The sequence below is a fragment of the Hevea brasiliensis genome, chromosome 18, assembly GCF_030052815.1.
Source record: "Hevea brasiliensis isolate MT/VB/25A 57/8 chromosome 18, ASM3005281v1, whole genome shotgun sequence".
Classification (NCBI taxonomy): Eukaryota; Viridiplantae; Streptophyta; class Magnoliopsida; order Malpighiales; family Euphorbiaceae; genus Hevea; species Hevea brasiliensis.
Window position 1 is genome coordinate 6,934,515 of NC_079510.1, and position 72,089 is coordinate 7,006,603.

A 72,089-nucleotide genomic window follows, 5' to 3' on the forward strand; every position below is an offset into this window, starting at 1 on the left:
AACAGTTTGTTCAAGAAGGAGGCAAAGGAAGGCAAATAGAGTTGGAATTGGAGAATTCTGACCAACCAACAGATCAGATGGATATAGATCCATCTAGTAAACCTACACCTATTGATGAAACATCTACAGCTGTTCCTCGTAGAACAACCAGGGTATCTCACCCACTAGTAAGATATAGTTTCCTTCATGAAGAAGAACAAGAGTTATCTACTCATGAATAAGAGTTGTCTACTCATGAAGAAGTAGATCATGGAGATGATCCACTTACCTATAAAGAAGCTATATCAGATATAGACTCTTCAAAATGGATTGATGCTATGAAATCTGAGATTGATTCCATATATAAGAATCAAGTTTAGGATCTTGTTAACCCATCTGAAGGTATTGTACCTATAGGAAACAAATGGGTTTTCAAGAAGAAAATTAGTTCTGATGGAAAGGTAGAAACCTATAAGGCAAGGCTAGTAAGAAAGGGTTTCGCCAAAGGCAAGGAATCGACTATGAGGAGACTTTCTCGCCTGTTGCCATGCTTAAATCAATTAGGATTCTATTAGCAATACCTGCATATTATGATTATGAGATTTGGCAGATGGATGTCAAAACAGCTTTTCTCAATGGATACATTGAAGAAAACATTTTCATGGAACAACCTAGGGGTTTTGAATCCCAAGATGGTTCCAAGGTATGCAAGCTAAAATGATCCATTTATGGGTTGAAACAAGCTTCGAGGAGTTGGAACATCCGTTTTGATGAAGCCATTAAGTCATTTGGTTTTATCAAAAATGAGGATGAGCCATGTGTATATAAGAAGGTTAGTGATAGTACTGTAACTTTCCTTGTCTTATAGTGGATGATATTTTGTTAATGGGTAATGACACAGGTATGTTGACAACTGTAAAGGTATGGCTGTCAAATACATTCTTCATGAAATAATTAGGGGAGGCAACCTATATTCTTGGGATTCACATCTATAGAGATAGAGCGAAAAGAATAATTGGTTTATCCCAAAGTCTATACTTGGAAAAGGTGTTAAAGAGGTTTAACATGCTTGATTCCAAGAGAGGATTGTTACCAGTAAGACATGGTATCCTCCTTTCTAAAGAGATGTCTCCAAAGACACCTGAAGAAAGAGATAAAATGGCCAGGATTCCATATGCTTCGGCTATTGGAAGTTTGATGTATGCAATGTCGTGTATTAGGCCGGATATCGCATATGCTGTTAGTTTGACTAGCAGGTATCAATCCAATCCAGGTTTGGAAAACTGGATAGCTGTCAAGAATATCCTTAAGTACTTGAGAAGAACTAAGGATTTATTCTTGATATATGGAGGTGGAGACTTGCAATTGGATGGTTATACTGATTCTGATTTCCAATCAGATATCGATGATAGAAAGTCTACCTCTGGATATGTGTTCATTTGTAATGGAGGTGCAGTCAGTCGGAAGAGTTTCAAATAGAGTACGACTGCACATTCCACTACCGAGGCTGAGTATATTGCTACATCGAATGCTGCAAAGGAAGCTGTTTGGATAAAGAAGTTCGTGACAGAACTTGCAGTAGTTCCTTCTATTGAGTCAGCAGTTCCACTTCACTGTGACAACAATGGAGTAGTCATACAGGCTAAGGAACCCCGGTCTCACCAGAAATCCAAACACATAGAAAGGCGCTACCACATTATCAAAGAAATAGTTGGGCGAGGCGATGTAGCTATGCAGAAAATAGCATCAGCTGAAAATCCAGCTGATCCATTCACTAAGCCTATGTCACAAACTCAGCTAGACCGACATCTTGAGAAGATGGGTCTAAGATATTATAATGAATGGCTCTAGTGCTAGTGAGAGATTGTTAGTAGTATGCCCTAGAGCATATCGTTTAGTATGTATCTTGTACATGTTTTTATTAATAAAAGGCATTTTCACTTTTCCGTTTACATAATATATTTATGTATAATAGAAAAGGTCCATTGATATTTTGTTAGAAATTCTATTATTAAGTTGTTAAGAATATAAGTGATAGTATTTCTAGCACAAAGTATCATAAATAGGTTCACAATCGAGAATACTTCACAATAAGAATATGACTTATCCAGAAAGATTGTAATCATGTTTGTTCTCAAGTTATTTATATGAGATATAAATAAGATGGAATAGTGAGTCTCATGCCATATAACAAACATGATAGGCACTTATACATGCCATGGCATGCTATGCTAGGTAATAACCATGGTCTATGAGGTGCATAAAATGATTTAGAGAAATCATTTATGATAAAAAAGAGTTCTGATGATATTAAGTGTTGATATCATGTCTCATTGCCAATTAGTGATGAGCCTAGTAAGTCATACATATACACAAGTAATCATCAAATTAAATATGATTTAATTAATTAATTAAAGAGTTTAATTGATTAATTAAATAGGTTTGGTTTGCAATTAAATTGTAAAGTCCCTAGCATGGCTTGAAACTAAATCTAGGTTATTGGATGCATAGTATAAGTTAAATTTATATTTAAAGTGTTTAAATATGAATATAATTAATGAGAAATTAATTAATAGAGATTAATTAACTAATTTATAGTTGATATAAATTGATTAGAAGAAGAGAAATAATTATTTTGGGTTGATAACTCAAAATTAAGACACAAGGGTATTTTGGTCATTTCACAGGGTGACATGTGGCATCATGAGATGTTGACACATGGCACTACACATAAGCTTGTCATATGTCTTTTAATCATGTAAGATGATCAAAGTCAAGATTAAATATAGGTTTGACACTTGGCATAATGTGATTGGGTCAATTAAACCTAGAACCAATCAGAAGGTGACATGTGGCAAGGGTTTTAAGTGGTGACCTAGCTATATAAGGAAAATGATAAAATAACAAAATACAATATGATCATTCATCCAAAGTTGCCGCCACCCTTGCCTTGCTCTCCCTCTCATCTTTTCTTCATCTCTCATCAATTCAAAGAGATTTGCCAATAATCTCTTAAATTAAAAATACAAGAAATTATTTCTATTGTCCTGTTTACATCTGTAATCTCTCAAAAGGAAAAACCTGATTTTCTAATTGATTAGAAAAGCTTTAGAAGCTGTTCAAGGGGCTACCATTGGTGATCTTACTGTGGACAAGCTAGAGGGGCAACATCTGGTGTCCTAAGCGCATCCCATAGGTGCCAAACACACTGCAGTGCATCAAAAAGGTTAGTGCACTTATTCTTGATCTAATCTAGGGTTCTAATGAATTAATCTGTTAATTCTAAAATCTTAAATGACAAATATAGATCCAAAAACATATTAAAAGAGTTTTAATATGCTGTTTATCATTGAAATCAAATAGATAAAAATGAATCTTGCATGATGCATGTGACCTTAGATGAAAATTTTTTTGAATTAAATAATCTAAACTTATGTTTTTCATGCTTTCGCTCCTTCACAGAGATCTTGAGGATATCATTGAACAAAACAACTGGACCAATAATCATACTATTGGAAACCAGTTAAATGATATTTAAAAACAAATCCTGCATCCCACTGTGATTACTTCATCTGGAGGGTCAAAGATGAAATCCCCAATTTTCAAGCCTTTTAAAGTATCAAAGACTTCTCTGCCTCAGTTTCAGCAGAAAAACAAAGAAGAGTTCCTTTAAGCAATTCAAGATCACCTAAATCAGCTTTGTCCCTCAACTTTAACCAAGTCTAATGTTGTTATTCCAGATACCCCTAAAGCCTCTGTCAATGTTGTGGAACAATCTTTTGATGAAGAAAATGCTTTCCAAGAAGATTCTTCCCCATAAATCAATAAAGTCCACTGGCAGCACTCTCAACAGCTTTATTATCTAAGAGTTACTACCTCGGATAGTGACATTGAAGATAAACCAAATGCCCTTTCTCAAAGCCATTATAATGCTTCCTCTGTCTATAAATAGAACATAGATGGAATGTCTGAGTATAATATCCTTAACATCTTCCAGCAAATGACTATGGTGATGAATACCTATCAGACCCAGACAGGTACCTTCGACCAAGTCATTGCAGAACTTCTTATAGCAGGGTTCTCAGGACAACTTAAAGGATGGTGGGATTATTATCTCACTCCCCAAAAAAAGCTAGAGATTTTAAAGTCAGTAGAACTTGATGAAGATCAAGAACCTATCCTTGATGAGAATGGCAGACTAATCCATAACGTTGTTGCTACCCTCATCCTTGCACTTACTCTTCATTTTGTTGGACATCCATCGCATCTAAAAGACAAGAATGCTGAGCTTCTTTCCAATCTCAGATGTAAGAAGCTTAGTGATTTTAAATGGTATAAAGATACCTTCCTTACAAGGGTTATGCTTCGTGAGGACTCTAACCAGCCTTTTTGGAAAGAGAAGTTTCTTACCTGTTTCCCTCCACTCCTTAGAGAAATGGTTCGAAATAAAATTAAAGAACACGATAATGAGCAAATTCCCTATGACTAGTTAACTTATGGTGAGCTCATCAGTTATACCCAGAAAGAAGGTCTAAAGATTTGTCAAGATCTCAAGCTTCAAAAGCAATTGAAATGGGAAATGCATAAGACCAAGAAAGAACTTGGATCCTTTTGCCAACAATTTGATATTTTTTGTCAAAAGCCATGCTCCTCAAACACCAAACCTTGCTAAGATTGCTAAACCAAAAGATACCAAAAGCACAAAAAATACTATTTCAAAGATAAACCTTCCCACCAATCCAAAAAGCCTTATAGAAAGAAAGCCTACACCAGAAAACACCGAAAATCGTAGCTAAAGCCACAAGAATCCACTCTTAAGAAAGATGTTACTTATTACAGATGTGGCAAGAAGAGTCACAATGCAAAGTATTGCAAGCTTAACAAAAGGCTCCACGACTTCCAACTAGAAAAAGAAGCCTTGTGCAAAGCTAAAGTTCTTTTACTTGAATCCTCAGACTCTGAAGATACTATCTTAGTTTCTTCTAAGGATAACCAAGCCTCTCAACTTGATGAAGTTCTTCCTAATTCTTCTTCTACTGAAGAACCAGGGAAGCAACTAAACATGCTTACCAAGGATCAAAAGTTTTTCCTTGAATTAATCAACCACATTTAAGATCCTCAAGTTCAAAAGGATTATCTCACAAAGCTTAATTCAAAAATCTTTTGAAACCTCATCTTCTACTACTATTCCATCTAAATCTAACAACACCTATGACCTCACAACCATTCTCCAAAAAACCAAAACAAGTAAGACCAAACAGCCAACCTTTGCTATCCAGGAACTCTAGACTAAAATCAAAACCATAAAGACTTACCTCAAAAAACTCCAAGATAAGTAAAAGGAAGATTCTAACATTATCCAAATTCTTCTTAAAAAATTCTCTGAAGAAGAAGTAGATGAGCCCGAGCTTGAAATTGAAACACCTAAAATAGCCAACCTAGAAGATGTTCTAGAAAATTTTCTTTCCATTATAAAACAAGTCACTTCTCACAAGTATTTGATCAAAATTACTTTAAAATTTTTTCATGATTTTAGACTAGATACTATTGCTCTCTTTGATATAAGTGATGACCTCTATTGTATCAAAGAAGGAATAATTCCAAAAAAGTTTCAGGAAACCACAAAGAAAAAACTTAGAGCTACAAATAATTCTTATCTTAGAATTAATTCTAACAATAATGCATTTGTTTCAAACAATAGTTTGCATATCAAAACTTTATTTTTGCTTGTGCATAACATTCATCATACTGTCATACTTAGCACTCCATTCATAAATCTCATCACTTCATAAACTGTGAATTATGATCATATTTCTATAAAGCTTAAAGGTAAAAGAGTTGTTTTTCCCTTTATTGAAAAACCCAAACCAGTAATTTAAACATCATTAAAGCATATTCTATTTATGAAAACCAACTGAACTGTATGATTCTATCAAAATAAAAGGAACTTCAAGATTTAAAGAAAGATATTTCTCTTTATAGGATAGAACACCAACTTCAAAACCCTATTTTACAAAAAAGAATTTCTTTTTCTCTAAAGCCAAATTGAAAATACTATTTATTCTAATCTTTTAAATGCTTTTTGGGAAAGAAAACAACATGTTGTCGATCTCTCATATGAAAATAATTTTCATAAATCCCAAATTCCAACCAAAGCTTGTCCCATTCAAATGAATAAAGATCTTGAACTGCATTGCCAAAAAGAAATTGATGATTTAAAAGCCAAAGGTTTAATTTCTCCTTTTAGATCCCCTTGGAGTTGTGCTGCTTTTGATATAAATAAATCTTTTGAAATTGAGAGAGGCGTCCCTAGATTTCTTATAAACTATAAGCCTCTTAACTAACCTTTAAAGTGGATCAGATATCCAATTCTGAATAAGAAAGATCTTTTACAAAAACTTTTTGTTATTAGCATTTTTTCAAAGTTTGACATGAAGTCTGAATTTTGGCAAATTTAGATAGCCCTCAAAGACCGTTATAAAACTACTTTCACTATTTCTTTTGGCCAATTTGAATGGAATATCATGCCTTTTGATTTAAAGAATGCACCATCTGAATTTCAAAAAATCATGAGTGACATTTTCAATCCATACTCTGCATTTTGCATAGTTTGGATTGATGATGTTTTGATCTTTTCATCTTCCATTGAGCAGCATTTCAAGCATTTGAAAACTTTTCTGGTTGTTGCCAAAAAGAATGGTTTGGTTGTCTCTAAGTCTAAGATGAGTCTTTTTCATGCTAGAATTATGTTCCTAGGACACTATATCTTAAATGGCATAATTTCACTAATAAAAAGATCATTTGCTTTTGTTGACAAGTTATCCTAACAAAATCTTAGAGAAAGCAGAATTACAAAGATTTTTAGGTTGTTTAAACTATGTTTTAGATTTTTATCCAAATCTTAATAGATTACTACAAGCTCTTCATGCAAGATTAAAGAAAAAATCCAAAGCCTTAGATGCAAGAACACACTCTTATCGTTCAAAAAATTAAAGCCCAAATTAAAGAAATCCCTTCCTTACACCTGGTCGACCCCAGTGCTTTTAAGATTATTGAAACTGATGCCTCCAAGTTAGGATATGGAGAAATTTTAAAGCAAAAGAAGAATAATAGAGAATGTATAGTTCAGTATTTTTCTGGACATTAGGATAATACCCAAAAGAATTACTATAGCATCAAAAAGGAGATTTGGTCTATAGTTATTTGTATTCAAAAGTTTCAAAGTGATTTACTTAATCAAAAATTCCTTTTGAGAATATATTGCAAATTTACGAAAGAAATTTTGAAAAAGAATGTTCAAAATATTTCTTCAAAATAGATTTTTGCTATATAGCTAGCTATTTTAAGTATTTTTTATTTTGAAATTAAATATATTAGAGGAGATATGAATTCTGTCCCTGACTTCTTAACTCGTGAATTTTTACAGACTCTTCATCATGATCCTTAGAAAGCCTCCAGGAGATTCACCTAAAGAATCAAAAGAATCAAAATGCCTCCTTAGCAATTGTGGAAGAATGGTTTCTCAAACAGTCTAAGGATCATCAAAAGCAAATTGCATCCAGCTCAACTTTCCTTGCGCAGAAATCACATACAAGTTCTCTTCTTGCCCAAGCCAAAACAGAAGAAATATATATGTATGTATATATATATATATATATATATATATATATATATATATATATATATATATATATACACACACACATATATATGTATTGCTTTTAAGCAATGGTACTAATGTCTTGCACACAAATAATATAAATAAATTTCAAAATCACAATTAAAGAATGTGAAGAAAGTGAAAAAAAAAAAAAATGTAAATAACACCTAACATTATGCGCATTTCCTTATAGAAATTATTCTTTCTTTTTGTCCAACTATAATAGATAATTTTAAAAAAAATATCTCACTTTATTTATTATATTATTTTTTTTCTAACTTTATCCTTATTATCATTATTTCCAATATATTTATCTTTTCTTAATATCTTTCTACATTTTAATAATACGATAAGGGTAATCAATTATTATTTTTTTTTATAAAATTCTTTTTGTCCAACTATAATAGATAATTTTAAAAAAAAATATCTCACTTTATTTATTATATTATTTTTTTCTAACTTTATCCTTATTATCATTATTTCCAATATATTTATCTTTTCTTAATATCTTTCTACATTTTAATAATTAGATAAGGGTAATCAATTATTAATTTTTTTTATAAAAATAATGTCATCCAATTATTTCCTTAATTGTTTTGAAAAACCTTCAAAAATTATTAACATGAAATAGAAGGAGTATATATATAAGTTTATAAAAAATTGTATTAATATGATCTAAAAGCATTTAAGCCAATCTAATAAGTTAACATTCCAAATGATAAAAAAACAAATTTACTGAAAATGATTAATTTTATGCATTTTTAACTTTATTTAATATAAAATTATTTTTATCATAAAAAATTACAGAAGTTGCAAAATTTTGTAATATTGGTAGACTTTAAAAAGCATATAAGGCTCCATTTAAATTTATAGATGGGAGAGTAAAATGTGTTTGGTTAATTAAATATTTGAGGTTTGATAAAAAGCTCAAATGTGATGCTTTTTAAGAAAAGCTAGTATCAGTTTTAATAAGTAATTATATTTGTAATTTTACCAATATATCCTTTTAATTTTTTTCATTATTCTATAAAGATCGAGGATAGATTATTATTAAAAAAAAGGTACTTAATAGCTTATAAAGTAAAATTTTGAATGTTGCATAGTTGTTTTTGTTTATTTTATTAATGTATTTTAACTAAACATAATATAATTATTTAATTTAATTTTGACGCAGCGTGTAGTGTGTAAAAATTGTCACGAGAACAAATATCCAAAGAACACCAAAGGTATAATCCAAAACCTTAAGAAGAAAGAGATGAAAGTAAGCAAAAAAGTTTTATTGAAAATTGAAGAAATAAACAAAGTTACAAAATCTATATATAATGGGAGAGGGGGTGGTATTTATAGGGTTTGATGGTATTAAACTAATTAGAATAAAATAACTATTATCTAGGTGTTTTAGGTAAACATAAATACAATAGAAAATCTAAATAAAGTAGAAAATATAATTAATCCTAATTAAAATAAATGCTCCACATCATTTACCCACCCCCCCTTGCAAAAAGACTCCTTCTCAAGTTAGTTTTTGGATAATTAAGTGCACATTCAAGTAGGTACAAGCACAAATCAGCCACATTGAAGATATTGGAAATGTTCTCCATCCAAAACAAAAGATCAAAAGCGTATGCTTTGTCATTAATCTTCTTAGTGATCTTAATTGGACCATATTTCCTCTGTTTAAGCTTATGGTGTCCCCCAACAATCCTTTGAATCTCCTATGACTTCATAAACACCATGACTTCATCTCCCACCTCAAATACTTTAAATCTTCTTTGTCTATCCGCAGCTTCTTTGTACTTTGCATTAGCTTTCTCAGGCCTTTTCTTCACATCCTCTTGAATCGATTGCATTTGTTCAGTAAGATTTCCAGCAACTACACTTAAACTAGGAACCTTTGGAAGCTTTACCAAGTCTAAGGCATGATTAGGAACCTTATTGTACACGATAGAGAATGGAGTCCTTCTCGTGGCACTATGGGCAACATTGTTGTAAGCAAATTCAGTTGTGCTATGGAAAAGTCCCATTGCTTTGGCCTATCCTTACAAATGCTTCTTATTAATTTCTCAAGGTTCTATTCACCACTTCCATTTGACCATCAGTTTGGGGTTGCGCCTACAACTAAACTTTAATGAAGAATCAAATAATCTCCACAAAGTGATCCAAAAGTAACTTAAGAACTTGGTGTCAGATGTGATGGTTTTGGGCACTCCATGCAAGCGTATAACCTCCCGAAAGAATAGTTTGGTTGTAAAAGTTGCATTTGTTATTTTCTTACAAGGTAAGAAATGTGCCATTTTAGAGAACTTGTCAACAACAATAAAAACTGAATCCATATCTTATTGAGCTCGTGGTAAACCAAACATGAAGTCCATCGATAGGTCCTCTCATATTTCATTTGGCATGGGCAAAGGCATGTAAAGACCTATATTTTGTGTTTGTCCTTTGCATGTTTGACACATATAACATCTAGAGACAATGTGAGTCACATCCCCCCTCAATTTAGGCCAATAGTATCTACTTTTCATAGCTTCTATGGTCTTATCCTGTCCTAGATGTCCTGCTAAGCCACTTCCATGCAAATCCCTAATGACTTTTTTCACGAATAGATGTACAAGGAAGATACAGTTGTCCACCTTTCATGAGATAGCCATCATGCACAAAATAATCATTATGAACCTGGTTTAGCATACATTTCCCCCATACTTCTTTGGTGTTAGTAATTTCAGCACTGCGCAAGGACTTATGCTAGCTTAGATGTGTCCCTTCCTTTACCTTCTCCCTTAGGATCTCACTTTCTTTAGAACTCAATTTGTAATGAGTTAGATTTGGTAAGCTTGCACTAGGCACCAAATCAATATGGTGTTGTATATCCCTCATGGATTACAACTTATTGGGTAATTCGTTAAGAATCACATCATGAAATTCCTCCAATAGGCTTTTCACCTCCACTAGCAATTGCCTTGGCTCCTCCTCTTTCTTTCCTTCCTCACCCTTAATCACCAAAAGATGAACCTGTTTCGTCTCCTTGCACTTAGCTACAAATTTAGAAGGCTTATTGGTAATTAAGAGAAAATCCCTTTTCTCCACTTTAGAAGCTTTGGCAGGTTTCTTTTCTCCAATTGGAACAAGAATGTAAATTTTTCCTTCCTTCTCCAGCTGGTATGCATTTTTTCAATCGGAGTGCTTTGCATCAACGTCAATTTGCCAAGGTCTTCCCAACAAAATGTGGCAAGCATCCATGTCAACAATATCATAATAAGTTTCATCAATATACTTACTAATAGAGAAAGGAACTTTGCAGTGCTTGTTCACTTGAATTCCTCTAACTTCCTTGATCCATCCTATAGTGTAAGGATGTGGATATGCCTCGGGTGTCAAAGAGAGTTTTTGGACAGCTCTTTGATTGATGATGTTCTCTTGACTTCCATCATCAATGATTAAATAAAAAATTTTCCCATTTACTCTGCATCGGGTGCGAAAGAGTTTGTGTCTTTGTGTATTGTCTTCTAATTTAGGTGAAAGCATCAATTTTCTCACCATATAAACTCCTTTAATCTATAAGCCATTAGTTTTACCTTTCGTTCCTCTAGAATTTCAACATACTCAAAGAAACGGTCCACCTAAGTCAACCAATCAAGAAAACTTTCAATGTCAAGTCCATTAAAGGCAAGGATATCCATCTTCAATTTGAACTCATCATCCCTCCTATAGTGTTGTTGGAAATTTCAGCCACCTCTTCCTTGTCCTTGGCATGCAACATACCCGAAGTTCATCTCCTCATTGTCGCTTGTATCATCCTCTATCATAGCTCTTCTTCTAAGGTTGAAGAGAATGGGATCAAGTTTAGCTCTACCGGGATAAGCTCCACTGGCTTGAATAGGTACTTGATTCCTATTTTCACCACTATTCAACATGGTATGTTGTTGCTCTTGAAGCTCCTAAAATTAGCATTCCAAATTTGTTCTAAATTGTTCCATATTATTTAGCTGTTCTTCAATTGCTCTCCAAACAGCTAGCAACCCCTGATTACCATCACGAGTTTGATTGTCACCACCACCACTAGTATTGGCCATCGTAAGATTTTAAGTTTGACATCTAATTAAAATTCAATTAGTAAAAGAATATATATGTGTGTGTGTGTGTGGGGGGGGGGGGGGGGGGGGGGGGGGTGGGGCGAAGGGGTCCTTGGGCTGAAGACATTTCAAATTTGAGTTTTAAAATATCAAGTTTACTATTTGATTTAGTGGCTGACACTTCGTTATCAATTTCTTAAAATTTTCAAGTTGTTCAAAAGGTCAGGAATCGAACAAAATGGAGAATTTGGTATAATATATTAATAAATTGAAAGGTGTTAGGTTGATTTCAAGTATTTTTCAGGCAAACAATTAATGAACTTCCCTAATGACGTTTTATGTTAATATATGTTTTTGACAAAACATTAAGGTGAATTCAATAACCTCAAAGCTACGCCTATGACAAAAGTGTGGTGACGATTTTTCTATTTGAGTACAAGTGAAAAGGAGGTCTTCACAAACGATTTTCATATATCGTCAAAAACTCACAGCCGCCACATTAGACAATTACATTGCTTTTGGTTTCTTCCACTAGTGTTTATCACGCCATTGAAAGTGAAATTTGACATAGGTATACATATAGTCAAGTACCATGTATATTGGCAATTGATTATAATTTATATTTTATATTGAAAAAATTGATAGGGTACTTTCACTTATTATTTACAGTTAATTTTTAATTTATCAATCAACTTTAGCTTAGTGAGAATAATGTCTATTTTCAGATTTGTAAAATTTTACATTCGAGTCCCGATTATAAATATATATATATATATATATATATTAATTTTTAAAATTTTATTTATTAAACCCTTTATTCATTAAGATTAATATGGGTTTAAAAAGTTCAAGCTGACAATTTTTTTTTTTTTTTAGATTCAATGGAGGCTCAATAAATCAAGTAATAATCGATAGACTATACAATAGGAGGTAGCAATCTTTCTTCTCATGATAAAAGTAAATTATCTTAGAATAGGCAGTTGGTGAGATTAAAACTCAAAATTTTCCTACTCTCTACATCTTAAAAGTGAAGGAAAAGCAGCTAGAATACTCCTAATTGGTCGGATTGGAAAATTTTGATTATTTTGAATTTGAATTTTTATTTTTATTTTTTTTCATTGAAGTTTAGATGAAATCATTTTACATATATTATATGTTTATTTGAGTTATTTATTAAGTCATTATATAAAAAAATTAAACAAATTTAAGTCAATTTAATTGTTGTGAGTTATTTTGGATTGAATTACTCAAATTTTTTAATTTTAAAAATGAATTTTATGAGTCAAATTTTGAGTTGCTAGAATTAAAAGATTACTGCAATATAAAAATATATAACTAATTAATGGTTTTGGAGTGAGTGTTTGCTCAAATGATCAATTAATTGGATCACATCAAATCATCTAATTAATGGTTAAATTTATTAATTTCACTCAAATTTAAATAATTTTAAATAGAGTAAATTTAAGTGAGTTATATGTAAATTACCTTTGATTAGATAGGTCAAGTAAAAAATTGTTATTTCTAAATATTATTAAAATAATGAATTTTTGGATAAAAAATATAGAGAATTTATTTAATAAAAAAATAAAAAAAAAGAAATTCATTAGTACCCACAATTAAAAACTACTTAAAAATTCTACAATTCATGATTTTGAAAATTACTAAAGTGGGAAATTTTTTTCCAAATAATCATAATCCATAGACATTTTAGTGATTTCAATTCAATTATTAAAGTTGAAAAAATTTTCCAAATTATTAAAGTTGTGAAAATTAAACTATTCTACAAATATATGAATGATTTCAATTCTATCCAAAATAATTTTAGTACTTTTTAGAATTAATAAAATAATTTAACTAAAATTTTAACGATAGAAATTAATTTATAAATTTTATTAAATCTTATTAACTAAATTATAGAAAATTAAATTGTAATTTATTTAAATAATAATTATAATAATAAGCAGTGGGAGTAAAGGAATTTTTTATTTTAGTGATTATAAAAATTATGTTTATAAGTTAATTTACTCAAATAATTTATTATATTATTTTTATTTAATTTTAAAATATTTTCATATTATTTTTAGTCATTTTATCGTTATTGTGCTTATAAGATAATTTTTTTTACAAAATATATCAACTGCTTATTATAATTTATAAGCACTTCAATAAATCACATAATTATTTAAAATTTTAAATATTTATAAATTTAAATTAATTTATAAATATTATATTCTTATAATCTAATTTTCATAAATAGGCTAAATGCCTTTCGAATATAAATGCATTATAAATTTTTCTTACCTAAATTTAATTTAACATGGACCAAGGCACAATTATATGGAATCATGTATTTAATAGATGAATCTTACTATGATACAATTATATGATATGTATATATTTAATAGGTGGATTTCACCACACACATTATATATATATATATATATATATATATATATATATATATATATATATATATATATATATAAAAGGAGAGAAAAGAGTTATCAAAGGCTCTCTGTATCTCTGTCTCTCTCGAGAAAACCAAAGGAAAAATCATGGCAAAGAGCAAAGTTCTTGTTGTTGGGGCTACTGGGTATGTGGGAAGCAGGATTGTGAAAGCAAGCTTAGAACAAGGTCACAAAACGTATGTAGTTCAACGGCCTGAGATAGGACTTGATATTGAAAAGCTTCAAATGCTACTGTCGTTTAAGAAGCAAGGAGCTCATCTGGTTAAAGCCTCGTTTTCTGATCATAAAAGCTTAGTAGAGGCTGTGAAGAAGGTTGATGTTGTCATCTGTACCATCTCTGGTGTTCATTTTCGATCCCATAACCTTCTCATGCAGCTCAAACTTGTTGAAGCCGTCAAAGAAGCAGGAAATGTTAAGGTACTGTACTTTTTTCTTCTTCCCTTTTTATTTTTTTTTTCCCCTGTTTTTTTCTCTCTTAAATCATTGTTTTTTTGGGAAAAAGATAACATAAGCCGATATAGCTGAATAAGTCCAAAATTATATTTTGAATCAAATAAGATTTTGTACTTTTTACGAAGACTAAATAAATTTATATCGAATAAAATATTATTTTTTAATTTTTAAATAATAAAATATTAAAAATAATAATTTTAATATTAAATAATTTTTCTTTACCATGTTTTCTTTTAATTTTTTTAATTTTATTTTAATTAAAACTTATAAATAATTTTTAATATGCAAAATTAAGAAAAATTAATATTTTATTATGTGTGAACTTATTTAGCCTTAATTAAAAAACACATTGACTTATTTAGTTCAAAACTTAATTTTAAACTTATTTAACACTATATTAAAAGTTTAGAGATTTATTTAGTGTTTTTTATTTTTTATTTATTGAAATTAATGTATAGTGAGTTATCATTCAATGGTATTTAATCCATCATGATGAACAATAATTATTATATGCACATAAATCTCAACTCATTATATAATTTTTTTAAAATTTTTTTTTATCTTTCCTGTAATGGAAACTTTAATTCCTTCGTATCTGGCTTGATTTACTCTCGGCTCCTCCTTCAAATTGGTTAATTTTTTCCTTTCTAATTTTACTAGGAATATTATATGCACATTGTATTTAAGGGGAAAAAAAAGAAAAACAATATTAAACACAACTATTTCTTTTTAGTTTTCATATATAATTACTTTTAATGGTGTCAAAAAGATGACTTAATTTCATAGATTTTTAGATCCATTTATTTTATAGAAAAATATTTTCTATATTTTTTTAGTGTTTGGATACTTAGAAAAATAAATTAATAAAAAATTTAAATAATTTTTAAGAAAAATGATTTCAAATTTTTAAAAGAAAAAGTCATTTTCTATTTTTGAGATTTTGATAATTTTATTAAAATGTAAAAATATTTATACATACATAAAATGAACATATATCATTAGTTTGATATTACAAACAAATAACAAAAAATATTTTTATAAAAAAATATTTTATTAAAAAATGAAAAATATTTTAAAAAAAATTATTTTTCACAAAATAAATAGAATATTCATTCAACGTTTATAATATCTAATTTATTTTTCATTATTTGAGAAGTTATATATTTTTAAAATCATAATTTTTTTATTATGAAGTAAAAAATTATAATTATTAAAATTTTAAAATGTATAAAATTATTTTAGTTATTTTTTAAATTAATCATTTCATTAAATTTTGATTACACTACAAATATGAAAAAAAAAAAATATTATGTGACACCACTATTGACAATATTAAAAAAATTAATCTGTCGAAAATTTTATTGTCTTTGTTTCTTTGTTTCTTCAAACCCTAGAATTTTCGCAACTGGCTGCCAACACCATAAGCGACAAACTTTTTATTACTAATATATAAATAAATATAATACACCAATAATAGTAATCTTGATCAATATAATAAAATACATATATTATTAAAATTAAATCATTCATACAAAATACTTAATATTTCTAACAATTAAAATAAAGTGAAATCACATCCATAAATAATACAATTATTACTCCACACATCGTAATTATAAATGCAAAATTGGCACCCACAAGTAGCTTCCATCTAGTGGATTGTCGACTGAAGCAGGGCAATGGAAACTCTGTGCCAAGTGATTGACCTGCAGAAAAATTAGTTTATACCGTGTTTGTCCAAGCAACAAATTAAAAATTATCAATTACCAAATTAAAAATTATCAATTATGCGTCTATATAGCATTGTTGTTAAAATTGTTATAGAAATCGCTATTGAAAAAGTTATTTTTTCTAAATATATAAGTAAGAAAGTATTAAAAAATAATTTAAAATTAAGTTTGATAAGTTTTAATTATTTAATATTAAAAAACAAAATAAATAATTTTCCTCAAATTAATTTTTTTAATAACATTTAAAATGATACTTTTATTCAGAAAAATAATTTGGACTCTACAAATTCAATGCCAAACATTTGCCTCTTTTATCTTTAAAAGCCAGGGTGTGTATATATATAAATATATATTACTAATTCTACATGAATAGATTATTTATTTAAATATTATATTATTTATTTTTAATAATTAATTTTTTAAATAAAATTTATTGACTTTTAAGTGCTATATTTTTTGTTTCTAATTTATTAAGATTAATTTTATTTATATAAGAAGTTTTAATTTTTTTTAATTTATTACTAAAAAAGTTTTCTTTTTCAAAATATTTTTAATAACTAATATATATATATATATATATATATATATATATATATATATATATATATATATATATATATATATATATAATTGAGAATGTTAGTTTTGCAAAAATTATCCTTCATTATTAAAATTTATTAAAATTATATTTTTATTATTTAAATTAATTTTAATATTTATATAAATTTAAAATTCTTAATTTTACATATACTTAACTTCAGTTAAATATAAAATTTTATGAGAAATAATTAAGTATAATTAAGTACAATAAAAATTAATAAATAAAAAAATATTATTAATTAATTTATTTTTTCAAAAAATACAAAAAAATATTTTTATAGCTACATAAATGATTCATCACTAATAATGCATGTTATGTAGCTAATTATATAAATTCGACACTAATACTATTTAGCAACAAAAGAATACATCGCTAATAATTTTAGTAATTAATGTTTTCTTATACTAATTCTACAATATATTATATTAACACTAATAATTTTTAGCGATGAAATATTTATCACTAAATACTTAATAATTTTATTTTTTAATATTACAATAATTAATATATATTAAAATTTTAATATTATTATAATAATATTAATATTCTACTCATACTATCATTCTATAATTATAATCCTATAAATATTAATAATTTTTAACTAATAAAAATATTCTTATAAATATTAATAATTTAAATTTATATTTTTTCTTTTAGAAATATTATTTTTTAAAACTTATTATACAAAAATTTTGTTATTTTATATATATTTTCAATTTTAATTAATACATGCACAGTTAAATTTATATTTATATTTTACTCAATAATGTATTTATAACATATATAATATAATTTATAATTTTAAAAATAAAAATAAAAATATTTATTAAATATGTTAAATAATTACTATATTAATAGGTTTTAAAATTTTTTGTATTAAACAATATAATAATATAAAATTTCAAGATATCAATATAATAAAAATAAAAATTTTATATTAGTAATAATACACTCAACTAAAAAAATTTATTTAAAAATTATTTTATTTTTTGATTTTACAAATAATTTTCTTTCACATGCAATTTCATTATGCGAGTTAAGATTAGTTTAAATTATAAAAATTTAAAATAAGTTAATCAAATTTAAAAAAAAATAAAGTTTAAATGAATTAAATTCAATTAACTAATTTACATTTATTATTAATTTATTTTAATTTTTAAATATTTTCACCTATTTATATTTTTAAAACTTATTATTATATTTTTTTATTATATTACATTTAAGTTAATAATTAAGTTAATATTATATGTTAATAATATAACATATAACTTTTATAAAAATATAATCAAATAAACAAATAATTTTTAAATTGATAAATATATTTATTTATATAATTAATTAAAATGACATTAAAATTAATATTTTAATTTAAACAATTGAATATAATATTTATAATTTTTTTGCAAATGTGGATTTCATATTATTATACTTATCATAAAATTCATGATTTAATTTTTTTATATAATTTTCTATTATTTTTTATATATTATATATATAGAGTTAAATAAAAAAGTGATTTTTAAAAATTAAACATGTAAATAAATACATATATACACTTATATTGTATTATATTTGTATATATTAAAATAAAAGAAATTATATTTTTCTTTTAATTTATATAATTAAACCTTTTAATCAATATATTGTTATTAATCATTGAACTAACAAATGTTATTAATTAAAAAAAACTCAAAAATTGGATAAAAACACTTTTACCGTTAAATTATAAATATTTTGATATTAGAATTTGTTATTTATACATAAATAAATATATTTATTTTTTAATTATTATTTTTAATTAAATTTGTACTTAAAAATATGTAAGTAATATAATAAATATAATAAAATTTGATTACATAATATGATATGTTATTAATTCTTTATTATAGTGATGAATTGGAAACTTAAATTCTAAATTATAAATTAAGAAAATAATAATTTATAAAAAAAAAGAAAGTGATGTCCCACATCATTTTATTTATTAATTTTTAGTAATTTAAATAAAATTTATTTAAATTGTAGTAGTAAATAAATATTATATTATTAAGGACTAATAAATGAATTTATATTAATAATTAATGATATGAAGAAATTAATATATAATGACAAAATAATTTATTTTTTGGAAAATATTATTAAAGACATTTATTTGATTTTAAAAATAAATTTTAAAATTTTAGTTAGATAATTAAAGTCAAATTAATTTGCCTTTAAAAATAGATTTAGGGGCAAATAATGTAATTTATTAAAATGAAAAGGGAGATAATTTTTTTTTTTCTCTATATGTTATTATTAATATAAACAAATTATTTGTCTCTGAAGGTTAAATCAATGTCAAATATATATTTATCTCTATATCTGTCTCTAGTTACATTTAGAAATAGTAATAAATGGAACAAGTAATTATTTGTCTCAAAATATATAAAGACAAATAAATAATTTTTTGAGTCAAAATTTTTAGTCTCAGTATAATAATCTTGATGTTGTTATATATGAAGTACTTACAAAAAATTATTTAGTAATTTAATGCATATTTTTTATTAATTTGAAATAATTTAATTTTTATTTTATTTTTAACATTAAAAAAATTAAAAAGACAAAGGCTTTAAGCATATATAATTTTATGTACTGTTGTTTTGCAGCGTTTCTTGCCTTCAGAATTTGGCATGGACCCATCAAAAATGGGACATGCGCTTGAACCAGGAAGAGAGTCTTTTGATCAGAAAATGGTAGTGCGAAAGGCAATAGAAGAGGCTAACATCCCCTACACTTACGTCTCCGCTAACTGCTTCGCCGGTTATTTTGTCAGCAACCTCTCTCAGCTTGGCACGCTAACTCCTCCAACTGATACAGTGTATCTCTACGGAGATGGCAACGTTAAAGGTAAGTACATGTTATGTGCTTACTTGCTAGGCATGCATGCATGGATCCCACATCCAAAGTATGAGATCCTATACTGAACTCGAGACCTTCTTACTCCCACTTCTTAGACTTTAAAAGTGAAGAAAGACTAATCAGTTATCCCTCATCAGCAAAATTCAAATAAAACTATGAGATTTCAATTGCTCTCCCAAGACATATACATATTTAGCACAATTGATTTAGATTGAGATTTAAACACGAGACCTGACAACCCTTGAGATGATTCTATGATCACTAAACTAAACTAGAGCTCATTGATTAAGATCTATATATAAGTACACAATAGAGCTAATATTAAGTACTCTCTTAATTTGTTGATGCTAATGATTGAATTATACTTTTTTCTTTTAGCTGTTTTTATGGATGAAGATGATGTTGCAACATACACAATCAAGACAATAGATGATCCTCGAACTTTGAATAAAACATTGTACTTAAGGCCACCAGAAAACATTCTTTCGCAAAGACAACTAGTTGAGATGTGGGAGAAGCTCAGCGGTGCTACGCTAGAAAAGAAAAGCATTTCTGGGGAACAATTCTTAGCCTCCATGAATGGTAACCAAAATGTTTCGCTAAATTACTATTTTTCTTGTCTACGTTACTGGTTTTGCATTCACCATTATCTGGTTGGGCTCGGAATTGAATCAGAATTGATTCAGTTAAATTCGAAATTGGAACCAGTCATAGTTTAAGAGTCCAAATTGGATTGTAAGAAATTCTTGCCTAGTCCACTATGGAGCCAAAACATAAACATATGAGACCCATATATTTAATAGGTGGGTTCCATCGGACATTTTGTATCTTGGGTCCATGATAAATCAGATTTAGGCAAGAAAAATCCTAATCAATAATCCAATGGTCGAGATTGGTTCTTCCCTCCTCCAGGACCATGAGTTGAACTAGATTGAAATTGGATAAATAAAAAAAAAAATCAACTATTGAAGTGCCTCAACTCAGATTGACCAAAATTAGAGCTGTTAAAAGACAATCGGGATTAATCCGAACCAATTTGAGACGGTTCCATTTTATGTTTATGTAAATGATAGTGAATGTAGACCTAATATAGACAAGAAATTTCTTAGTTCTTGCTTAATGTTACAATATTTTAAAATGATTGGCTTAATATTTGCTATTTGCAGATGTGGATTATGCAACAAAAGTAGGAATTGGACATTTCTATCATATTTTCTATGAAGGATGTTTGACAAACTTTGAAATAGGAAAAGATGGAGAGGAAGCTTCAAATCTTTATCCAGAAGTAAAGTATACTCGCATGGATGAATATTTAAAAATCTATATTTAAAGACCCTTAATTTTTCTGTTGATGACTGTCTACAATTTCCCCCATGGGTACTCAAGTTGATTGGGACTCCTATAACCTATATTTTTACTTCTTATGCCCTAGATTTTTCTTAGTTAAACTTGATTTATCATGAACTTAAAAGACAAGATATATAATGGGACTCACCTATTAAACATATAAATTTCATATGTTTATATCTTAAGTTCATAATAGACCGAGTTTAAGTAAGAATTTTCTTGCATATCTATATGTTCTTTGAGAACAATAAGAATATAATAAGGTGGTTTTGATTTGGCGTAAGTTAGTTTTTAATAAATAGAAATATGAAAACATATAGAGAAGTTATACTTTTGAGCCTGTGATGGGATTTGGTACGTCTATCTTTATTAGTTTTAACAAAAGTTTCTTCAACATTCTCATAGGTACATGAAGCTCAACTAAAAGTTCAGCCATTATTCACTCAAATTTTGGAAATCAAAAGCATTTGACTTCTTAACCTCTGCTAAACAAGGGCTAACTATGAAGAAAAATAATGGTTTAGGGGTTTAATGTCACTAAACAAAAGTATAGTAAGCACTCAATTCAACAAACATATTAAAAATTTTCAATCAAAATTAAATTTTACAAGAATTCAAAATTTTTTTTAAATTATAAAATATTATTTCCAATCTTTTGTATTTTTTAAATAGGTCCTGAGGTTACCTTTTTGACAAAAAGGTAACTCTAGCTTATAGTTATTAGCAAGGAGGAAAATTTCTCTAAACACTATTAAGGCAAGTTATAACTTAATTCTTGAGATTTAATAAAACCTATATATTAATTCTTATATTTTTAAAACTAACTTATTAAGTTGTTGGCATTTTAATAAACCTACATATTTACTCCCTGCCTAGATGTATATAAATGCAAAAGTATCCAAATTATTTATTTGTTAATTATAATATAATATAAATTTTCCAATTAAATTCTTTTAATTCAAATATATAATATACCTAGAATACTGACAAAATAAAATGACAATATTATAATTAAAATAATAAATATTATAAAATAGGGAGACTATTTTATAATAAAATTTATATTATAAATTTACAATAGTATCTAGTATTTTTTTAGTATAATTAATAATAAATTAGATAGAGTGACTAATCTATAGGTTTATTTAAATTTCAAAGGTTAACACAGATGAATTTTAAAAATATAGGGTCTAATTTACAAATTTCACTAAATATCAAGAATTAAATTATAATTTATCTTAACTTTTTTTACATTCAATTTCCTCCGTTTGCAAACGGAGTTAGAGTTAAGTGTACCTTTTTGTCATAAACATAATCTTAGGACTCTGCTTGACAGATGTGTCAAACCACATATTAGTAAATTGTAATTTTTCCTTTTTTTTTTAATTATCATATTTAAAAATATAGTAAGTGAAAAATTTTATTTTTAACTTAAAAAAAATTATTTTAAAAAATAGAAAATTACATGATTGTGCAGAAATTCAGTACAATCTTTTTCTTATATATGATTTTTTTTTTTCTAAAAGAAGCTTTTAAGATTCAAAAGATGGAATTTGCCTGTTAAAAGCAGTTTTTCAAGATTGTGCTATTATTATTTACTTTTTTTTAACAATTAACTCCGACTCAAATTAGAAATCTTATAGCATTGAATATGTCTTTAGTACCACTAAATTAAAACTTATTGGTCAAAAGATTTTGATATTATTGATAAGTACCTTATTAGAACTTGCTTTGAAAGCTAGCCATTAGGGGAAGAAAGTTCTAAAGCGCTATGTAACCAATTGTGCTCTGTATATTACATGAAATAGTAATTTCCTCATCTCTTATATGAAAGCATATTGAGTTCCAATTCAGATCCATTTACAGCAAGTGAATCATAGCTATCTTTTGTGTTTAAGTCTAAATGAATGGGAGCTTCAACCTTGTGCTTCAAATCTTTAATTTCTTCTACCTCTCCCTGTTTGCTAATATAGAAAGCCCAAGGGTTTGCATTATTATTATAAATATCAATAATGTTTTCTTTTCTTCCTTCTTCATTCATACTTTTAATGAGAGTAGATAGAGCCAAATCTAGATTACCATTGCCTTTCATATGATCAAGTGAGAGGCTCTTCTGAGCTTTCTCTAATATCAATTGCAAGTAGTTTCCCTGTGCTTCTATTGTCATCTGTAGTTTCTTTTGTACCTATTGGAAACAAAAGGAAAGAATTAGAGAACACAAAACCAGAAGTAGAGCAACACATTAAGGTCTGGTCTGTTTAGTATTGACATTGAGAAAAATACCTCCTTAAAAATGTTAATCGAAAGATATTAAAAATTAATTTAAAATTACACTATTATCAATATTTTATGTTATAATTATTTAATAAATAGTTCATTATGTAATTATAAAAATACTTATAATTTGAGATTTTTTGTCATTTTTCCTATTTAAAATTTTGGATATATATATATATATATATATATATATCACTTTCTAAACCTCCCAAATCTCAACCTCTAAATGGGCCTTAATAAGTAAAAATTAAGCAACTATTAAAAATAAATATATTTAAAGGGTTTAAGTCACCATGCATGAGAATTGCACCTAAAGTTGTTCCTCTAATCTCTCCTGTGCTTCAATTTGGGACTTCATTGCCTCTGCAACTGGGATTTCTGTGCTTTGAAAATACATCATTTACTGTTTGTTTATTCATTTAATAATAACTAATGATTATCAATCTATACATTAGAAATTTTTATAAGAGATGGATTATCAAAATTCAGATTCCTAATCTTCTGCAATATTAGTTATGCATTCAACGAATAGAGTACCTGCTTTAACTTTAATGGAAGCCAAATCACATGATATACAACAAAAATCTTGTAACACCCCTATTTATATAACTTGGTATATTTCACTATTCCGGTGACCGGTGTCAGTTCGGATAATTAAGAGGATTAGAATCACATATAAGACAACTAGATAAGCCCTGAAAATAAATAATTAGTAATTGTTAAATAGTTAAGTATAAATAAAAAAAACAGAACACAAGAAATTAAATGAGCCGGGAGTCACAACGATGGGTGACCTTCTCGGGAAGGACTGCGAGGTTGATTTAAACTCAAATTTCAAACCGTAAAATGTGACGTCGCAGTCATTAGGATTATTGCGAACACAGTGGAAAAGAGAAAATCACAAAAAAGAATGGTTAAGCAGGTCAAATAATTAGGTAAAGGATTCGGAAGAAATATTGAATTATTTGCAAACCGGGTCGAACCGGCGAGGGGCAATTTGGTCAATGTACCCTTAGAGCTGACTCCTGACCTAACCGCCCAATAAAATTGGACAAAAGAAAATTTTGGAATCGGAAATTAAATTAAAGAACTAATGGAAAAAATGAATGAAAAAAAAGGAAAAAGTGTTATTTACATCACTTGGATGACATCATCGTGATGTCAAAACTAATTTTAATTTTTCTACAAATATTGACCAAGTCAACTAAGACTAAAAGACTTAAAATACACTAAAAAGAAAAAAAAAATCAGACCTTCTTCCTCACCAAGCCAGCTGCCCTTCTCTCCCTCACTTCACCATTGAAGAAAACTCCATTAAAGCTTGAAACCGAGCTTTCTTCCAACCACCAAACCCCACTTTGTCCCCAAATTCCCCATTAAAACTTGTTAGACTAACTTGAGAAAGTGATTGATCAAGAAAAGGAAGGAGGAAAAATAGAGATTGAAGATTTGAAATTCAAAGAAAGAGGTTACTCATCAATCACTTAGTTTTTCTTTAAAATTCATGCAAATATGCTTTAATAAACTTAGAAATTGTGTAAAATCAAACAAAAACAATTGTTGAGAGACCAAGCATAAAATTCATCTAGCTAGGGTTAGGGTTTGATATGAATGAGTTTGATGGTTTTGAATGGTTATTTGAGGTGAATTAGGTGTGTAGATTATGAATGTGCACTTTGAATACATTAAATTGAACTTTATGTGTAGTTAGGGTTGAGCATTTTGAAGAAAATGGAGAAAAATTTGAGAATTGATCAAATGATGTAGTTAACCTTATTTGAGTTGAGTAATGGTCAATTGTAACCATTTGTGGTGTGTATGAATTGTTGGAACCAAGTTCCAATTCGGATTGATGAAGGTCAATCTGTAGGCAGCTTGATATAGGTCCCTTTTAAGGACCAAAACTAAAAATTTACCAACCCAATTGGTGTGAGGCCAATTGGGAATGAAACTAAACACAAAATGACACATTTTTTATTTGGGAATCATGCCCAGAAAGTGACCATAACTTAGTGAACAAATTGACCAAATCCGGATTAGGTAAACTGACCTTTACAAAAATGACCAAATGAACAGTGTTTGTTCATTTGGCCATAACTTGGGCTAGGCAGGTCCAAATGACCTGATTTTTGTGGCATTAGAAAGGTATGACATATTACTACAACTTTCATGAAGAACACAAATCCAAATTATGCCCTTAACCAAGTCATTTAGCCACCCAAAGTTAGTGACCTAAAACTGCCAGAACCAAATTAGGTGCCCAGAAAATCTGGGTTAGACTAATCCGGCCAGCCATATTCAAATGGCTATAACTTGAGCTACAAAACTCCAAATGGAGTGATTCAAAAAGAGAGATAAAGTTAAGACAATAAGAAACAATTTCTATGAAGAAAACTTAGCCAAATTCTATAGCAACATGACCAATAGAACAGTGCAAAATAGGACACCAAAACTGAAAATTTATAATTTTGCCTAAAAGACTTAAAATTTGAGAAAAGAACCAAAACCAACAAATTAGGTAACCAAAATGTGGTATGTGGGTGAAAGTAGAATTCCCATACCTATTAAGCATTAGAAAGTCAATAAATTGACTTGAATAGTATTGTGAATAGTAACCCCGAAAGACAAAATCTTAAGAACGTTAAATTAAGCATATTAAGGCTAGACATAATTATTTGTGAAAATATTTTTGAATTTATTATAAGCTATGATACTGAAACACTGTAAAATTGTGTGTTTCAGTTGAAAAGAATACCAGGAAAGAACCCGAGGCATCGAGTCAAGGCCAAGAGGCGACTTGCATAAGGTTTTTGCACAACATAAACATTTTGTGAAATTCCTTTGTAAAGTGCATGAAATGATTTGTGGTTTATTTGTATTGCAAAATAATGATGAAATGTGCACTATGCTTTTGATCTAAATTATTGGAAATTTGATGGTATATGATTTAATTGTCAGTAAATGTTTGATAAATTGATAAGATAGTTTTGAAACTACAGTGTCATGACCATATATTTCAATGTCTCACTAGCATGACTAGTGGGAGAAATTAGTTTCGAATTTTGATTCCTTCTCTGGCTGAGTGTTGAGGTGTGTGCCAGTAGAAGAAGAAATTGAATGGGTACCCATATATTTGAGCTAGCTAGCCTTGTGATGTGAATTCTCATAAGCCTTTGGCTATTGAGATGATTATTGTTTCGAATGGTATGATATAACTGTGTGTTTTTATGAAATTTGTTTTGAGACTTTCGAAATGAAATTGTTTGGATTATAAGCTTATAAATCATGTTTTGTATTTATTTCTCATATTCAGTTCAGTTTTTGAATAAGTATGATTTAAATTCTGCATAAAGGTTATTTTAGTATATTGTGCACCACTAAGTCATAGTACTTAGCGATGGTTGTTATTGCAGTCGTAGATATAGAGACTAGAGGAGCAGCAGAGTGAGCTGCTGAGGAATGTGGAGCCACCTTCCATGAAGTTCTATCGGGTATATTTTATACCCTGATTGTAATAGTTATTTTAATGTATGTAAATGTATGTACAAGTAGAACTGGTCATGAGCAGTTGTATAAAGTTAGTAATAATATTAGTTTGGATTTTTCTAATGTAAATTATGGTTGGATGAATGTAATTTGTTTTAACTTTAATGAAAAATGAATGAAAGTATTTTGTTTTAATCTGAATGAAATTACTTAGTATTATTTTGGAAATTATTGATTTGAATTTTGGAATTTGAGAAATGCTGTTGAAATTTGTTGTGGTGGATATTGAAGTTGTTGAGTTGATGAGATAAATCATAGGAAGTATTTTTTTTCAGGTATTTGAAGAACTGTTTTATCAAAATACAGACGGCACTTTGCCGAAATTTTTATAAAATTTACGAAAAAATAAAAAGGAACAAAAATTTTAACTAGTTTTTAAACTCTAATTAAATGTTTTAATACCTATTAGAAAATGCTCACCACTTTTAAAAAGAAAGAAAATGATTTTAAAATCCCTTGTAGGGTACTTAATGAGTTATCGATAGGTGAAGTTCGGCAGTTCATTAGGTACTCTACGAGATCATGTTATGCCTTACAGAGGGGTAAGGTGTGACATATTTTAGTGGTATCAGAGCAAAATTTTTAAAGTATGTTTGAACTTGTGAATTTGTGTCTTTTCTTTGCTAAGTACAACTGCTCAATGTCCTTATTTGTTACATACAGTGCATTACATCATAAATATGAATTAACGGAGGGAAATCTCCTTATGTTATTTGTTCAGGAGATATCCTACTCCAGACTGATATGGAAGAAGGGGATCGCTTTGTTGAGCAATTTGTAGAAGCTGAGGCACAAGGGGAAGCCCCAGCTCTACAAAATGTCAATGGGTCAGTGGCACTAGCCCCACAAATGCCACAGTTTCCTGCACAGTTCGCACAGCAGATGGCGACAATGTTTCAACAAATGGCTGAGGGTATACCTACTCAAGCTCCACCCCAGACTACTGTGGTGCAACCTTAAGCTCCAGTTAGACAGTATGACAAGCTGTTGAAGTATAGGGTCATAGAATTTAAGGGTACAGTAGACCCACTAGAGGCAGAGCAATGTCTGGAAAGAATGGACAGAGTATTCAAGAAATTGCACTGCTAAGATGAATTGAAATTTGAATATTCGGTATCTTTGCTACAAGGGGATGCTGATGATTGGTGGAAGACCATTCCCCAAAGCTTGGCTAAACCACCAGTGCTGACCTGGGATGACTTCATTAGAGAGTTCAGACAGAAATACGTTCCAGATGCATATGTGGATAAAAAATTGCAAGAATTTCTGAGTCTGAAGTAAGGGAATAAATCAGTGGCATAGTATGAGAGGGAGTTCTCTCGTTTAAGCCACTATGCTGGGAGTCTCCTGTCTACCAGCAAAGAAAGGTGCAAGAGATTTAAGATCGGTTTGAAACCCAGTCTGAGGATGCAAGTAGTGGGATTCAGACACAGTAACTTCTCTGAGCTCATCTCTCAGGCACTTGAGTTAGAAAGGATTGAATTAGAAGCGACACCAGCAAAAGAAAAATCAAAGAAGACTGAGAAATCAGAGAAAGATAAAGGGGAAAAGTCAGTAGAGCAAAGTCCCAGTGGTACATCTGGAAAGAAGAAGAAATTTGGGGGACCAAGCAGAGGTAGAGGTGAAAGGTTTGGAAGGGGTAGATTCTCTGGACAAAGACCCCCTAGATCTGGTCAGCAGTCGACTAGGGGTTCATATCCTCCCCGCCCCTGTGAGACATGTGGCAAGATTCATGGGGGAGAATGCTATTGGGCAACAGGAGCTTACTTTAACTGTGGAGGCAAGGGCCATCTTGCTAAAGACTACACTAGTGCCCCTAGATTTGGTCCAGCTCCTACTACTACAGAAGGATCTATTCAGAGTCCTGCTGCCAGAGGTTCATAACCGGTTGGCAGAGGAAGAGGTAGAGGTAGAGGCAATGCTTCTGGCAGTCAGGGTACCATTGGTCAGTCAGCACAAGGAAGTGCTTCGGCCAGAGTTTACACAATGAGACAGCGAGAAGTGGCTGAGACCTCCAATGTTGTAGTCGTTACATTCTCTATCTCTAATCAAGATGTATTTGTACTGTTTGATCTGGGTTCAACCCACTCATATGTTAGTGCTAGCATAGTCAGTTCACTTACTGTTCTGTGTGTTAAAATGGGTTTTGAAGTGCTAATAACTAGTCCGTTAGGATAAGAGGTTCGGGTTAACAGAATCTATAGAGACTGTCCTTTGGTGATCCAAGGACATGTTTTTCTGTCAGATTTGATTGAAATGCCCTTCAGAGATTATGATATTATCTTGGGCATGGATTGGTTAGCCAGGCGTCACGCCATGATTGACTGTAGACTGAAGACAATCACTTTTGGTCTCCCTCTGTACGGTGATGTGGTAATACATGGGGAGAGGCATTTACTGCCATCAAACATCATTTCGACTGCACTAGCAAGAAGAATGATAAGAAAGGGGTGTGAAGCATGTTTGGCACATGTGATAGACACCCAAGTGGGGAGTCCAACACTGAGGGACATCCCTATAGTATGTGACTTTCCGGATGTGTTTCCTGATGAATTGCCAGGATTATCTCCAGAAAGAGAGGTGTAGTTTGAAATTGATGTTATGCCTGGTGTGGATCCAATCTCTATAACACCATATAGAATGGCACCAGCAGAATTGAAAGAATTGAAAGTGCAGTTGCAAGAGCTGCTTGATAAGGGCTTTATCCACCCTAGTGTGTCACCTTGGGGAGCGCCAGTGTTTTTTGTTAAGAAGAAGGATGGCACTCTCCGGTTATGCATTGACTATCAACAGTTGAATAAGGTGACAATAAAGAATAGATACCCATTTCCCCGCATTGATGACTTATTTGATCAGTTGAGGGATGCAGCTGTGTTCTCCAAAATTGACATGAGATCAGGTTATTATCAGCTGAAAGTACAAGAGCAGAGTATTCCAAAAACTGCCTTTAAAACCCACTATGGCCATTATGAGTTCTTGGTCATGCCATTTGGGTTAACTAATGCTTCAGTTGCTTTTATGGATCTGATGAACACTATCTTCAGACCATACCTCGACCAGTTTGTTGTGGTATTTATAGATGATATATTGGTCTATTCGAGGAGTGAAGAAGATCATGATAGACATCTGAGGATTGTACTACAGACTTTGAGGGAGAAACAACTATATGTCAAATTATCGAAGTGTGAATTTTAGCTGAAAGAAATATCCTTCTTAGGGCACGTAGTATCAGTAGAGGGCATCAAGGTAGATCCGAGTAAGATAGAAGCTATCCTTAACTAGAGACCACCCAGAAATATCACGGAGATTCGGAGTTTTTTGGGTCTAGCTGGATACTACCATCATTTTGTGAAGGGATTCTCCATGTTGGCATCTTCATTGACCAAATTACTTCAAAAAGATGTGAAATTTTAGTAGACGGACAAATGTTAGCAGAGTTTTGATGAATTGAAGAAATATTTGACTGAGGCTCTAGTCCTGACTTTACCTACTCCGGGTAAAGAATACACTATTTACAGTAATGCTTCTCACAATGGGTTAGGCTGTGTATTGATGCAAAATCGAAATGTCATTGCCTATGCATCACGCCAGCTGAAACCGCATGAGAGGAATTATCCAACACATGATTTGGAGCTTGCAGCTATAGTGTTTGCTCTTAAGATCTGGAGACACTATTTGTATGGGGAGAAGTACTACATCTACAAAGATCATAAGAGTTTGAAGTATCTAGGCACTCAGAAGGAGTTGAATTTGAGACAGAGGAGATGGTTAGAGTTGATAAAAGACTATGATTGTCTGATAGACTATCAGCCAGGGAAAGCTAATGTGGTGGCTGATGCCTTAAGTCACAAGACTATGGCAAGTCTACAGGTTACTCCTTTGTCTATGGTACATGAGTTGAGAAGTATTGCATGCTAGCTTAGAGATTAATGATGAGGGGCAGACAACAGTTGCATGGTATGTACATCCAGTGTTAATTGATCAGATCAGAATGGCTGCTCAGAATGATCAGAAATGTCAGAAGCTGTTAGAAGAAGTCCGACAGGGCAAGAAACCTGAATTCTCAATGAGAGATGACGGTCTAGTGCTTCACCAAGGCAGAATGTGCGTTCCTAATAACGTTGACTTGAGACAGATTATTTTGAAGGAAGCATATGAGTCTCCTTTTGCTATGCACCCTGGTGGCGCAAAAATGTATAGAGGGCTAAAAGAGCACTATTGGTGGATGGGTATGAAAAGAAATATAGCAGAATTTGTTTCCAAATTCCTAACTTGTCAGCAAGTGAAGGCAGAGCATCAAATACCAGTTGGGTTGTTACATCCACTACCAGTACTAGAATGGAAATGGGAGAGAATAACTATGGATTTTGTGATGGGACTTCCGAGGACACAGAAGAGTCATGATGCAGTTTAGGTCATTGTTGACAGACTGACCAAGTCTACTCATTTTCTGCTAGTCCGGATGGACTACAATTTAGAAAGATTAGCCAAATTGTACATTGATGAGATAGTAAGACTGCATGGAGTGCCAGTATCCATTGTATCAGACAGAGATCCTAGGTTCATTTCTAGATTCTGGGGTAGTCTTCAGAGAGCCCTAGAAACTAGATTGAACTTCAGTACAACATTCCACCCACAGACAGATGGTCAGTCTGAAAGGGTAATTCAGATCTTGGAAGACATGCTACAGGTATTTGGAGTGTTTTTTTTTTTTTCAGGTATTTGAAGAACTATTTTATCAAAATACAGACGGCACTCTGCCGAAATTTTTATAAAATTTGCGGAAAAAATAAAAAGGGACAAAAATTTTAACTAGTTTTTAAACTCTAATTAAATGTTTTAATACCTATTAGAAAATGCTCACCACTTCTAAAAAGTAAGAAAATAATTTTAAAATCCCTTGTAGGGTACTTAATGAGTTATCGGTAGGTGAAGTTCGGTAGTTCATTAGGTATTCTACGGGATCATGTTATGCCTTATAGAGGGGTAAGGTGTGACAAATCTTTCCCAATCAATAAGTGAGAAATATATTTACTAATTAAGTTGTCAAAGTTCAAGTATGTAAACAATACAATCAGAGGATTAAACTCTCATGTCTAAGCTTGGGTTTTAAATTTATCAGCCTGTTGTTTTATGGTGTGACAACATCGGTGCCATATACCTTAGTTCCAACCCTGTGTTCCATGCTCGCACAAAACACATATAGTTGGATTATCATTTTATGCGTGAACAAGTTCTTTGTGGCATTATTGCTATTCGTTTTATTTCATCTAAGGATTAAGTTGCAAATATTCTTACCAAGCCTTTAGGCCAACGTTTGTTTCTTAAACATCAAGGCAAGCTACGACTTCTGTCCTCCACGTCATCAGTTTGAGCGGGGTATTTGGATAACAACCTGATAATTCTTCATCTAGTTTTGATTCATTACAAGTTTAACTTATTCTTTTGTATATTTGTTTGTTATTATTACGATCCTCTTGTAATCTTACACAAGAACTGTTGTGTATATAATCTTGTAATCCTTCACTAGTAATAACAATAAGCAAATTACTATTCATATTTGAGTCCTAAACCTTTTCAATGAAGCTTGAAGAAAGAATTATTGAATATAGGAACAATTGTAAATGGTTGGATAAACACTACTGAGAACTAAGAAGCTTGTTGATGTAAAAGGTTCAACTATTGCACTTGAAAAGAGTTGATTAGTGGAGAGAAACTATCAAAAAGATACTTTACAGAATTAATAGATGTAGACAATGAGTACCGAACCACTATAAATTTTTTAGTTTGCTTCTCTCATTCCTGTACCTTCTAATTTCAGCACTTTTAGTTGATTATTAAGATATATATGTAATGTTTGTTTGATTGTTAGGAAGTTTTTATATGCTGGTTTAGTTCTTTTAAAGTGTTTTGATTAAAACACTATCATATAGGCTCTATTTATTTCATAGAAAATATTTTTAAAATATTTTTAATATTTTTTAATATTTAGAACACTAAAAAAATAGGTCAATAAAAAATATTTTCCTAATTAAAAGAGTAAATCATTTTCTATTTTTTAAATTTCATTTTCACAAATAAAATGATGCCTTAATTTTTAATTAACATAAAAATAACATTTTCTTAAAGTGGAGTTGCACTTTTTTTTATAAGTCTTATATTTTTATGCCACTTAAACACACATAAAAATAAATATTTAATATAAATTTTTCAAAGACCTTCAAATAAGAGTTGAAATTAAAAATCTAGTATTATTTAATTCACTCCCCTTAAACGCTTTATTTAGAACAACTAACACCAACACACAAATTAGATTAGTAATTTGTTGTTTGTTCGCATGTACAATTAATATTATTAATAATTCTATCCTTCATGATTTTTTTTTAATTGGTTGCTTGAGCCACATAACATTATATATGTATATATATGATCTACATTCCTAAGCCCTTTTAGGACTTGAGTTGCTGGATGTAAGACCTAATAGTGGAGGCTTTAAATCCATATCAATTCGTCTTACTGTAGGGAATGTATTGATTAAAAGAAATTAAATAATGGGCATATTTTGTAGGAATCAATCTGTTTCCAGCTCTTCTACCTCAAGAACATGAGAGAAGATAATAAATAGTGAAGAATTAATTATTAAAAATTTTGAAAAGTCAATAGATAATTAGAAACTTCCTAAAGTCCAGAAATATCAGATCTATAAGCAAAGTAAGTTTAACTTCTTTAATAAGACAGACTATAGTATCAAAATTGAAGAAAGTGACATCCACATTACAAAGCCCTTTGAAACCATAAAGCTTTTAATGCAGACTTCTTTGAACAAGCATAAAAGTCAAAGGATACAATTATGTTCACATAGGATTAGTTCAAGTAGGTATAAAGCCTTTAACTAAAGAAGGTTTGAACACTTTAATTTTAATTATCCCGAGAGATGCACGGTTTAATGATTTTCAAGATTCTTTGCTTAGTTCTGTTGAGTCTAGTTTATGCACTGGTCTAATTTCTTTTGAGTGCTATCTAAATTTAACTATATCTCTGAATGATAAAAATATGCTTGATAGTCTTATTTTGCAAATAAAAACTCATAACTACAAAAATGCTTCCTGAATCTATCCTTATCGCTTTAATTTATAAGGTTTTCTACAAAGCCATGATGACTGCTTTTGCTTCCAAAGCTCTTATTCACAGTTAGAAAGGAAAAACCCTCCTCCAAACTTACCTTACTAAAGCCAATACTATCATTCCCATGTTTATTAAATGGAATGAAGCATCTCTTCCAGAGGAATGGATCCTAGAAGTAGCCTTAAAACCCAAAACAGTGTCCCCTCTAAGCCCAAACACATAGCTTAAACAAATTGCCTAGTACCCAAGTGGAAAAGTAAAGTTATCTTTTACTAGAAAATCCACAAGCTTAAAACCCTCTTATGATGCTGCTTCATCTTTTAAAACCATTGAACTAGGAAGGGCTTCAAACCTACCCTCTGTAGTAAACTTACCTATTACTCGAACACCTTCTGTTGTTAAGTTCCCAACCACTCAAGAGCATTTTAACCAAATTCCAGACTTACACAGATATTCAACTTCTGACATGCTGCTAACTTCATTACAAAGAGCTGACTACACTAGTACAATACCAAAACTTGTTTATTCCACTCCTGAAGAACAGCCAAAACCTACATCTCCAACTTTCTCCTTTGTGGTTGAGAATATAGATGCTGAAATAAATGTTCTTCAAAAAGAATTTCAAGTTGACAAAACATATCTTCAAAAGGATTTTTATGCTCCCCATAATCACGAAAAAAAACTCTAGTTTTTTGAACATTTCTTGTATCAATGACAAGAGATCTAAGAAAAATTTTATGCATTCATACATGAGCATCGAGCACATATTTATTTTTTTGACTGGTTTCAGATTTATGCTTATGAAAATAATTTGGAATATCCTTTCGCAAGATCCTTAAACCCAATCTTTGAAATGCCTTCCTAGCAAACCTCAAAAAATGAATGGATTCAGTCCATTCATTCACCCTTTAGAGAGCTCCAGTTTAAACACCACAAAGCCACCCTTACAGCTTCACCTTTTAAAGTCAAAAGTGAGAAAAATGTGAACAGAGATCTTGAGAATATCATTCAACAAAACAAGTGGACCAATAATCATCTTCATACTATTGGAAACCAGTTAAATGATATTTAAAAACAAATCCAGCATCCCACTGTGATTACTTCATTTGGAGGGTCAAAGATGGAATCCCTAATTTTCAAGCCTTTCGAAGTATCAAATACTTCTCTGCCTCAGTTTCAGCAGAAAAACAAAGAAGAGTTCCTTCAAGCAATTCAGAATCGCCTAAATCAGCTTGGTCTCTCAACTTTAACCAAGTCCAATGTTGTTATTCTATATACCCCTGAAGCCTCTATCAATGTTGTGGAACAATCTTTTGAGGAAGAAAATACTTTCCAAGAAGATTCTTCTCCATAAATCAACAAAGTCCACTAGCAGAACTCTCAACAGCTTTATTATCCAAGAGCTACTACCCTGGATATCAACATTGAAGATAAACCAAGTGCCCTTTCTCAAAGTAATTATAATGCTTCCTCTGTCTATGAATGGAACATAGATGGAATGTCTGAGTATAATATCCTTAACATCTTCTAGCAAATGACTAAAGAGACGAATGCCTATCAGACCCAGACAGGTGCCTCTGACCAAGCCATTGTAAAACTTCTTATAGCAAGGTTCTCTGGACAACTTAAAAGATGGTGGGATTATTATCTCACTCTTCAACAAAAGCTAGAGATTTTAAAAACAATAGAACTTGATAAAGATCAAGAACCGATCCTTAATGAGAATGGCAGACCAATCCAGAATGTTGTTGCTACCTTCATCCTTACACTTACTCTTCATTTTATTAGAGATCCATCGCATCTTAAAGACAAGAATGCTAAGCTTCTTTCCAATCTCAGATCTAAGAAGCTTAGTGATTTTAAATGGTATAAAGATACCTTCCTTACAAGGGTTATACTTCATGAGGACTCTAACCAACCTTTTTGGAAAGAGAAGTTTCTTGCCTATCTCCCTCCACTCCTTAGAGAAAAGGTTCGAAATAAAATTAAAAAACACGATAATGAGCAAGTTCCTTATGACTAGTTAACTTATGGTGAGCTCCTCAGTTATACCCATAAAGAAGGCCTAAAGATTTGTCAAGATCTCAAGCTTCAAAAGTAGTTGAAATGGGAAATGCACAAGACCAAGAAAGAACTTGGATCCTTTTGCCAAAAATTTGATATTTCTTGTCAAAAGCCATCCTCCTCAAACACAAAACTTTGCTAAGATTGCCAAAAAAAAAAAAGATACTAAAAGCACAAAAAATACTATTTCAAAGATAAACCTTCCCACCAATAAAAAACGCCTTATAGAATGAAAGCCTACACCAGAAAACATAAAAAATCCTACCCAAAGCCACCAGAATCCACTCCCAAAAAATATGTTACTTGTTATAGATGTGGCAAAAAGGGTCACAATGCAAAGTATTGCAAGTTTAATAAAAGGCTCCATCAGCTCCAACTTAAAGAAGAAGCCTTGTGCAAAGTTGTAGCTCTTTTACTTGAATCCTCAGACTCTGAAGATACTATCTCAGTTTCTTCTAAGGATAACCAAGCCTTTCAACTTGATGAAGTTCTTTCTGATTCTTTTTCTACTGAAGAACCAGGCAAGCAACTAAACATACTTACCAAGGATCAAAAGTTTTTCCTTGAAGTAATCAACCACATTTAAGATCCTCAAGTTCAAAAGGATTATCTCACAAAGCTTCAAGAATCTTTTAAAACCTCATCTTCTACTGCTATTCCATCTAAATTCAATAACACCTATATTAAAACCATAAAGACTGACCTCAAAAAACTCCAAGATAAGTAAAAGGAAGATTCTTACATTATCCAACTTCTTCTTAAAAAATTATCTGAAGAAGAAGTATATGAGCCCAAGCTTGAAACTGAAACACCTCAAATAGCCAAAGATGTTCCAGAAAATTTTCTCTCCATTTTAAAACAAGTCACTTCTCAAAAGTACTTAATCAAAATCACTTTAAAATTTTTTTGATGATTTTAGACTGGATACTATTGCTCTCTTTGATACAAGTACTAACCTCAATTATATCAAGGAATGAATAATTCCAAAAAAGTTCAAGAACCCACAAAGAAAAAACTCAAAGATACAAATAATTCTTATCTTAGAATTAATTATAAGAATAATGCATATGTTTCAAACAATGGTTTGCATATCAAAACTTCATTTTTATTTGCGCATAACATTCATCATATTGTCATACTTGGCACTCCATTCATAAATCTCATCACTCCATATACTGTGAATTATGATCATATTTCTACAAAGCTTAAAAGTAAAAGAATTGTTTTTCCTTTTATTGAAAAAACCCAGACCCGTAATTTAAACATCATTAAGCATATTCTGTTTATGAAAACTAACTGAACTATATAATTCTATCAAAAGAAAAGGAACTTCAAGATTTAAAGAAAGATGTTTCTCTTCATAGAATAGAACACCAGCTTCAAAACCCTATTTTACAAAAAAAAATTTCTTTTCTCCAAAGCCAAATTGAAAATACTATTTATTCTAATCTTTCAAATGCTTTTTGGGAAAGAAAACAACATGTTATTGATCTCCCATATGAAAATGACTTTCATGAATCCCAAATTCCAACCAAAGCTTGCCCCATTCAAATGAATAAAGATCTTGAACTGCATTGCCAAAAAAAATTAATGATTTAAAAGCCAAAGTTTTAATTTCTCCTTCTAGGTCCCCCTAGAGTTATGCTACTTTTTATATAAATAAATCTTTTGAAATTGAGAGAGGCATCCCTAGACTTGTTATAAACTATAAGCTTCTTAACTAAGCTTTAAAGTGGATCAGATATCCAATCCCGAACAAGAAAGATCTTTTACAAAAACTTTTTGCTGCTAACATTTTTTCAAAGTTTGACATGAAGTCTGGATTTTGGCAAATTCAGATAGCCCCTAAAGACCATTATAAAACTGCTTTCACTGTTCCTTTTGGCCAATTTAAATGGAATGTCATGCCTTTTGGTTTAAAGAATACACCATTTGAATTTCAAAGAATCATGAATAACATTTTCAATCCATACTCTGCATTTTGCGTAGGTTGCATTAATGATATTTTGATCTTTTCATCTTCCATTGAACAACATTTCAAGCATTTGAAAAATTTTTTTGTTGTTGCCAAAAAGAATGGTTTGGTTGTCTCTAAGTCTAAGATGAGTCTTTTTCATACTAGAATTAGGTTCCTAGGACACTCTGTCTCAAACGGCACAATTTCACTAATAGAAAGATCTTTTGCTTTTGTTGACAATTTTCCTAATAAAATCTTAGAGAAAGCAGAATTACAAAGATTTTTAGGTTATTTAAACTATGTTTTAGATTTCTATCCAAATCTTAATAGATTACTACAACCTCTTCATGAAAGATTAAAGAAAACCCAAAGCCTTGGACATAAAAACACAATCTTGTCGTTCAAAAAATTAAAGCCCAAATTAAAGAAATCCCTTGCTTACACTTGGCTAACCCCAGTGCTTTTAAGATTGTTGAAACTGATGCTTCTGAGTTAGGATATGGAGGAATTTTAAAGCAAAAGAAGAAAAATAAAGAATGTATAGTTTAGTATTTTTCTGGACATCAGGATAATACCCAAAAGAATTACTCTACCATTAAAAAGGAGATTTGGTCTATAGTTATTTGTATTCAAAAGTTTCAAAGTGATTTACTTAATAAAAAATTTCCTTTGAGAATAGATTGCGAATTTGCAAAAGAAATTTTGAAAAAAGATGTTCAAAATATTGCTTCAAAATAGATTTTTGCTAGATGACAAGCTATTTTAAATATTTTTTATTTTGACATTAATATATTAGAGGAGATATGAATTCTGTCCTTGACTTCTTAACTTGTGAATTTTTACAGACTCCTCATCATTATCCCCAGAAAGCCTCCAGGAGATCCACCTAAAGAATCAAAAGGCCTTTTTAGCAACTGTGGAAGAATAGTTTCTCAAACAGTTTAAGGATCATCAAAGCAAATTGCATTTAGCACAACTGTCCTTGCGCAGAAACCACATGCAAGTTCTCTTCTTGCCCAAGCCAAAACAGAAGAACATATATATATTTGCTTTTAAGCAATGGTGCTAATGTCTTGCACACAAACAATATAAATAAATTTCAATATTATTAGATAGAGGTGTATTTTTGTAGAGATAAACGTTAAGTGTTGTTACAATAGCTGTATCATAACAAATCTTATCTTGTAAGGGTTATTTATACCCAAGATCACAGTTTAATGAAATACCTTTTCTGAGATTGCCTTTATGGTATCAGAGCACTCCTAGGGTTTAAACACCTTTCTTGTTAATTCTTTCTTTCTTTTTTTTTTTTTATTCGTTTTTCATCATGTCTACAGAGTCTGCTCTTGATGAGTCTCCTTCTCCTGCTGTTATTTCTTCTTCTTCTTCTTCGATTATCTCAAATTCTTTGACTACTATTCCCAATGTTTCCAATCAGATTCATGTTAAGCTTACTCCTCTCAATTATGTTATTTGGAAGACACAGATGCTACCATTATTGCGTGGCTATAATCTTGATAAACATATCGACAAAAATTATGTTCCACCGAATCCTACCCTGCCTGATTCTAATCCCAATCCAGCTTATACTATCTGGTTTCGTGAGGATCAGATCGTCATGAGTTGGATTCACGCTTCTCTTTCTGAAGCTTTGTTATCGAGTTCAGTTGGTGCTACATCTGCATTAGAGATTTGGACGCGATTAGAGCAGAGTTTTGCGGCTGGGAATACTGCCCAGGTGCGTCATTTAAAACACGCAATTCATCATTTGGAACGTGTCTGAGACTTGATTGAAGTCTATATGCAGCGAGCAAAATCCCTTAGTAATCAACTTCTTGCACTTAATAATCCGATTTCAAGTGATGATCTTGTTGGAGCGATTCTTGATGGGTTGGGACAGGACTATCGTCCTTTTGTGCGTTCCATTGAAGCGAAACTGCAGATGCCCTCTTATGATGATTGTATGGTTTATTGTTGTCTGAAGAATTGCAGCAGAAAAAATATGAAAATTCTAGTTCTCCAATGACTGCGTTGCTTACAACGCGTAATCAGCAACCTGCGATGGGGTTTTCTAATTCGAATGGTCGTGGAAGGCGTGGTGGTCGAGGTAATCGAGGCGGTAAGAGTGGTGGTCGGTTTCAGAATTATCAGATGCCTACTGTTCAACCACAGCAATCTCAGGGTCAGTTTTTCAGTTCTGCTACTTGTTATAACTGTAATGGTTCGGGTCATATTGCCAGACAATGTCCAAGTCAACGCCGAACGGTTTTGCCACCACCACAAGCTTATCATACAGTTTCGGTTCCTGTTGGTTCGGCTCACGCTTGGAATGCTGCTTCAGGTTCACAGGGATATCGTGCACAGCCACAGCCTTGGATTGTTGATACTGGTGCTACACACCATCTTACGGGATCTCTTGGAAACTTGACGATTGATTCTGAATATACAGGACCAGATGAAGTTACAGTAAGCAATGGTAATACAATTCCCATCTCACATGTAGGCAGTACAATATTGAACAATAATCATGATTTTCGTTTGAACAATATTTTGTTTTTTGCTCAATCTCCATTTAGTTTGCTGTCCGTTCTAAATTTTACAAATGATAATCAAGTCTCACTTGAGTTCTTTCCTGACTGTTTTCTTATCAAGGATATCCCCACGAGGAAGGTTCTTCACAAAAGTCCAGTTGAACAAGGTCTTTATAAACTTTCAGCATCTAGTCTTTCGACTGCTGCTATGCATCATATTTCTTTCCGGTCTTGGCATTCTTGCCTGGGTCATGCTCATGATGGAGCTGTTTTATCAACCTTGAAGCATAATAAAATTATTTTTTCTTCCAATAAAAAAGAACTATGTTCATCTTGCTGTGTTAGTAAATCACGTCGTTTACCATTTTCATTGTCTACTTTTAATGCGTCTGCTCCACTTGAACTTATTTGTTCTGATGTATGGGGTCCTTCCCCTGTTCCTTCTATTAATGGTAATCGTTATTATGTTCTTTTTTATGATCATTTCAGCAAATATTCATGGTTATATTGTCTCAAACGAAAATCTGATGTACTGTCTACATTTATTAAGTTTCGAAAATTTGTTGAGACTTTCTTTGATCGCAAAATAAAAATGTTTCAATGTGATTGGGGAGGCGAATTTCGGTCTCTTGCTACATACTTGGCTGATAATGGGATTTCACTGCGTTTGTCTTGTCCTTATACACCACAGCAAAATGGTTGTGCTGAGCGGAAGCATAGGCACATTGTGGAAACTGGTTTGGCTATGTTGAATTTTGCTACTTTACCATTAGATTACTGGGATTTTGCTTTTGAAACTGCAGCTTATGTGATTAATAGGATAGTAACTCCTTTAATACATAAATCGCCTTATGAAAAATTGTTTGGAGCTTTGCCTGATTTGTCCAGTCTTCGTACTTTTGGATGTCTTTGCTATCCTTATTTGCGTCCGTACAATAAACATAAGCTGGAAAATAGGTCTTCACCATGTATTTTTCTTGGCTACAGTTTGGTGCACAAGGGGTACAAGTGCTATGATTTTTTGGCAAAACGGTTGTATATATCCAGACATGTGGTATTTGATGAGCATAATTTTCCTTTTAAATCTCTTAAAGTGCAGGATAATAATGTTCCTGAATCTGTGCACTCAAGCCGCGGTATTCTTGGGCCACCACCAGTACATTTACTTCCAAAAGTGTCTTCTCAACGTGAACCGAATGTTGTTTCTAATACTGAGATTATTTCTGTTGCATCGGGTTCAGACTCAGAGCCCCTACCTGCTCCTATTTCGAATTTGTCAGACACGCAACTGTCTCCAATGGTACAACCAGATCAGTCGGTTATAGTTCTTCCTCTACCTGCACCACTGGGGAATACTCATCCTATGCTTACAAGGTCAAAGACAGGTCATTCAAAGCCCAGGACATTGTCAGCAATTACACCACCTCTACAACCTGCCACAGTTACAGAAGCAAAGCGCTTTAAAGAATGGCGTGAGGCACTTGATAATGAGATTAACTCATTAATTCAGCTTGGGACTTGGGAGCTTGTTGAAAAACCACCACATGCTAATGTAATCGGCTGCAAATGGGTGTTTAAAGTCAAGGAAAATTCAGATGGTTCTTTGGAACGCTACAAGGCACGGCTTGTTGCAAAGGGGTTTCACCAACGACCTGGTGTAGATTTTGGTGAAACTTTCTCACCAGTTGTTAAACCAGTGACAGTTAGATTGATCTTGAGTCTTGCAGTCTCTCAAAAATGGTTTGTTAAACAATATGATGTTTCTAATGCCTTTTTACATGGTCAATTAGACGAACCGGTCTACATGCAACAGCCTCCAGGCTTTATTGATGATACAAAGCCAAACCATGTTTGCAGACTTCGACGGTCACTGTATGGTTTAAAACAAGCGCCGCGTCAATGGAATAGCTGTCTTAAAGAAGCTCTTCTTCACTTTGGCTTCGTGCAGTCCAAGCTTGATACCTCTCTATTTATTTTTCAGCGAGGCAGTGATGTGCTTTATTGCTTGACATATGTTGATGATTTGCTCATGACGGGAACTAGTGAAATGTTGGAAAAGGAGTTGCAGCAGCACTTGAGGTCGAAATTTTTGCTCAAAGACTTGGGACGTCTACACTATTTCCTGGGAATACAGGCGCATTGGCAGAATGGTTCGTTACTCTTGACTCAACAAAAATATATTCTGGATTTATTGAAGAAATGCAAAATGGAAAACTCCAAATCTGTTACTACACCGTAAGCACCAAGTTCCAGATTACAATGTTCTTCTTCTGGTTTTGGAGATCCCACGCTATACCGAAGTACCATTGGCGACTTATTGTATCTTCTCTTCACTCGGCCGAGATTTCATTTCTGATAAATAGATTAGCACGATATATGCATCGACCAACTGAGGAACATTGGCAAGCGGTGAAGCGTGTACTTCGTTATTTACAGGGAACAGCTGAATATGGCCTACTTCTTCGACCATCATCTGTTTATGAAATCTCTGCATATAGTGATTCTGATTGGGCGGGCAGCATAGAGGATCGCAAGTCTACGACCGGATTTGCTATTTATCTTGGCCGGAATCTAGTCTCCTGGGCGTCCAAGAAACAACGAAGTGTTTCGCGTTCATCAACCGAAGCAGAATACCGTGCCATTGCAAACACAACTTCTGAGGTAGTTTGGATTCGAAACTTGCTACAAGAATTGGGGGTACAAACTAAAATCCCTGTTATTTGGAGTGATAACTTGGGTGCTACAAACCTTACGGTAAATCCAGTTTATCACAGCAGAATGAAACATGTGCAGATAGATGTACATTTTGTTTGTGATAAAGTTCAGTCTAATGATATTCAGGTTCGATACATCTCTACAAAGGATCAAATCGCTGATGTTTTAACAAAGCCGTTGACTAAACTGCGTTTTCAACAATTACGAACCAAGTTGACTATCTTCCCATATCGATAGTTCAACTTGAGAGGGTGTATTAGATAGAGGTGTATTTTTGTAGAGATAAACGTTAAGTGTTGTTACAATAGCTGTATCATAACAAATCTTATCTTGTAAGGGTTATTTATACCCAAGATCACAGTTTAATGAAATACCTTTTCTGAGATTGCCTTTAAATATCACAATTAAAGAATGTCAAGAATGAAAAAAAAAATTTTAAATGACACCTAACATTACGTGCATTTCCTTGTAGAAATTATTCTTTCTTTTTGTCCCACTGTAATAGATAATTTTAAAAAATTATCTCACTTTATTTATTATATTATTTTTTTTCTAACTTTATTCTTATTATTGTTATTATTATTTCCAATATATTTATCTTTTCTTAATACTTTCCTACATTTTAATAATAATATAAGGGTACTTTAATCAATTATTAATTTTTTTTATAAAAATAATGTCATCCAATTATTTCCTTAATTTTTATGAAAAACCTTCAAAAATTATTAAAATGAAACAGAAGGAGTATATATATAAGTTTATAAAAAATTGTATTAATATGATCTAAAAGCTGTTAAGTCAATCTAATAAGTTAACATTCCAAATGATAAAAAAAAAAAATTTACTGAAAATTATTAATTTGTGCATTTTTAATTTATTTAATATAAATTATTTTTATCATAAAAAATTACAGAAGTTGCAAAATTTTGTAATTTTGGTAGACTTTAAGAAGCTCATAAGGCTCCATTTAAATTTATAGATGGGAGAGTAAAATGTGTTTGGTTAATTAAATATTTGAGGTTTGATAAAAAGGTCAAATGTGATGCTTTTTAAGAAAAGCTAGTGTCAGTTTTAATAAGTGATTATATTTGTTATTTTACCAATATATCCTTTTAATTTTTTTTCATTATTCTATAAAGATTGAGGATAGATTATTATTAAAAAAAGGTACTTAATAGTGCATAAAGTAAAATTTTGAATGTTACATAGTTGTTTTCGTTTATTTTATTAACGTATTTTAACTGAACATAATATAATTATTTAATCTAATTTTGACACAGCGTGTAGTATGTAGAGATTGTCACAAGAACAAATATCCAAAGAGCACCAAAGGTTTAATCCAAAATCTTAAGAAGAGAGTGATAAAAGTAAGCAAAGAAGTTTTATTGAAAATTGAAGAAATAAACAAAGTTACAAAATCTATATATAATCGAGGGGGGAGAGGAGGGGGAGGGGGTGTATTTATAGGGTTTTATGGTCTTAAACTAATTAGAATAAAATAACTATTATGTAGGCGTTTTAGATAAACATAAATACAATAGAAGTTGGTTTTTAATGAATAGAAATTTGGAAACATTTAGAGAAGTTATATTTTTGAGACTGTGATGGGATTTGGTACCTCTATCTTTATTAGTTTTCACTAAAGTTTCTTCAACATTCTCATAGGTACATGAAGCTCAACTAGATGTTTAGCCCTTATTCACACCAATTTTGGAAGTCAAAAGCATTTGACTTCTTAACCTCTGCTAAACAAGGCCTAAATATGAAAAAAAATAATGGTTTGGGGTTTTAATTTCACTAAACAAAAGTATAGTAAGCACTCAATTCAACAAAAATCTTAAAAATTTTCAGTCAAAATTAAAATTTTATAAGAATTTTTTTTCATTATAAAATATTATTCTCTAATTTTGTGTATTTTTTAATTAGTCTTGAGATTACCTTTTTGACAAAAAGGTAACCCAAACTTATGCATCGATAGTAAAGAGGAGAATATGTTTAAACACTATTAAGTTAAATTATACTTTAGTTCTTAAGATTTAATAAAACCTGCATATTAGTATCTATTTTTTTAAAACTCACCTATTTAATCTTTGACATTTTAATAAACCTACATATTTATCCCCTGTCTAGATGTATATAAATGCAAAAGTGTCCAAAATATTTTTTTGTTAATTATAATATAATATAATATAATATAATATAAAATTTCCAATTAAATTCTTTTAATTCAAATATATAATATGCCTAGAATATTGACAAAATAAAATGATAATATTATAATTAAAATAATAAATATTAGAAAATAGGGAGACTATTTTATAATAAAATTTATATTATAAATTTACAATAGTATTTGGTATTTTTTTTAATATAATTAATGATAAATTGGACAGAACGACTAATCTATAGGTTTATTTAAATTTCAAGGGTTAAATAGATGGATTTTAAAAATACAAAATCTAATTTATAGATTTCACTAAATATCAGAGACTAAATTGTAATTAATCCTAACCCTTTTTATGCCGTCTAGGCAATTTCCCCTATTTACTAATGGAGCTAGAGTTAAAGGTATCTTTTTGTCACTAACATAATCTTAGGACTCTACTTGACGTATATGCCGAAGCACATACTAATAAATTGTAATTTTTCTTTTTTCTCAATTATCATATTTAGAAATATAGTGAGTGAAAAATTTTATTTTATTTTTTAACTTAAAAAGGAATTTATTTTAAAAGAAAGAGAAAATTACATGATTGTATAAGTTCAATTCAATTTTTTTCATACATATGATTTTTTCTGAAAGAAGCTAAGAATCAAAAGATGAAATTAGCCTATTAGAAGCAGTTTTCAAGATTGTGCTATTATTATTTCTTTTTTTTTTTTTGATGCAATCGACTCTGACTCGAACTTGAGATTTCATAGTACTGGATGTATCTCTGGTGTTACTAAGCTAAAACTCATTGTTCAAAAGATTGTAGTATTATTGATAAGCACCTTATTAGAACTTGCTTTAAAAGCTAGCAATTGGGGGAAGAAAGTTCTAAAGCATTATATAACCAATTGTACTCTGTATGTTACATGAAATAGTAATTTCCTCATCTCTTATATGAAAGCATATTGAGTTCCAATTCAGATCAATTTACAGCAAGTGAATCATAGCTATCTTTTGTGTTTAATTCTAAATGAATGGGAGTTTCAACCTTGTGCTTCAAATCTTTAATTTCTTCTACCTCTCCCTGTTTACTAATATAGAAAGCCCAAGGGTTTGCATTATTATTATAAATATCAATGATGTTTTCTTTTCTTCGTTCTTCATTCATACTTTGAATGAGAGTAGATAGAACCAAATCTAGATTACCATTGCCTTTCATATGATCAAGTGAGAGGCTCTTCTGGGCTTTCTCTGATATCAATTGCAAGTACTTTCCTTGTGCTTTTATTCTCATTTGTAGTTTCTTTTGTACCTATTGGAAACAAAAGGAAAGAATTAGAGAACAGAAAACCAGAAGTAGAGCAACACATTAAGGTCTGGTCTGTTTAGTATTGCCATTGAGAAAAACACCTCCTTAAAAATGTTAATTAAAGGATATTAAAAATTAATTTAAAATTAAATTTAACGTGTTTTAGTTACAAAAACTTTAAAATAGTTACGTAATTTTCTTTAGATTGATTTTTTTAATAGTACCTAAAAGGAATAATAACAAAAAAAAAATCCTAAATTTTACTTAATTTTATGATTACGCCTAAACTTTTTTTTTTTTTTTTCTAACAATTGCATCCTGAACAATTGATAATCCTGCAGTTGTACCAAGTCATTGACCATACCATTAAAAATTAATAAAAATATCACCTCAGCTATGATGTAATAGTGGTATTTTAGTAAATTTTAATAAATTGAGGTACAACTGAGGTGGTAATTTTTTTTTAAATTTCTAATGGTATGATTAACGGCAAGATACAATTACACTATTATAAATATTTCATGTTATAATTATTTAATAAATAGTTCATTATGTAATAATAAAAATATGTATAATTTGAGATTTTTTTTGTCATTTTTCCTATTTAAAATTTTGGATATATATCCAAAATCACTTTCTAAACCTCTCAAATCTCAACTCTAAACGGTCTTTAATAAGTAAAAATTGAGCAACTATTAAAAATAGATATATTTAAGGGCTTTAAGTCACCATATATGAGAATTGCACCTCAAGTTGTTCCTCTAATCTCTCATGTGCTTCAATTTGGGACTTCAATGCCTCTGTAACTGGGATTTCTCTGCTTTGAAAGTACATCATTTACTGTTAGTTTATTCATTTAATAATAACTGATAAATGTCAATATATACATTAGAAATTTTTACAGGAGATGGATTATCAAAATTTAGATTCCTAATTTTCTGCACTACTAGTTATGCATTCAACGACTAGAGTACCTGTTTTAACTTTAATGGAAGCCTAATCACATGATATACAACAAAAATCTTTCCCAATCAATAAGTGAGAAATATATTTACTACGTAAATTGTCAAAATTCAAATATGTAAACAATACAATCAGAGGTTTAAATCTCTCATGTCTGAGCTTGGGTTTCAAATTTCTCAACCTGCTGTTTTATGGTGTGACAACATCGGTGCCATATACCTTAGTTCCAACCCTGTGTTCCATGCTCGCACAAAATACAAAGAGTTGGATTATCATTTTGTGTGTGAACAGGTTCTTCGTGGCATTATTGCTATTCTTTTTATTTCATCTGAGGATCAAGTTGCAAATATCCTAACCAAGTCTTTAGGCCAACGTTTGTTTTTTAAACATCGAGGCAAGCTATGACTTCTATCCTCCATGTCGTCAGCTTGAGCGGGGTATTCGGATAACAACCTGATAATTCTTCATCTAGTTTTGATTCATTACAAGTTTAACTTATTCTTTTGTATATTTGTCTGTTATTATTATGATCTTTTTGTAATCTTATACAAGGACTATTGTGTATATAATCTTGTAATCCTTCACTAGTAATAACAACAAGCAAATTACTATTCATCTTTGAGTCCTAAACATTTACAATGAAGCTTGAAGAAAGTATTACTGATTATAGGAACAATTGTAAATGGTTGGATAAACACTACTGAGAATTGAGAAGCTTGTTGATGTAAAATGTTCAACTATTGCACTTGAAAAGAGTTGATTAGTGGAGAGAAACTCTCAAAAAGATACTTTACGGAATTAATAGATGTAGACAATGAGTATCGAGCTACTATAAATTTTTTTGTTTGCTTCTCTCATTCCTGTTCCTTCTAATTTTAGCACTCTTAGTTGATTATTAAGATATATATATATGTAATGTTCGTTTGATTGTTAGGAAGTTTTTATATGCTGGTTTAGTTCTTTTAAAGTGTTTTGATTAAAACACTATCATATATGTTCTATTTATTTCATAGAAAATATTATTTTAAGAATTTTTTTATATTTTTTAATATTTAGAGCACTCAAAAAAAATATTTTCCTAATTAAAAGAGTAAATCATTTTTTATTTTTTAAATTTCAATTTCACGAATAAAACGATGCCTTAATTTTTAATTAACATAAAAATAACATATTCTTAAAGTGGTGCTGCACTTTTTTTTATTTAAGTCCTATATTTTTATGCCACTTAAACACACACATAAAAATAAATATTTAATCTAGATTTTTCAAAGACCTTCAAATAAGAGTTGAAATTAAAAATCTAGTATTATTTAATTCACTCCTCTTAAACGCTTTATTTAGAACAACAGACACCAACACACAAATTAGATTAGTAATTTGTTGTTTGTTTGCATGTGCAATTAATATTATTAATAATTCTATGCTTCATGAATTTTTTTAATTGGTTGCTTGAGCCGCATAACATTATATATATATATATGATCTACATTCCTAAGCCCTTTTAGGACTTGAGTTGCTGGATGTAAGACCCAGTAACGGAGGCTTTAAATCCATATCAATTCGTCTTACTATAGGGAATGTATTGATTAAAAAAAATTAAATCATGGACATATTTTGCAGGAATCAATCTGTTTCTAGCTCTTCTACCTCAAGAACATGAGAGAAGATAATAAATAGTGAAGAATTAATTATTAAAAATTTTGAAAAGTCGATAATAATTAGAAACTTCCTAAAGTCCAAAAATATCAGATCTATAAGCAAAGTAAGTTTAACTTCTTTAATAAGACAAACTATGGTATCAAAATTAAAGAAAGAGACATCCACATTACAAAGCCCTTTGAAACCATAAAGCTTTTAATGCAGACTTCTTTGAGCAAGCATAAAGTCAAAGAATACAATTACGTTCATATAGGGCTAGTTCAAGTAGGTATAAAGCCTTTAACTAAAGAAGGTTTGAACACTTCAATTTTAACTATCCTGAGAGTTGCACAGTTTAATGATTTTCAAAAGTTCTGTTGAGTCTAGTTTATGCACTAGTCTAATTTCTTTTGAGTGCTATCCAAATTTAACTATATCTCTGAATGATAAAAATTTGCTTGATAGTCTTATTTTGTAAATAAAAAATCATAACTACAATATGCTTCCTGAATCTATCCTTATTGCTTTAATTTATAAAGTCTTCTACAAAGCCTTGATGACTGCTTTTGCTTCCAAAGCTCTTATTCATAGTAAAAAAGGTGAAACCGTCCTCCAAACTTACCTTACTAAAGCCAATACTATCATTCCCAGGTTTATTAAATGGAATGAAGTATCTCTTCCAGAGGAATGGATCCTAGAAGTAGCCTTAAAATCCAAAACAATGTCCCCTCCAAGCCCAAACACACAGCTTAAACAAATTGCCTAGTACCCAAATGGAAAAGTAAAGTTATCATTCACTAGAAAATCCACAAGCTCAAGACCCTCTTATGATACTGCTTCATCTTCTGAAACCATTGAACTAGGAAGGGTTTCAAACCTACCCTCTGTAGTAAACTTACCTATTACTCGAACACCTTCTGTTGTTAAGTCCCAACAACTCAAGAGCATTTTAACCAAATTCCATACCTACCCAGATATTTAACTTCTGACATCCCGATAATTTCATTACAAGGAGCTGACTACACTACTACAATACCAAAACCTGTTTATTCCACTCCTGAAGAACAGCCATGACCTATATCTCCAACTTTCTCCTCTGTGGCTGAGAATATAGATGCTAAAATAAATGTTCTTCAAAAAGAATTTCAAGTTGACAAAACATATCTTCAAAATGATTTTTATGCTCCCCATAATCATGAGAAAAACTATGGTTTTTTAAACATTTCTTGTATCAAAGACAAGATATCTAATAAAAATTTTATGCATTCATATATGAGCATCAACCATATATTTATTTTTTTAACTGGTTTGAGATTTATGCTTCTGAAAATAATCTAGAATTTCCTTTTGCAAGATCCTTAAACCCAATCTTTGAAATGCCTTCCTAGCAAACCTCAAAAAATGAATGGATTTAGTCCATTCATCCACCCTTCAGAGAGCTTCAGTTTAAACGCCACAAAGCCACCCTCATAGCTTCACCTTTTAAAGCCAAAAGTGAGAAAGAAATGAACATAGATCTTGAGAATATCATTCAATAAAACAACTAGACGAATAATCATCTTCATACTATTGAAAACCAGTTAAATGATATTTAAAAACAAATCCAGCATCCCACTGTGATTACTTCATTTGGAGGGTCAAAGATGAAATCCCCAATTTTCAAGCCTTTCGAAGTATCAAAGACTTCTCTACCTCAGTTTCAGTAGAAAAACAAAGAAGAGTTCCTTCAAGCAATTCAGGATCGCCTAAATCAGCTTGGTCCCTCAACTTTAACCAAGTCCAATGTTGTTATTCTAGATACCCCTGAAGCCTCTATTACAATCTTCTGAAGAAGAAAATACTTTCCAAGAAGATTCTTCCCCATAAATCAACAAAGTCCACTAGCAGAACTCTTAACAGCTTTATTATCCAAGAGCTACTACCCCGGATATCAACATTGAAGGCTAACCAAGTGCCCTTTCTCAAAGTTGTTATAATGCTTGCTTTGTCTATGAATGGAACATAGATGGAATGTCTGAGTATAATATCCTTAACATCTTCCAGTAAATGACTATGGAGGCGAATGCCTATCAGACCCAGATAGGTGCCTCTGACCAAGCCATTGCAGAACTTCTTATAGCAGGGTTCTCAGGACAACTTAAAAGATGGTGAAATTATTATCTCACTCCCCAACAAAAGCTAGAGATTTTAAAGATAGTAGAACTTTATAAAGATCAAGAACCGATACTTGATGAGAATGGCAGACCAATCTAGAATGTTGTTGCTACCTTCATCCTTACACTTACTCTTCATTTTGTTGGAGATCCATCGCATCTTAAAGACAAGAATGCTGAGCTTCTTTCCATTCTTAGGTGTAAGAAGCTTAGTGATTTTAAATGGTATAAAGATACCTTCCTTACAAGGATTATACTTCGTGAGGACTCTAACCAACCTTTTTGGAAAGAGAAGTTCCTTGTCTGTCTCCCTCCACTCCTTGGAGAAAAGGTTCGAAATAAAATTAAAAAATACGACAATGAGCTAGTTCCCTATGACTAGTTAACTTATGGTGATCTCATTAGTTATACCCAGAAAGAAGGCCTAAAGATTTGTCAAGATCTCAAGCTTTAAAAGTAGTTGAAATGGGAAATGCACAAGACTAAAAAAGAACTTGGATCCTTTTACCAAAAATTTGATATTTCTTGTCAAAAGCCATCCTCCTCAAACACAAAACCTTGCTAAGATTGCCGAAATAAAAGATACCGATAGCATAAAAAATACTATTTCAAAGATAAACCTTCCCACTGTAGACCCTTATTTTGTGATGAGTATGTGCATTGAGGCCGTGGAAAACCCGATGATGAAAAATTATATGACTGTAAGATGTAATTGGAGGCATGGAGTTGAATTATTAATTCTGTTGCATGATCTTGAAAATAATAATAATAATAATATAGTTTTGGGGAAATTAATTAAATTTAAATAAAATTTTATTTTATTTAAATTTAATATGGGTAGTTCTTAAATGGATCTAATTAAGTTTAATTGGGCTCCATGGGCCTAAGAAAACCTAGTTAAGAATTTTAAATGGGACTCATTTAATTTATTTTTTGAAAATTAAAATAACAAAATATCTCTCTTCCTTGGCCCCACTATCTTCCTCACTCCCTATTGGTGTCACACTATTTCCCTCTCTTTCTATTGGTTGGAAGACCTCACCCATAGTCCAATCTCAACCAAATTCGTCAATCTTAGTTATTTAAGTTATCTAAACTTTATCACACTAGGACTCCAAACCCTACCACACCTCTTCCTCACTCCCTATTAGTGCCTTTCATTTTTTTTCTGTCTTTCTATTGGTTGAAACACCTCACTCATATCCCAGTCTCATTCAAATTCTGCAATCGTAGTTGTTTAAGTTATCTAAACCTTATCACTCTAGGACTCCAAACCCCATCTCACCTCTCTCCCAAAACCCTATAAATACCCCACTAGAGAAGGAAAGGGAGGAGGAGGTGGGGGGAAAGAGGGAGAGAAAATTTAGAATCATTTAAAGATATTTTGGAGCTATAGAAAATTTAGAGATATTCATGACTCTTTGAGTTCTTCCGTATTTTTTCTTTTCTTCAAGAAGATTTTCATACAGAATTTTTGGAAGGTCAGTTTTTATTATTTTCTTTTCAAGATCTATGCCATGCAATATTTTAATTCTATGTTCTTTGTCTTCGATTTATCTTGTATGTTCATATAGATCATGTAATCATGTTTAATTTGAGGGGATAAACAACTCTGCACATATTTAGTTTTTGGTCTCTCATGTTTTTATTATGTTTTGTTATTTTCTTAATCTATAAAAATTTTAGGAAAATTATATTCCTATTCTTCACGAACTTCTATTAATTTTAGGCTCAAGAATCACTGAAAAAGCTTTTGTATTTTATAAGTTATGGCTGTTTGAAGTTAGGGTTCTTGTAAATTCTGATTTGTAGGATACCCGACTTGTGGAGCCCATATCTACCTTGTTTCTTAATATTTTTGTGTAAATCTAGTGTCCAAAATTAGTTTCAGAATCTTATGAATCTTTTCCAATTGGTTTTACATTCATATCTGTTGTGGTTAATGAGTTATGAATTTTACAAAAAAGTACTACGATTCTGTCACTTATAAAATTTACGATTTATGTAGACCATTCGGCTAGGGTTTTGTTTGATTTATAAATTTTATGATCTTGTATGATATGTAGGTATCTTCTGTAATTGTTTTATGATTTTTAGGTATGTCTAACTATTTTTAAAAAATCGGATTTCTTGGTACCATTAATCTGCCAGAATTTGGAAATTGTATATTTATGCATGTTCTTGTATTTTCTTGGGTTTTAATTGATATTTGATCTATTTTTCTGTGTTCTTTTAATTCAAGAAGTGTTATGAAGTGTTTGGATCATGTTAGAAGACTTAGACCATTAGGTAGTTGTAACTAATTAGGAATCTTAACCCTTTAGGAGACTAGAGTTAGAATCCAATGTAAATTGTTATTAATATTTTCCTTATTTCTTTTATTTTCTTTAGTTTCTTTATTCTTTATTACAAACAAAATTGGTAAGTAGCTCTAAGGTAAGTACCAAAGAAGGCATTTGTGTGAAGCTTATGTGGAGCTAAACGGGAGTAAGCTAGGGATATCATTGCCATACTAGAAGAGAAGACCCTTTTTTAAGGGTAGCTTGCCCCAATGGCAACTGCATTTATCAACAGGTAAGTAGCTCTAAACTCCTCAAATAACCATTGGCATGAAATTATAGTAATAGTAGAATTTTTATTTGGTAAAGTAAGATTAACTTTGTTTTTAATTTAACTGACTTTTGCATGTAATTAATTTAAATAAATACTTTGTAAATTAAAATTAATCTTGTTTATAAATTAAACTAACATTGGCATGTAAAATAAATTTAATTTAACACTTGGTAATTGTAAAATAAATTTACATGTTAGAAATTTTTATTAGTTTGTGATTGTTTGGGCCTTATGTGATATTAGAATAAATTACACATGTATATAATTAACTTAGTTCAATTATCCTTAGGGTAACTTGGTGAAAATTAATTAATTAGGTTAAATAGAAACGTAGGGTTATTTGAAATTGAATTTATTTATAAATTAAATTCTCAATAATAAATTAATTTTAGTCATCTGATAAATATCATTTAAATAATTAGCAACCCCCATAGATAGGAATTACTTGTGCATGAAAATTGTGTGTAAACAACAACCCTTTTGTGAATTATTTGCGTGTGTAGGATTAGAATTGCATTTTTTAGGATAAAGTTTAATAAAGGAATAATAAACAAGACTTCTAGAAACATTAGTAGAGGACTGGCACTCGAATTAACGAGATTAGACCAGGCATAAGGGGTGCCTAACACCTTTCCCTTGCGTATTCACTATCCCGAACCTAGACATTGGGCTATGGTAATGAAGTTTGTGGAAACTCTGCAAGGAGTAAGTAGCCATCCATGACCCTCAGAATAAACACTGAATATGTCCCAGTTATTACCCGGGTGGCAACTCCTGCCTATATATGCCTTCATGGCATAAATCCTTAGTACTGTGGTAGTGTTATGGGAATACGGTACTTACTAGTGGTTTGATTCTATTAGGATTGTATGAACTGCATGTTTAGAAAATGCTGTCTAAGGAGGTGGTACTTAAGTGAGACCATTATGACTCCTTCATCTTTCTTGGGTATTACCTTATGCATTTTATATCATTCTAATGGATGATATTTTGCCTCATGCCTCCTCCTTACAGTTTGGCGACTCCACTGGGGATTAAATTTATAATTACTCCAACATGTTTTTATTAGTCTAATATCGTTCCTCTGTTAAAGTTTTTGCATTGCACTACACTATCACATGGATCACCCTTATCCTTTTTAGCCCCGTTAGTACTAGCCAAGGAGACCATAGTTCTATTTGAGCTATGACGAATTGGTGAATGCTAGCACCCCATGCCCGTACCTTTGATATAAAAGAGCCACAACTCCGACCGTTGTGCTTAATGGATAAGCTCTCACATGGGTGACCTTTTTCCTACCCAATGAAACCCATGAGCCATAGATTTCAACCCTATGTACCCCATAGATTTTTTTTGTGCTAGATTCGTATCCTTACTGTTTAAACCATAAGTTCTAGTAGTAGTTGAGATGAACCTAGGCCTATGCATAAACCCAATGTGTGTATAGGCCCAAGTCCATTTTAAAACCGATGTTAAGCAAGAGGATGCTTACTTATGGTTAAACTTTAAGGATACAAATCATTTGTTTATAAAGGAAAGGTTGTCCTGGACCACCCCTTGTTGGTGCGTCTAGTGTACCGTAACCTAGGATATATATATATTTTTCCTACCCTACACATGAGAGTTGAAGGTATAAGGGGGTGAAGATTCAGTTATGGAGACATTCTTTTTGATTTTTTATTCAATCTTTGGTCTGATCTTAGTTCGGTTTATACAATTTGGTTTTGGTTCAGTTTTGGTCCTATTAGTACGGTTCTGTTTTGGTTTTGTAAAGGCAAAGATAAAAATGAAAGTGCATATTCATGCATTCATGCATTGCATTTGTACATAGCATAAGATGTTAAAAGCTTGTATTTTTTTTTCTCTTGTAGTAAACATAGCTTTAGAACACATCAGAAAGACTTCTAACCAGGTCACTTAGGTTAGGGAGGGAAAGAAATTAGTAAGAGTCACACCTGCACAAGCTAAAATGGAAGACACTAAGGTCATGTTTAGACAGATGCTTGAGGAAGCTTTGAATGCCAAGATGGCTGAGCTTGAAGGAAAAATCATGGCCAACTTTGAGAAGAAGCTAGAGATGGGTGGGCCTAGTGACATTCAGGTGAAAAGGCCCGAAGAAGAGAATGGTAAAAAGAAGGCCTTTGACGACCTTTGGGATAAAGAGGATTATCTCCAAGACAGGGCCAAAAAGAAAGAAAAGGGGACAAGTGAGGAGATTAGAGTTGTTACTGAGATGATGGAGAAACTTTAGGCCAGTGTGAAAAAGCAAGCTGAATTTACTAGAATGGGGCTGTTAGATGTAGATGACTTTGACATCTAGATGGATGGAAATCTACCTGAAAAATTCAAGATGCCTAATTTGCCTAAATTCGATGGTACTGGTGACCCAAAACCCACCTTAGGTCTTATCTGATAGTCATGAAAACAACTGGTTTGACTAAGAACCAAGTCACTTAGTTCTTTTCTATGTCACTAGAAGGGGTTGCATCTTCATGGTATCATGGGCCATAAGCCACTGTGAGAAAAGATTGGGAGGAGCTAGTTAGGAGATTTGTGCAACAATATTCCTATAATACAGCTTTAGATGTTACTCTGAGAGACTTAGAGACTACTAGGCAAAACCCAAATGAAACCTTTTCAGAGTATATATTGAGATGGAGGAAAAAGGCCATGAAGATGACCAATAGGCCTACTGGAAAGGATCAGGTGCGATTTGTAGTGAAAAGTTTGCAGCCTAGTTATTATGAGAAACTTTGTTATTATCCCTTGGCTACCTTTGAACAGCTATATGATGTTGGGGTATTAGTGGAGGATGTATTGAATAATGAAAAGAAGAGTTATCAGCCCAAGAGGGGAGGATACCAGTCAGCTGGCAACATTACTGGGGAAAACAAAGTCATTGAGGTTCAAACCGTGTCCCGCATCTCTAGAAAGTTCTCTCAGTTCAACCAACCCCTATCTAAAGTCTTCGTGTAACACCCCTATTTGCATAGCCTGGTATATGTTATTATTCCGGTGACTGGTATCGGTCCGGACAATTAAGAGGATTAGAACTATATTTAAGACACCTAGTTAAGCCCTAAACATAAATAATTAGTAATTGTCAATTAGTTAAGTATAAATAAGAAAAACAGAACATAAGAAGTTAAATGAGCCGAGAGTCACAGCGATGGGTGACCTTCTCGGGAAGGACTGCGAGGTCGATTTAAACTCGAATTTTGAATCGTAAAATGTGACGCCGCGGTCCTTAGGACTATTATAAACACAGTGGAAAAGAGAAAATCACGAAAAAGAATTGTTAAGCTGGTCAAATAATTAGGTCAGGGATCCAAAAGAAATATTGAATTATTTGCAAATCGGGTTGAACCGGTGAGGGACAATTTAGTCAATTGACCAAATAAAATTAGAGAAAAAAAATTTTGGAATTGGAAATTAAATTAAAGAACTAATGGAAAAATAAATAGGAAAAAAAAAAGAAAATGAAAAAGGTGAAAAGAGATAACATCATGCATGACATCATGCATGATGCCATAAATATTATAATTAATAAATTTAATTAATTTGATTTTTTGGTCTTCCATAAGACTAAAGACATAAAGAAAAGAAAAAGAAAAAAAAAAACAAAAAAGCCATCTTCATCTTGCCGCCCCACTCTCTCCCATTCTCACCATTGAAACAACTCCCATGGAAGCTTGATACAAGCTTGATCCCACCCACTTAACCTAATTTTGTCCCCAAATTAATCCATAAAAACTTGTTAACTTCATTGGGGAAGCATTTAAAGAAGAAAAGAAAAGGAAAAAGGGAGTGAAATTGAAGAATTGGAATTCAAGTGAAGGTTAGTAATAAACTCTAATTTATTTCTTTAAATTTCATGCAAATATGCTTTAATAAACTTTGAAATTGAAACAAATCAAAGGAAAAACATGGTTGAGGGACCAAACATGAATTTTGGCCAGCCTTAGTTAGGGTTTGAAATGGGTGAATTTGATGCATTTGAATGGTTGCTTAAGTGGAATAAAGTATGTAAACTATGGATAGATGTTTAGAATGCATTAGGTTTGAATTTTATGAGTTAGGGTTTTCGGCACCTAGGATTTGGGAGGCAAAAATGTGAGAATAGGTCAAATGGTGTGTTTGACCTTGTTTGAGATGAAAAATTGTCATTTGTGACCAATTGAGATGTGTTGGAAGTGTTAGAAGTGAGTTTAAATTCAGATTGAAAATGGCCATGCTGTAGGTAGTAGGACCAAGGTCCCTTTGAGGGACCAAAACTGAAAATTTACAAGTCCAATTGGTACGAGACCAATTGGGAATGAAAATAGACACAAAATGGAACATTTTTCATTTAAGAATCATGCCCAGAAAGTGACCATAGCATAGTGAACAAATTGGCCAAATTCGGATTAGGCAATCTGACCTGTACAAAAATGACCAAATGAATAGTGTTTGTTCATTTGGCCATAACTTGGGCTAGGCAGGTCTAAATGACCTGAAATTTTACCAGTGGATAGTTGAAATATAGACCTAAAACTTTTATGAAGAACAAAAACCCAAATTATTCCCTTAACTAAGTCATTTGACCACCCAAATTTGGTGACCTAAAACTGCCAGAAACAGTTTGGTGCCCAGAAATCTGGGTTAAGTCCAATCTGGCAGCTATGATTCAAATGGCTATAACTTGAGCTAGAAAACTCGAAATGGAGTGATTGAAAAAGGAGAATAAAGTTAAGATAATAGAGAACATTTTCTATGAAGAAGGTTTTTCCAAATTCTAACAGAAAAATGACTAATGGAATAATGTAACATAAGACACCAAAACTGAAAATTTACAATTTTGCCTAAAAGACTTAAAATTTGAGAAAACAACCAAAACCAACAAATTAGGCAACCAAAATGTGGTATGTGGGTGAAATTAGAATTCCCATACCTATTAAGCATTAGAAAGTCAATAAATTGACTTGAATATTGTCATAAATAGTAACTTCGAAATACAAAATTTAAAGAACGCCAAGTTTAGCATACTAAAGCTAGTTATAAGTGAATTTGAATTTATTTTTAGATTTACGATGAGTTATGATACTGAAACACTGTGAAACTGTGTATTTCAGCTGAAAAAAACACCGGGAAAGATCCCGAGGAATCGAGTCAAGGCTAAGAGGCGACTCGCTTAAGGTTTATGCACAACTAACTATTTTGTTACTTTTCACTTCTAAATTGATTTGAACAAGTTTATTTTATGATTTATAATTTTGTTGTGTTGAGAATTTTAATTTGTTGAATGAAATTGTGTAAATTAAATGTAAATTTTCTTATGCATTTAAGGATTTATTACATGGTTTTGTGGATTGTAAATTTTAAGTTTGATGTGTTGCCAACCTTGAGCATGAATTTATGATGATTAAATATGTTGATGATTTGTAAACACTTTGTAAATAGAAATTGTTTTGAATATGATTTGAAACCACAGTTGACATGGCAAAATATGTTGTGAATTCTCATTAGCTTGTCTAGTGAGATATCTCCTCCACTAGATGGGGCGAGTTCCTTCCTCTCTGGCTTGCCAGTTGGGGAAGAGTTTGAATGAGTACTCATATATACTAGCTAGTCTTTGTTCCTCCCTTTTAGCCTCGGTTATTGGGAGAGTGTGAAATGTCGTGGTGTATAACACGACATCTATTTGAATTTTGGGTCATGGGTTCAACTGTGTGAATTGTTGGCAACGCCCTTTAAATTATGCATAGTTTGATAAATTGTGGTTGAAATAAATAATTTTTCAGTGATTCAAAATATTTTCGTATTGTTTCGGGATTTAAAAGAAATGTGACACCCCTTACCCGTGTACTGTATACCAGAGTAAGTAATGCCACACGGTGTACCGGCACACTCTAATATACCTTAATTAATTTTCATCATAATTTTGAATATAACTTGTAAAATATAACTCATTTAAGTCATTTATTGAATTCATAATTTAGTTGAGGTTCCGAAAATTTTATAGAAAATCCGGCAGAATACCGGCTAAAAATGGAGAAAACAGTTCTTCGGAACCTGTTAAAAACACTTCCAATAAACAAATTCATTCATTCTCAACTCCAATATCAACACAAAACTCAATATTAAGATTTCAACATTTCAATTTCTATTCTCATTCATCATTCACATGTGACGTTCACATATAAATCACAAGTAAACATTTACTTTTCCATTAACAAATACAATTTTCATAATTTACATATACATCAATATACATTACACAAGTTTAATTACATATGAAGAAAAATCAAAATTAAGTTACAAAATGTCAAAATGACACCTAGTGTCCTACCAATGCACAACAGAAGTTGAGGTGACACGGACACTGAGCAGAACTGCAGGATGGACTCACCCAGTCTACGGTCTACTGGGCTCACGATCTGTATCTCCAGTACCTACGCGTGGCAAAAGCAACGCGCTAAGCAATAATGCTTAGTGGTGCAATAATATAATAAAAGAAAATAGCAAGAAATTAAATGTGTAGTGAATGTATATGTTTCATTTGCTTGGTATTTGTATATTATTTACTTTGTCCACTTTTATTCATTTGGTTGCCTCAAGTAACCTACACTAGACGACTGGACTGGATAACGGGTAAACTGGCACTGGGTATCTAATACCTCGGGCCGTCACACCATCGGTCGCATACGCATCACCCGGTGTGCAACGAGCACTACCAAGTCAGAATAATCTCGTGCACAAGGCCAAGTCTCAATGCAAGGTCGAATGGCTAAAAGCCATGAAATCACGAAACGGCATATTGCCATGTGCGATCGCTAATCGAACCCTATTGGCATGCCAAACTATCCAAACCAATCTTGTTAGGTATACTAGGGCATTTGAAACTTTTAAATTCTTCAATTTGTGAATTTCAAATTTTTAGTGTCACTATTCATCTTATTGGTCAACAAAAATGTTGACTTTTAGAATAAAAATATGTACATTGACTTTGGCACTCCCAACATACCACATTTGGCATTCCAAACTTGTTGGCATTAAGCATTTATGCCATTTCAAAGTTTAAACCAACACAAGCAGAATTTTCAGTTTTTGTGAGTCAACTTCCATTGGACACTGTTGCTATGGGAATTTGAAGAAATGACAAACATAAAAGTTGTTCCTTATTTTGTCTAGTTGAATTTCCTTTTTCGAATCACTCCATTTGGAGTTTTGTAGCTCCAGATATGGTCCAAAAACCACAGCTGGCCAGATTTGCATTCTGCAGAAATTACCATATCTACAGTAACATGAACAGTGACTTCCACTGCCATTTGGGTTAGGTTCTGGCCATAATTTGGGGTAGGTTCCTTCATGAAAGTTGTTTGTATATGTCTTAACTTGTTGCTGTAAAACTTTCAGGTCAATTGACCAAATCTACAGTGAGTTATGGCCAAATGAACAGTTACTGTTCATTTGGTCAATTCTGCAGAATCAGTTGCAGGGTGTCCGGATTGGGGCCAAGTTTTGGTCCTCTTGCTTTGGTCTTTTGGGCATGGTTTCTTCAGCAAAAATGTGCCATTATAAGCCTAGTTTCATGTCCAATTGGCCAAACACCAATTGGACCAACACAGCCAAAGTTATGGCTGTGTAATTGGACTGAAATCTCACCCATTCTGCTAATCTAGGGCAGATTTCACCTTCACTTTACCATACTATTTTTCAGTTCTAATTATGGTCAACTTACCTAAAATGGTCACTAATTGACCATTAAAATGTGCTCTAACAATTTCCCAAGCCAAGCCAATTTTTCACTCTTCAAAACCCTAGTTCCATTATAGGTTTTCACAACACCTTAATTATTAGCTCCTTCAATAATCACATACACACATGGTTTAAACTTGATCTATAGCCCACTTTAAGTCCATCAAAACAATCAAAATAATTCCTTCACAAGGGCTGCCAAAAATTCATAGTATGTGTACACATAATTCTTGTTCATTTTAGTTACAATTCTTACTCAATTCAAGTTGCAAATCATGAAAATAAGGAGTTTTAAGTATCTAATGCACTAACCTTGATTAGGGCAGATTTTTCCCACCTCTAAACTTCACTTTCCTTCACTTTCTAGGCTGCCAAAAGGTTGTTTGAGGTGTGGGGACAAGTTTTAGTGAAGAGTGTTTAAGGTTTAGTAGTGAAACAAAGAGAGAAAGGGAGCTTTGGTGGAGCTTTCATGGTGGAATGGTTATGGAAAATGGAGAGCTACGGGTGTGTTTTTGTGGGAGTGGTGGCTGTTGAAATTTTTCTTATTTTGGTCTTCTTTTATCTCTTTTAATAGTTAGTCAAATAATGGCTTAATTGTGATTGGTCAAAATTTTCTTAATGACATCATCAAGATGTCATAAATGAGCTTTTCTTTGATTTTTCTTTTCTTTTCATCACTACTCAATTTCAATTTAATTTCTAGTAATGTTTATTCATATTTTATGTCATATTAATTATTTACTCAACTGGAAAAGTCGGCCAAAAATCACCACCTGAAGGCGAAATGACCAAAATGCCATCCGTTTGGCTTAACGGGTCAAAATTGTCTGTACCGATTGAAAAATTTTTCTAAGTATTTTCTTGGCATTCTAATGCCATGGGAACCTCAGTAATCTTTCTCTAGAGTCCCAAAAATTATTTTATAATTTTTCCCCCGGGTCTAGGGCTCCTCGTTGCAAGAACCGCAACTTTCCTCTGGTTACCCATCGCTAGGGCACCGGCTCGTTTAACTTGGTTGTATTTTATTTCTAAAATTTTTTTTAAATTTTTCTTATTAATATTTGAGTTAATTATGGTTCCTGACTTTAGTTTAAATATTTTTCCGGACGTTCTAGCTGTCCGGACCGACACCGATCACCGGAACAGTAGAATGTACGGAGTTGGTACAGGGAGGGTGTTACAACTCTTCCCCTCTAATTTAAATTTCGTCCTCGAAATTTACCTAATGCAAACAGTTGAGGGAACTGTTGCCTCATCGTTTCTTCACTTTCCCAAGTTGCCTCCTCGGTGTTGTGGTGCCTCCAAAGCACTTTCACTAGTGGAATCTGCTTGTTCCTTAATTCTTTTACTTCCCGAGCTAGGATCCGTAGAGGTTCTTCCTCATATGTCAAATCCGGCTGTATTTCAATTTCTTCTCTGGAGATGACATGTGAAGGATCTGAGCGGTATCTCCTGAGCATGGACACGTGGAACACATTGTGGATCTTGTCTAGCTCTGGTGGTAAAGCTAGCCTATAGGCCACTGGACCCACACGTTCAATGACTTCATATGGGCCAATGAACCTAGGGCTTAACTTACCTTTTCTTCCAAACCTCAGCACTTTCTTCCACGGTGACACCTTGAAGAACACTTTGTCACCAACCACATATTCTATTTCTTTTCTCTTCAGGTCGACATAAGATTTCTGTCTGTCTGAGGCAACTTTCAGATTGGCTTTGATTATCTTTACCTTCTCCTCAGTCTGTTTCACCAGGTCTGGCCCTACCAGTTTATCTTCACCCAATTCAGTCCAGCACACTAGAGTTCTACATTTTCTCCCATACAGTGCTTCATACGGGGCCATTTGGATACTAGCTTGGTAGCTATTGTTGTATGCAAATTCTGCCAGTGGGAGGTATCTATCCCAATTTCCCTCAAACTCAATGACACAACTCCTCAGCATATCCTCAAGGACCTGACAAATATTTCACGTTATTGTTATCATTTCAATTTAATATTTGTATCAATTTCATTGGTTTCAATTATTTAATTGGATTACTCTTTCAGATTGCCCATCCATCTGAGGATGGAAAGCTGTGCTGAAATGGAGTTGTGTACCCAAGGATTCATGCAACTTCTTCCAAAATCTCGATGTAAACCTTGGGTCTCGATCAGATATGATGGAAAGTGGGATTCCATGCAGTCTAACTATCTCATCGATATACAATCGCTAACTTCTCGGTGAGTAGTCGGTCTAATCGCGAGAAAGTGTGTTGACTTTGTCAATCTATCAACTATCACCCATACTGCATCATGTTTCTTCCGGGTGAGAGGCAGACCACTCACAAAATCCATGGTGACCCGATCCCATTTCCATTCAGGTATGCGTATAGGCTGTAGCAAACCTGATGGAACTTGATGTTCTGCCTTAACATGCTGACATGTCAAGCATTTAGTCACATAGTCAGCTATATCCCTCTTCATACCAGGCCACCAATACTGAAGCTTCAGGTCATGATACATCTTTGTACTTCCTGGGTGCATAGCATATACACTGGTGTGTGCCTCTTTTAGAATACTAGTCTTCAATTCCCCATCATCTGGTACACACAGTCTTCCTTTGTAGTACAGACACCCATCTGCTTTCACCTCATAGTCAGTTGCTTTTCCCTCTGAGATCTTGCTCATAATAGCCATTAACTTTTCATCTGCCTTTTGCCCACTAGTATCTGCTGTAGCAGGTTTGGCCTCACTTGCAACTCAGCCAAAATAGCTCCATCTCGAATCAAAGATAGACGGGCATTCAATGATCTCAAAGCTGTCATGGATTTTCTGCTCAAAGCATCAGCAACTACATTTGCCTTCCCAGGATGGTAGTCAATTACACAATCGTAGTCCTTCAGGAACTCAATCCATCGCCTCTGTCTAAGGTTGAGCTCCTTCTGGGTTGGCAAATATTTCAGGCTTTTGTGGTCCGTGTAAATGTAGCACTTTTCACCATACAAGTAGTGCCTCCATATCTTCATCTGAAGATAATTGCCGCAAGTTCTAGATCATGGGTAGGGTAGTTCTGTTCATGTGGTCTTAGCTATCTGGAAGCATAAGCGATCACTTTCCCCTCTTGCATCAATACACACCCCAACCCATTATGAGAGGCATCGCTGTAGACCACAAAGTCCTTTCCTGACACTGGCTGTGTTAACACTGGTGCCTCTGTCAACATAGCCTTCAACTTCTCAAAACTAGTCTGACACTTGTCATTCCAAGTCAAATCGACATTCTTGTGTAACAACTTGGTCATTGGAGCGGCTATTAGGAAAATCCTTCACAAATCTCTGTAATACCCAGCTAGCCCCAAGAAACTTCCGACCTCGGTTGTATTCCCGGGAGGCTTCCATTCCATCATCGCTTCTATTTTCTTGGGATCCACCTAATCCCATCGGTGACACTATGTGTCCAAGGAATGCAATCTCATTCAACCAGAAGTCACACTTGGACAACTTAGCATACAGCTTCTTTTCTCTCAGGGTTTGCAGAACAATCCTCAAATGCTCATCATGTTCTTCCCTGGTCTTGGAATACACCAAAATATCATCAATAAAGACCACTACGAACCGATCTAGGTATGGATGGAAGATACGGTTCATAAGGTCCATGAATGCCGCTGGTGCATTTGTTAGGCCAAAGGGCATCACTAGGAACTCATAATGTCCATATCGGGTCCTGAATGCAGTCTTGGGCACATCTGCATCCTTCACCCTCAACTGATGATACCCTGATCTGAGATCAATCTTGGAAAATACTCCTGCTCCCTTCAACTGATCAAACAGATCATCAATTCTTGGCAACGGATATTTGTTCTTCACAGTCACCTTATTCAACTGCCGGTAATCGATGCATAGCCTCAAAGTCCCATCCTTCTTTTTCACAAATAGCACTGGAGCTCCCCATGGTGACACACTGGGGCGTATGAACCCCTTATCAAGCAACTCTTGCAACTGAGTTTTCAACTCTCTCAATTCAGTGGGTGCCATCCTATAAGGAGCAATGGAAATGGGTGCTGTACCCGGCAGTGTCTCAATAGCAAATTCAACTTCCCTTTCTGGTGGCAAACCAGGCAACTCTTCAGGAAATACCTCTGGGAAGTCTCTCACTGTGGGTATGTCACTCAGGTTTGGCTTAGCCTGCCTAGTATCCACCACATGTGCTAGGTAGGCTTCACAGCCTTTTCTCATCATTCTTCTTGCAACTGTGGCTGAGATGACATTGGACAAGAAATCTATCCTTTCCCCCACAACTGTGATCTCATTACCCTCTGAAGTTTTTAGAGAAATTCTCTTCAATTTGCAATCAACTATTGCCTGATGACGTGACAACCAGTCCATTCCCAATATCACGTCAAACTCATGGAAGGGTAACTCAATTAGGTCTGCCAAGAATTCATACCCCTGAATCCTTAACGGGCAACCCTTGTATACCTTGTTCACCACTACACTGTGACCCAATGGATTAGTGACCAGAATGTCTTGGTCACTCTCCCCTACTAGTATCCCCCTTTCTACGGGTAGGTTGATGCAAATGTAAGAATGAGTGGATGGTGGATCCAGCAATGCATGCACAAGAGTATTGTAGAGGAGAGAACGCACCCGATGACGCCCGGCATCTTGCTCCTCCGAGCTCTCGGGGCATAATTTCTTCTGGTGGTCTGTCGGGCCTTTCCATTGCTCGATGCAGCCTCTGTAATGGTCCAACAACCTCAGATTTACCAGATTTTCTACCTCTGCGTAGTGCAGGAGCAGTGCATGCGCTTGTATTGGAGCAAATTGTAGTAGTTCTGCGTGGGCGCTTCTTCAATCGATGCTGTTGACCCACACCTCAAGCGAGCACGATTACTCTCCAACATTCCCCCTTGTGCCATTTCGGGCAATGCGGACATGCGAGAAGATGTTGGGGCTAGTCCTGAACCCCATCCTGGAGAGCGCCCACCGATGGTGTGGGTGACCTCTCCTAGGGGTGAATCGTGGCTCGGGCCCTCGGGTGACCACGACCACCGTGGTTGACCCGAACTCTGTGCAAGAGGACCCTTGAACTTCTTCCTAAATGCAGGGGCTGAACTAGACGACTGGCCCCTCTTCTACTCTATCCCTTCCAGTCCGCGCTCCGATTCTTACTTTTTCCACCTTTATTGCAGCTTCCACTAACTTGGTAAATTCTGTGATTCCCAAGGCAGTGAGCTGGATCTTGATGTTGTCATTTAGTCCCTCTTCAAATCTCTTGCATCTTTCAGCTTCATTTGGGACTATCTCCCTTCCATAGCGGCTCAATTGAACAAACTCCTTCTCATATTCGGCCACTGACAGCTGTCTCTGCCTCAGGTTAATAAACTCTCTTCTTCTCTCTTCCAGATATACACTACCCACATATTTCTTCTTAAATTCTGAAAGAAAGAAGTCCCAAGTTCTGATTTACGCTGCACTTCATCGACACGTGTCCCACCACTCATATGCATCATCTTGCGGCAAAGATATGGCGACTTCCGTGTTTTGCTCGAGTGCAGTGGAGTTGTTTTAGGACTCTGCTGCCTGCTCAACCAATTCTCTACTGCAATGCAGTCATCTTCTCTCTTGCCATAGAAGTCCATAGCTCCAAACTTTCTTAACCTTTCCAGGTGTGATTTCTGCTGTGGAGCTGGTGGTGGTGGTGGTGGTGGTGCTGGCATTACCCCAGCCATTTGTCTAAAGAAGTCAGCCATTTGTTGGAACATGGCCTATGGAGGTGGCAGGCTCGCTTGAGTGGCGGAGCGATTCTCTCATGCCCCAATCTCACCGCCGCAGGTGGAGCATGACTCTCCACTTCCTCCTCAACGGCTCTCTGAGATGAAGGGTCCATATCCTATTCAAAATAAGAAAGACAAACAGATCTGCGTTAGTGTCACCTCGACTCTTACAAATGCAATGCATGGTATGGACTCAATCTAGGCCCAGAAACGCCTAAACCGTGCTCTGATACCACTAAATGTGACACCCCTTACCCGTATCGTATACAGAGTAAGTAATGCCACACGGTGTACCAGCACACTCTAATATACCTTAATTAATTTTCATCATAATTTTGAATATAACTTATAAAATATAACTCATTTAAGTCATTTATTGAATTCATAATTTATTTGAGGTTCCAAAAATTTTATAGAAAATCCAGCAGAATACCGGTTAAAATTGGAGAAAACAGTTCTTCGGAACCTGTTAAAAACACTTCCAATAAACAAATTCATTCATTCTCAACTCCAATATCAACACAAAACTCAATATCAAGATTTCAACATTTCAATTTCTATTCTCATTCATCATTCACATGTGATGTTCACATATAAATCACAAGTAAACATTTACTTTTCCATTAACAAATACAATTTTCATAATTTACATATACATCAATATACATTACACAAGTTTAATTACATATGAAGAAAAATCAAAATTAAGTTACAAAATGTCAAAATGACACCTAGTGTCCTACCAATGCACAGCAGAAGTTGAGGTGACACGGACACTGAGCAGAACTGCAGGATGGACTCACCCAGTCTACGGTCTACTGGGCTCACAATCTGTATCTCCAGTACCTACGCGTGGCAAAAGCAACGCGCTAAGCAATAATGCTTAGTGGTGCAATAATATAATAAAAGAAAATAGCAAGAAATTAAATGTGTAGTGAATGAATTTGTTTATTGGAAGTGTTTTTAACAGGTTCCGAAGAACTGTTTTCTCCATTTTTAGCCGGTATTCTGCCGGATTTTCTATAAAATTTTCGGAACCTCAAATAAATTATGAATTCAATAAATGACTTAAATGAGTTATATTTTACAAGTTATATTCAAAATTATGATGAAAATTAATTAAGGTATATTAGAGTGTGCCGGTACACCGTGTGGCATTACTTACTAGGGTATACAGTACACGGGTAAGGGGTGTCACATAAATAGTTACTATTTGATCAAAATGTTATTCAAATGAATAATTTGCATGAATGAAAAATATTGATTTCTGAATGTTATGAATTTTGAAGAATTTAGAAATTTTAAATTTTTATTTGATATGAATTGTCAAGCATAACTTGTATTAAGTTTTAAATTATTAGTTTGTGCACCACTGAGTTCACCACTCAGTGATAGCTTTGTATGCTGTCGCAGGTGAAAGAAAATATAAAGCAGCTGTGCAAGATTACTGAAAGGCATAGTGAGACTATCTTCGGGTATATCATAGGTATACCCTTGTACTTTAGATTTTGATGTAATTCTGTAATTGTATGTATGAAATTTACTTTAAGCAGTTGTACCAACTTTTTTGTAATATATTTTTGGATTGTAACAAAATACAAATTATTATAAGGTTATCTTGAGATTTTATGTATTTATAAAGTTTTGCACTACTAAATTTTTTATGATCCCATGAATGTAAATATTAATTTTGTTACCTTAATGAGAGGTTTCAATGTTTGATTTAATTTAAACTGTGTATTGAGTTACTTGTGTTGATTTGTGAAATGAGATTGAATAATGAAGTTGTGATTGAGAAAAATATTGGGAGTGTCTTTATTTTCAGGTTTTGAAGAACTATTTTCTCAAAATACAGACATGACTGCCAAAATTTTTGTAAAAATTGCGGAGATTTTAAATATCTAAAAATTTAATTTATGTTTGGACTTTAAATAAAGGTTTTTAATATTTGAGAAAATTTTGCCCACCAATTTAAAAATGAACGAAAATTGTTTCAAAATCCCTTGTAGTATATTTAATGGGTTGTCGGTAGGTGAAGTACGGTAATTCATTAGGTGTACTACAGGAGCATGTTACATCTTACGAGGAGTAGTGTGTGACACTTCGAGCGACTCAAAGCTCGGGGTCTCCTCGAACCCTTGGCACCTAGGCTGCTACTAAACCCATTGCCACCCAATTACAATGCTAACCTATACTGCCAATTCCATCAAACTCATGGCCATGACACTGATAGATGTTTTTGGCTAAAACACGAAGTTCAGGACCTGATCGATGCTAAGAAAGTAGCTGACCCAGAAAACCAACCCAATACATGCACCAACCCATTGCCCAACCATAATGTTCCATCTCCACCAGGACTTTACATGATTTCTACAACCTCAATTGACCCTGACCAAATTCTCAACCTTATCCAACCTATCCAAAAGCTTGATGAACCTCGATCTGTGATGACAATTGATATCTGGGATAGTTCCAGTGATGAGGAAAGTTTGCTAGAAATTTGGGTTGACTCCGACGGAGAGGAAAAGAGTAGGGTGAGCCATATGACTAAGAGTGGTGGATATTATCCTGATCCACCCATGGAGAAGGACAATGTGAGAGGGAAAGCCAAGGTGTTGGCTGAAGAGGACACAGATGAAGAGGATGATCAATTCCTTAGGCAATTGAAAAGGACTCAAGCTAGCGTAACGGTCTGGAAATTGCTATTGGCATCAAAAAAACACAAAACCGCACTGACCAAGGCTCTGAGTGTACTCAAGGTCTCCACGGAGATAACTCCAGAAGAAAATTGTTTCAAAATCCCTTGTGGTATATTTAATGGGTTACCGGTAGGCAAAGTACGGTAATTCATTAGGTGTACTACGGGAGCATGTTACATCTTACGAGGAGTAGGGTGTGACATGTTTTAGTGGTATCAGAGCTAGTTTTTAAAGTAAATTTTGAACTATGAATTTGAAATATTTTTCGATAAGTACAACTGCTCGAATGTTTAATACATATAGTATATTTACATCATAAATATGAACTAACGGGAAGAAATCTCCTTGTGTTAGTTGTATAAAAAAAAAAAAACAAATCCTATGAATAGATATGGACAAGGGGGATAAAACGGCAGAGCAGTCTGATACAGCTAACATACAAGGAGAGGGCCCAATTTCGCAGAGCGTTGGAGGTCCAACTGCACCAGTCCCTCCTATACAAATTACTACACCAACGGCCCAGCAGATGGCCATGTTCTTTCAGCAAATGGCTAATAATCTATCAGCCTAGGCCCAAGTACAAACCCAACCCCCTCAAGAGCAGCATGAAAAAGAGAAAAGTGGGAAACCCATCGGTCAAAGTTTGAGTAGTAATTTAGGAAAGAGAAAAGATTTTGAGGGACCTCGAGCTCCTAAGTATGACAGAGGCGGATCTTTAGGGCAGAAGCAATCAAGAACCATTCGTCAAAGAGCCAGAAGTTCCTACCCTATCCGTATCTGTGACGTTTTTGGAAAATTTCATGGGAGTGTTTGCCATAGGGTCACTGGAGCCTGCTTCAATTGTGGTGGAATTGGACATTTTGCTTGAGATTGTACTAGCGCACGTCGATTTATGCCACATACTGCACCAGAGGAATCAGTTCAAGATTCTAATTTTAGAGGCTCATTAATAGTTAGTAGGGGCAGAGGTAGAAGTAGAGACAACACTTCGGGTAATCCTCGCATAATGGACCAACCCGAGCAGAGGAATACATTAGAAAGAGGGAACGCCATGCATCGAGGGGAAGAAACAGAGACTTCAGATATAGTTGCCGGTATGTTCTTGTGAAAGAAATAATTATATACTATTTGATTCCGGCTCTGCTTGTTTATATGCTAATGCTAAAATTATATGTTCTACTGCTATTCCCTTGCATGGAAATAAATTTTGATGTGTTAGTGATTAGTATTTTAGGATAAGAATTGCGATAATAAGCATGATTGGAATTAATTTTGGAAAAGTTTCTAGTGAGAGACATATCCTAGACTACGATAAATTATAAAGTTAATTAGTAAGCCTAATTAGGTAAGGCAAGAGGACCAAAAAGTAAGTTATAGCAATATATCTGCCCTAGATGGAAGTAAAGGTACTACTGTTGATAGATGTTAGTAAGTACCATAATCAAAATAAGTTTAAGATATTAGTGGATTTGAAAGAAATAAGATATAGGGAAGTTTGATCTATTGGGATGTATCGTAGTAACTATGCAATATTCTTGATGTTTGTGCTATAAGCTACAGATTATAGTACTGACTTGAGATTTATTGTGTAGAGCTACGTACTAGCCAATAGTACATAAGGATAAGAATAGTTATAAATGACTTTTGC

General features: G+C 32.6%; 2 protein-coding genes and 1 pseudogene across 2 annotated transcripts; 1 reads left to right on the plus strand and 2 right to left on the minus strand.

The window, feature by feature from the left end:
• Positions 1-14,207: 14,207 nt before the first annotated feature.
• Positions 14,208-21,489, plus strand: LOC110649727 (isoflavone reductase homolog). Its single transcript, XM_058141168.1, has 4 exons — positions 14,208-14,597; positions 19,607-19,847; positions 20,238-20,441; positions 21,026-21,489. The coding sequence occupies exons 1-4, from the start codon at positions 14,268-14,270 to the stop codon at positions 21,187-21,189; spliced, it is 939 nt and encodes a 312-aa protein (XP_057997151.1). The 5' UTR covers positions 14,208-14,267; the 3' UTR covers positions 21,190-21,489.
• A 1,512-nt stretch (positions 21,490-23,001) lies between these two features.
• On the minus strand, positions 23,002-23,880 carry LOC131175816 (myb family transcription factor PHL11-like; annotated as a pseudogene).
• Positions 23,881-46,555: 22,675 nt separating this feature from the next.
• On the minus strand, positions 46,556-50,555 carry LOC131175817 (myb family transcription factor PHL11-like). The gene is made up of 4 exons (XM_058140487.1): positions 50,526-50,555; positions 50,106-50,245; positions 47,630-47,699; positions 46,556-46,885 (listed from the first exon to the last, which is right to left on the minus strand). Exons 1-4 carry the CDS (start codon positions 50,553-50,555, stop codon positions 46,556-46,558), a joined length of 570 nt encoding a protein of 189 aa, XP_057996470.1.
• Positions 50,556-72,089: the final 21,534 nt, after the last annotated feature.

Bases quoted from the DNA above. Each gene is read 5' to 3' on its own strand.
- LOC131175817 (XM_058140487.1), bottom strand. From the start codon at position 50,555: ATGGCTGTTCTTCAGGAGTGGAATAAACAG. The intron at 50,246-50,525 runs GTTTTGGTATTG...TTTGGGTACTAG, and splicing joins TTCAGGAGTGGAATAAACAG to GCAATTTGTTTAAGCTGTGT. The intron at 47,700-50,105 runs GTAAGTTTGGAG...CTTTCAAAGCAG, and splicing joins ATAGTATTGGCTTTAGTAAG to AGAAATCCCAGTTACAGAGG.
- LOC110649727 (XM_058141168.1), top strand. From the start codon at position 14,268: ATGGCAAAGAGCAAAGTTCTTGTTGTTGGGGCTACTGGGTATGTGGGA. The intron at 14,598-19,606 runs GTACTGTACTTT...GTTGTTTTGCAG, and splicing joins AAGAAGCAGGAAATGTTAAG to CGTTTCTTGCCTTCAGAATT. The intron at 19,848-20,237 runs GTAAGTACATGT...TTTTTCTTTTAG, and splicing joins CGGAGATGGCAACGTTAAAG to CTGTTTTTATGGATGAAGAT.